The sequence below is a fragment of the Gymnoscopelus braueri genome (assembly GCF_963280865.1).
Source record: "Gymnoscopelus braueri genome assembly, contig: SCAFFOLD_51, whole genome shotgun sequence".
In the NCBI taxonomy this organism is placed as follows: domain Eukaryota; kingdom Metazoa; phylum Chordata; class Actinopteri; order Myctophiformes; family Myctophidae; genus Gymnoscopelus; species Gymnoscopelus braueri.
This window is the reverse complement of record NW_027660372.1, coordinates 473,699-545,787: the sequence shown is the minus strand read 5'-3', so window position 1 is coordinate 545,787 and position 72,089 is coordinate 473,699. Positions and strand designations below refer to the sequence as shown.

The 72,089-nt window shown below is 41.4% G+C and overlaps 2 protein-coding genes across 2 annotated transcripts; one reads left to right on the top strand and one right to left on the bottom strand.

The window, feature by feature from the left end:
* Positions 1-8,078: 8,078 nt before the first annotated feature.
* LOC308081611 (uncharacterized protein) lies at positions 8,079-11,268 on the bottom strand (the record flags this gene model as incomplete). Its single annotated transcript, XM_080457972.1, has 4 exons — positions 11,161-11,268; positions 10,401-10,536; positions 9,069-9,105; positions 8,079-8,993 (listed from the first exon to the last, which is right to left on the bottom strand). A coding segment is annotated over exon 4 (816 nt), but the record flags the coding sequence as incomplete, so codon positions are not given.
* A 23,052-nt stretch (positions 11,269-34,320) lies between these two features.
* LOC308081610 (uncharacterized protein) lies at positions 34,321-54,716 on the top strand (the record flags this gene model as incomplete). The annotated part of the gene is made up of 21 exons (XM_080457971.1): positions 34,321-34,351; positions 34,446-35,138; positions 38,931-39,629; positions 40,717-40,835; positions 45,061-45,805; positions 46,088-46,435; positions 46,735-46,871; positions 47,696-47,744; positions 47,836-47,889; positions 48,005-48,040; positions 48,306-48,355; positions 48,594-48,646; positions 48,761-48,987; positions 49,202-49,452; positions 50,620-50,745; positions 50,872-51,007; positions 51,099-51,176; positions 52,659-52,744; positions 53,808-53,901; positions 54,159-54,200; positions 54,351-54,716. The coding sequence occupies 21 exons, from the start codon at positions 34,321-34,323 to the stop codon at positions 54,602-54,604; spliced, it is 4,308 nt and encodes a 1,435-aa protein (XP_080314097.1). The 3' UTR covers positions 54,605-54,716.
* Between the last annotated feature and the right edge of the window lie 17,373 nt (positions 54,717-72,089).

The following is a 72,089-nucleotide window of genomic DNA, read 5'->3' as shown; positions in this document are numbered from 1 at the left end:
GAGGTCAGGAGGAGTTACTCTTTCTAGCAACAGATCAATGGGTTTACCACAGGACTCTATCTGCAGTCTAAAGATGACTAGACTCTAAACCAAGGGTTCCCCCAAACTTCTCAGACCCCCCAAAATAATCATTATGTGAACCAACTGACAAGCACTTGGGATTGCAGGCATTACATTTAGTTTGACTCGGTTCCACAGTGCGAGGCGTTGTGAGCTTGTAGATCGGCTATTTTCGCAATGTTTATCTGTTTGTTTGTTTGTTTGTTTGTTGTTATCTGGTAGATCGGCTATTTTCACAATGTTTGCCTCTTTCTTATGTAATATTTGACAATTTGGCCAATTTGGTATAACAACGGTCTAAAAAGTCATTCAATTGTAACTTTATAAATGTACAGATACCCTGTATTCACTTACACTGTATGTTGGTTTGTTTACTGTTGAGTGAGAAAACAATGTTGCACATTAAGCTGATCATCTGGGGACAAAATAATTCATTTAGTTTGGGAAACCACTGACGATCTAAACTCATCACAACAACAAGTAGTGCAAGATAAGCCAGATAATGTCTCTCTGTGTGTGTGTGTGTGTGTGTGTGTGTGTGTGTGTGTGTGTGTGTGTGTGTGTGTGTGTGTGTGTGTGTTGCACACAGAGACATGGTGCAACACACACCTCTGAAGATGCATTCATTCATGCACAACTAGCAAGCAAAGCACGGAATGTACTATTTAATGTTTAAACTGGGAAGGCCCGGTTACGCGCGCGCGTACACACACACACACACACACACACACACACACACACACACACACACACACACACACACACACACACACACACACACACACACACACACACACACACACACACACACACACACACACACACACACACACACACACACACACACTTTTTTTTGTACTTTACTTGAGTATTTGTGGAAACTTGTGACTTTCATTAACTTGTGGCTTTATTTTTTTTACATTTCTGGAAAATCTTTGAATTATTTTGGAAAATTTCAATACAAGCAATGCATTGATATTAAAAAAAAAAAGATTACTCCAGTATACTTTAACTCAACTTTCCATTGCATTGAAGTAATATTGGACCAGGAGTATCTATACTTCAAGTACTGCTGTGTGGTGGAGTACTTTGTACCACCAGTGAACATGAGCAGTGGGCGGGCCGCGTTAATCACGTTACTGTTACTGTACTAAACTAAAGTAGCCTGCTTCAACTGACCTACATATGGGCTGACTGCCCTTTTGCGCGTATTTGGTATGCGCACGCACGCACGCACGCACGCACGCACGCACGCACACACACACACACACACACACACACACACACACACACACACACACACACACACACACACACACACACACACACACACACACACACACACACACACACACACACACACACACACACACACACACACACACACACACACACACACACACACACACACACACACACACACACGTGTGTTTGTATTACCATACTTGCGAGGACATTAACGTTTTAGGACGACAATTGTATGAATGCCATTCTTAATTTTTTGTAACTGTAAGCCTAAAGCCACAAAATAGCCGATCTACAAGCCATTGTGAGCTTGTAGATCGTCTGTTTTTTGTACTCATTGTGCAGAATGTCCCATTTCAAGTTTTCAAATGTATAAAATGTATTAAAAAATATTTTGAAAATAGCAGATCTACAAGATCACAATGCGACGCATTGTGATCTTGTAGATCTGCTATTTTCAAATGGCCGAAATGTACAGTATATAGGGCTGAAGTGGTTAATGTATGTTTTGTAATAATAATCAAAATCTACAAAGTAACTAGTAACTTAAAATGTTAAAATAATTGTTTGTAGTGGAGTAAAAGTACAATATTTGCCTCTGAGATGTAGTGGAGTAGAAGTGAAAGTATTGAAAATTGGAAATACTCCAGTGAAGTAAGAAGAAATACCTCAAAATTGTACTTTGGTGCAGTACTTGAGTAAATTTGTCTAGTTAGTTACTTTACACCATTGGTCCTCACAAGTATATACACACACACACACACACACACACACACACACACACACACACACACACACACGGTTCACACAGCAGGGTTGGCATCAATGCACTGAAGCCCGGCTCGCTGTGGTGGGTAAGGGGGGCCAGAGAGAGGGTGGGTGAGGGCCCCCCCGCCCCCTCGGTCCATCACCATGGCGATACGGCCCTCCATTGTGGGGGGAAAGAATCGCAGCTCTTGAGGGGTCCCTGCTCCCTGCACAGTGTCCACATGAGCTGCTGCCTGCGTTGCAGCAGCTCAGTGACAGTGAGGAGGGGGGGGGGCTTTTTATCTGTCCCCCCCCCCCCCCACCATGTGCAAAACTGAGGAAACACACAGAGGTCTGTCCAGCACCATTGGTTCTCAAAGTGGGGTCCCACTCCCAGGGGGTCCCCAGCAAAAGTAGTTAATATAGTGTGACATTCATTTAAACCACTATTTAACCATTATTTTATACTTTGGCCATTCAAAAACAGCAGATCTACAGGCTCTATGAGCTTGTAGATCTGTTTATTTTTTTTAAACATCCCTGGCAAAAAAATACATATTTTGGGGGTCCTTGACATAAATACGTTTGAGAACCACTGGTATAGCCTACTACAGATTATCTTCACCAAACTGTTTTTCAAGGACCCCCAGTTTGATATGCATTAGGCCACACAGACCCCCCTCCCCCCTCCCCACATTTGATATAATTTGTTTATAACCTGGGACCCCCAGATCTACACTATAAAATACTCAGCGCTTATTTAAAAGGCATAGTATGTAGGCATAGTGAGGTAAACACCACCACCACACTACTGTAGTGTGTTTCTAGTAAACACCACCACACTAGTGTATATATATAATAATATCAATCATTTAGCTTTGGGACCCTCTTGGAAGTTGGAACCCCATCAAGGAGCCCTGGGGGTCCCAGTACCCCAGGGCTAACAGGATAAGGATAATTCCTTTTAACAGGTCGTTCATGAAAGTCCTTGCGGTCTTGTTTCCAATGAGACAGAGTCTGCACACCTTGAGTTCATTTTACTGTTGAAATGCAACCATCACTAGAACTTACTTGCAGATCTCCCATCAAGAGAACTAGTTTTAGGCAGTGGTGGGAAAAGACACTCACATTTTTTACTTAAGTAAAAGTATCAATACTGCAATGTAGAAACACTCCGTTACAAGTAAAAGTCCGGTATCAAAATTTACTTGAGTAAAAAGTACAAAAGTATTGGCATCAAAATATACTTAATGTTTCAAAAGTAAAAGTACTCATGCAGAATTTCACAAGTTTCACAAATTGCATATGCCTTAAAAAAAAATTATAAACATATTTTGAAAATAGCAGATCTACAAGCTGTCAACGTGTCGCATCGCGACACATCGAGAGCTTGTAGATCTGTTATTTTGAAATAGTCAAAGTTTAAATTGGGCTGAAGTGGTAAATGTATGTTTTGTCAAAATAATCAAAATCCACAAAGTGACTAGTGACTGAAGTTTTCAAATAGCTGTAGTGGAGTAAAAGTACAATATTTTCCTCTGAGATGTGGTGGAGTAGAAGTAAAAGTATTGAAAGTAGTAAAAGTACCTAAAAATTGTACATTGGGCTATACTTGAGTAAATGTACTTAGTTACTTTCCACCACTGCTCCCATCAAGACAACTTGTTTGTTTTGGAGCCAAACAACACACACTCACAGACACTGTAGATATGTAGGTAACAGGTATACAGGCTTATAACTAAAACTGTGTAAACTATGGCCACTTTAAAGCTGCAATAATAACCAAGCCTAGCAGAGAAAATGGAGTCCATATTAAGACCTATAGACTGTACAGAATGTCACAAACAACTCAGTCTTCTTCTCCTACGATACTCAGTCTGTTGCGTCACACATTACATTATTATCCTACCTGGCAACAGGTGCAGCAGCACGTTGGCAACACGTACCAACCTGGAACTCAATGCGTTTCAAGTCAAGAAGATATCCTGGTTTGTTTTTGGACGACTTTCCTATATCCAGCGGGCTAAATAAATGGTGAAACTGACTTGTAAATCTTTGTTTCTACATGTTTGGTCGTGTTTCTGGCGGAGGTGCCATCCTCATCATCATAATAATAAAGTCTCTTTTCCCAGGGGAACAGGACAGGCTGAAGGCAGGGAGGGTGTTGAGGGAGGGGCGTGGCTGCATGGATGGCAGGTTGCTGGGTTAACTCCTTCCTCTCTCTCTCTCTCTCTCTATCTCACTCTCACTGTCTCGGTGTGTCTCTCTCTCACACAATCTTTGGTACAACCCAGCAGTGGTGGAAAAAGTACTCAAATTCTTTACTTAAGTAAAAGTATCAATACTGCAATATAAAAATACTCCGTTACAAGTAAAAGTCCAGAATTAGAAATTTACTTGAGTAAAAGTACAAAAGTATTGGCATCAAAATGTACTTAAAGTACCAAAAGTAAAAGTACAAAATATTTGAAAATAGCAGATCTACAAGCTCAAAACGCGTCGCATCGCGACGCGTTGTGGGCTTGTAGATCGGCTATTTTCAAATAGCCTAGGTATAAAATAGGGTTAAAGTGGTTCATGTGTGTTTCATTATATCATATTATCTGAAAAGTAACTAGTAACTAAAGTTTTCAAATAATTGTAGTGGAGTAAAAGTACAATATTTGCCTCTGAGATGTAGCGGAGTAGAAGTAAAAGTATTGGAAATTGGAAATACTCAAGTAAAGTACAAATACCTCAACATTTTAATCAAGTACAGTACTTAAGTAAATGTACTTAGTTACTTTACACCACTGCAACCCAGCCAAGCCCGCAGCAGCCGCATGGGACTTCCCTCTTTCTTTGGTGTTTCGCCCAGGTGGGCGTGGTTATATAAACCTAACCCTAAAACCTCACAGATAATATGCCTTAAAACCCAGTAGTTCCCAAACCTTTTTTTGGTCGTGTGACCCAAAAGAGAAATGTAATGTCTTCCCTGTACCCAAACAAGTGAAAATTAGCCGATCTACAAGCTCGTTGTGAGCTTGTAGATCTGCTATTTGCGTAGCCCTGAAACATGACTGTCATGTCATGATAGACTGACAGTCATGGCTTAGCTTCAATCTGGTTTTGTTTTGTTCTCCATTTACAGCCCATACGTCTACATAAACGTTCACATTTCAAATATAAAGTGCTTACTCCTATGGCCACGGATGTTACAATTTGAATCGGCTGGGTGTATAAGTACCCGTATCTTCCGTATTGTTCAATAAAAAGCATTTTAATCCGATCGGCGGCCATTGTCCTCATAGAGTTATAATGTATCAGAGTGCAATACAGCTCTTAACCGATAGGGTAGCGTAGTCGAAAGCGTGGAGAAAATACGAAGAAAATGGCCACCGATCGGATTAAAATGCTTTTTATTGAAGAATTCGGAAGATACAGGTACTTAGACCCACCCGATTCAAATTGTAACATCTGTGGCCATGAGGTCAGCACTTTATATTTGAAATATAAACTTTCATGTAGATGAACTGGTTGTAAATGAAGAAAGTGCCAAAACCAGGATGAAGTTCCGCCATGATCAAGTTTCAGGGCTAGCCTAAACCTCACAGATAATATTATGCCTTAACCCAGTGGTTCCCAAACTTTTTTGGTCGTGACCCAAAAGAGAAATGTAATGTCTTCCCGGGACCCAAACTAGTGAAAATAGCCGATCTACAAGCTCACAACGTGTCGCAGCAGCTTGTAGATCTGCTATTTTCACTACTTCTAAAGTTTTTTACAGTATTTTTTTATGGAATTTAGAAACAAAAATGTTAAGGAATAATTGTGAAAAAAATTAAATAATAATACATTGAAATGTATATATATTTAAAAATAAGAAGTAAAACAAGGGATATTTACTTGCGAGTCGCGACTCATAAAAATGTGTCTGCAACCCACTGTGGGAACCACTGCCATGTACCTAACCTCAAAACCACGCCCACCTGGGCGAAACAAATGGGAAAGAGGGAGTCCCCAGCATAGCCATCCCATCCAACCTGTTTGGAACCTGTTTTGGACTTTCCTTTGGCACAGTGGTTTGTCAGGTCTCTCTCTCGAGGAGAGGAGAGGAGAGGAGAGGAGAGGAGGGGAGGGGAGGGGAGGGGAGGGGAGGGGGGAGGGGAAAGAGGGGAGGAAAGGAGAGGTGAGGAGAGGAGAGGAGAGGACATGCACCCCCTCTGCCCACTGGGCCTGGCATGCATTAGCACGGCCTGGCATTCATATGTTGATGAGCTTGGCACACACTAAATGATCCGTCCTGACAGGTTCACACTTTAGGGGAGTTATTATAGGAAACTGTGAGGCAGTAGGCCTACGGCAGGGCCAAACACACAGTAAAGGTCCTTGCACACTGGTGCGTCTTTTCGTTGCGTTTTTTTTTTTTTCATTGTTTTTTCAATTTTTTTCATTGTTGTAAAAAAAACGCAACGAAAAGACGCACCAGTGTGCAAGGACCTTAACACAGTTACTGATCTGTGATCAATTTGAGACGTTTATGATAATTCTATATATTAGTTCTTCTGTCTGAGGACCGCATTCATGACTACATGGTTTATAAACGTGCTGTTGTACACATTAGTGCTGCTGTCAGCCTGTCAGCGTGCCCGCATGCTCGGGCGTGGCCGTTCAAAGCGAGTGCCCGATAGCTTGACCCCGACCCCTACACAGACAGACAGACAGACAGACAGACAGACAGACAGACAGACAGACAGACAGACAGACAGACAGACAGACAGACAGACAGACAGGCCAGGCCTACTTTCAATGACAGTTCAGTTTTAAGATGCTAAGTAAAAACAAAACAAAAACCATGTTCTACTTCCCGAGCACGGCATACTAAATTGCTTATTAATCAATCAATTCACTAATTGATTCATTAAAATGAAGGTTCGAGGTCATATAATCAATTATGAGTCATGACTGACACCAAACAAGATCATAGAGCAAGATCATAATGACTACCTAGGTTGTCATGTTTTACATTACTGCACCCCCTGGTGGCGTATGCTTGTAACAACAGTGCTTGATTATCATGTGCCGGGTGCCTGTTCTATGCAGTGGTTCTCAAAGTGGTTCCCCCCCAAAGGGTTCCTTTTGGGGGGGGGGGGGGCCTTACAGGTCTGTAACAGTTGATTGCTTGATTGATTGAATACCTTATGAACGGTTTGCAAGAGGTACAGTAACAGATTCATACACAAGGATGCTAAAAGGATAAACACAAGAAAGCCTATTGCTTGTTTCCATTGGGGTCCTGTGTATTCAATTCATCGAAACATTTAAAGACAAACAATAATATACAATAATATGCAAAAACGTCATATAAACAGTAGTAATCAAAAAGGAAAATATGTACAGTAAACAGTTGGGGGGTGGGGGGGTCCATTTACGGTGATAAGCTTAGACTTCTTGTGGCCAGTTGCAAATTGCAGACACCTGTAGGTGCTCTTTTAGAGCGGTTTTGAAGGAGGGTAGGGAGTCACACATTTTTTCATGACTGTTGGTAGGGCGTTCCACATTTTGGTGGCATAGCAGTAAAACAACAAATTTAACCCCTTGTTTGAGCCGAATCTGGGTTTAAAGAGATTGGTGGAGCTCCCTTTGGTGCTGTGATTGTGTGCGTCTTTAATGTTTTTTGAAGTAGTTTGACAGGTACATGGGTGTCTCTGTGGTGTAGTGTAATGTAGACCAGGCCCATTGCAAGTTGCTGTACTCTGTCCTCTACCCTGAGCCATCCCACCCTAGCATCATGAGCAGGGGTTAGATGAGTTGTAGATGTAAGGCCAAGTCAGTAGCCTGACCAGCTTGTTTTTGGGGGTGTCTGGAGCCTTTTTTTCATGCATAGTCATAGTGACATTGGTGTGTGTGTGTGTGTGTGTGTGTGTGTGTGTGTGTGTGTGTGTGTGTGTGTGTGTGTGTGTGCGTGTGCGTGTGCGTGTGCGTGTGTGTGTGTGTGTGTGTGTGTGTGTGCGTGTGTGTGTGTGTGTGTGATATAAACATCTCACCTGGCTCTCAGGACAGTAGTCCTCAGAAAGGCCCGAGTCGGTGCTGTGATTCAGACTCTGCTGCCGTGAGTCTGCCCCTGACATCACCACCAGGGGCGGGACTTCTTCTTCTTCTTCTGGGCATTTTACGTCTGCTATGGTCTCATAGGTGTGGAAGCTACGGCGTACTGTATACTTGATGACATTATTATCATCACCTCCCGGTCTGTGCATTTGATTCTGCAAGTTCCTCCTTGGCAGTTCTGTTTCATGGTTCTTATTATCCAGTGGGGGGTCCGGGAGACTGTTCCTCCTGGCCCCCTGCAGAGGAGGAAGGGGTTGTTGTGCGGGGGGGAGGAGCTGATGATCGGCAGCATGCTGAGGTTCTGGGGTGGAAGCGTGACCTGGTACATCTGCAGACAGGACAGAGGTCTGCCCTGCCCTCGGGGCCTGGGCGTGTGCCCAGGGTTTGACGTCCGGCAGGCTTTCGGGGAATCCGAACGTGGATAACCGGAAAGAGTCTCTCGAGGCACCGGCTGTCCCGCCGTCGTCTCGTCTCGCCACCGACGGCGTAACCGTCGGCTCTCCGGCGGTCGGACCCTCGGGGGGTTGCCAGACGTTAGGGTCATCGTCCGGGGGGTCCAGGGCGGGCAACGGGACCTCCTTCACGTACTGAGCTGGGACGTAGAAGGGCTTTGAGTCGAGGTCTGAGCAGACGCGCCACCAGTGGTCGCTGTTCTTGGAGAGGAGAATGAAAGTCTCCTTGGGTTTGATGGATACCAGACTGCCGTCCCTGGCTGTGTATTCATATTCATGCTCCACTGAGACCAGATCCATCCTCCAGGCCACCGCTGTGATCACCTGCCACGGTCACCTCTGTGATCACCTGCCACGGTCACCTCTGTGATCACCTGCCACGGTCACCTCTGTGATCACCTGCCACGGTCACCTCTGCGATCACCTGCCACGGTCACCTCTGTGATCACCTGCCACGGTCACCTCTGTGATCACCTGTCACAGTCATAGGCAGAGGGAAGGCATCTCGGAGCTGGAAAGAAGGAGGGGAAATTGGTGGGATTAACACTTATAACCTGTTGAACCATAACATAATATGTACCATACTTCTCTTATTCCTATAGCGCACACGAAACAACATTTGATTTTTGCAACAACTACAGCATGTCCCTCACAACAAAACATAGCATAACAAAACCAAACCTTGCACCATTACATCACATGATAACAGAACATTTAAATCAACACTATTTGACAATAAATACAAGCTCGCAATGTGTCGCGATGCAACAAGCTTGTTTGTTTTCCATTTCAGATCAGTCTACACTACAGCATATAAACATCATGGCAGGCTGAGGCTAGTGAGCCGGAGCTAAATTCAATCAAATTAATAAATGGGTGTGTTAGATACATCACGGTGTACTGTAAGGTCATGCCATGCGTTTACCCCGTTGTAGTTTTTTAACCTGAACTGGAAAGCAAAACTACAAAATCGGCCCACGTTGGGTTGAAAGTTCAACCCAGCCAGACAGGACATTAACAATGGCTGGCTGATATCTACGTCAGCTGATAGTAGAAGACAAACAAAATAGTTGTGTTCCTAACCGGAGAAGTATCTGCTTTCTTACAATGTGTGTACCATGTGTTTATCAGTTGTAAATATCAGCAGACAGCTCTAAATGTCAGCTCTAGTGTACTGTTATTTTCAGAGGCAGAGGTTTTGACACTACTCTAAAAGCTCACTTCCACCCATATCAAATAAAATGCTACTTTTCTGCTTGTACTTCTGGAGTGCTGAAGTTCTGACATTATAATAGAATAGAATGCATTGCATTGCAGACTGACTAGAATGTGTGGGGTATATGGGTTCAAGATTTTAGTTATAAGCAGTGTTGCCAGATTCGGTGAGAGAAACAAGCAACCAGGTCTAGGAAAACCAGCCCAAAAGAAGCGACAATGGGCCACATGAGCACTTTAACATATACATCAGCTATTTGAAAATAGCAGATCTACAAGCTCACAACGCGTCGCGATGCGACGCGTTGTGAGCTTGTAGATCGGCTATTTTCAAATCAAATCTTGCGAGGGAATTATAATAAGCAGACCTGGCAACCCTGTTTATAAGACACAAATGAACTCATGTCCCACAGTAAATGTGCTGTTGTCGAGTCCCAGGGAGGTGGCTTGGGGTTTTCTGCTAGACAACTTATAACCTGACTCTCACAGACCAGGGGAAGCAGGGTTTTCTGCTAGACAACAAATAAGCCGAGTGAGTGTCACAGACCCACGAGGAGCAGGCAGTGACAGTGACGCTCAAAAAACCCTCACCCCGCAAAACAGGAAGCCTGCTGCAGCAAGCTGTGACAGAACATCACCTCAACGCAGTCACGTTGGAATCACAGCTCCATATAAGGCCCTCTGGCAGCCCGTGAATCAGCCACAGAAACATGCACTTCTCTTATTCCTATAGCGCAGGCAGCAGAGAAACAAAATGTACACATGTTGGTTTGCGTGGCAACTTGACAGCAAGTCCCTCGCGTTGTGAGCTTGTAGATCTGCTATTTTCAAATAGCCTATACGTGCAAAATAGGGATAAGGTGGTTCATGTATGTTTGTAATGTAATAATGTAATAATGTATATCTGTATATCTATATCTGCAAAGTAACTAGTGACTAAAGTTTTCAAATAATGGAGTGGAGTAAAAGTACAATATTTGCCTTTGAGATGTAGTAAGTATTGGAAATTGGAAACGCTCAAGTAAAGTACAAATACGTTAAAATTGTACTTAAGAACAGTACCTAAGTAAATGTACTTAGTTACTTTCCACTACTGAACACAACACAACACAACAACAAAACCTTGCACCATTACACGATAGCAGAACTCAAGGTTTACTTTGATCATTTAAATCAACACTATTTGACAATAAAAACAATCAAAGAACCGTCACTGGAATATACAGTACACGTCAGAGTTCATTGCCCCTTGGCTATAGGCTATATAAACACACTGATATAACCTGAGTTATGACAATATTATTCAATTATGTGAAGTTGTGCTGCCAGGAGTTGATGTATACATACATACCTCTAGTGTGTGAATCTTCAGTGTTACAGAGATATCCTCTATTTCCTTTGGAAAGATCCAGACTGGTGTTTGTGTCTCACCGTTGGCTCCTCCATTCAGCCATGATGATGACACTATGTTGTCAGCCCAATAAAACCTGACTTATTGAGTTGTTATGTCACATGGTTTGGTTTCATGCCGCTACTCGCCTAACCCTCTCTCAGTTCCTGGTGTGTGTGTGTGTGTGTGCGCTGTGGTGGAAAGTAACCAAGTAAACTAAGTACATTTACTCAAGTACTGTGCTTAAGTGCAATTTTGAGGTGTTTTTACTTTACTGGATTATTTCCAATTTCCAGTACTTTTACTTCTACATCTCAGAAGCAAATATTGTACTTTTACTCCACCATAATTATTTGAAAACTTTTAGTTACTAGTTACTTTGTAGATTTTGATTATTACAAAACATACATTAACCACTTCTGCCCTATATACATTTCGGCCATTTAGAAATAGCCGATCTACAAGCTCACAATGCGTCGCCATGTGACGCATTGTGAGCTTGTAGATCGGCTATTTTCAAAATATTTTTATACATTTTAAAACTTGTGAAATGGGGACATTCTGCATAATGAGTACTTTCTACTTTTGGTACTTTAAGTACATTTTGATGCTAATGCTTTTTGTACTTTTACTCAAGTAAATTTTGAATTCCGGACTTTTACTTGTAACAGAGTATTTCTACATTGCAGTATCGATACTTCTACTTAAGTAAAAAAAAATGTGAGTACTTTGTTTGTGTGTGTGTGTGTGTGTGTGTGTGTGTGTGTGTGTGTGTGTGTGTGTGTGTGTGTGTGTGTGTGTGTGTGTGTGTGTCACACAGGAAGACATACAGAGAGGAAGTCTCACATTAACCATGACCTACAGTTTCTTCATATCGACGATTTTTTTCACATAATATATACAAAATATCATTTTGGGTCAAAGTTTATTTCCTGTTTGCATGGTTTGTGAATATCAGTGGGTAGCTGGCAGGAAATAAACCTGAACTGTTCCCTAGCAACGCAATTCTGACAATATCCATAAAGCATTTCATTTTATGAGAACTTTGGTGACATAGGCCAGTGGTTCTCAGCCTTTTCAGGCCATGACCCCCCTCAAAATAATCACATTTGAAGTGGGGACCCCCCAAAATAATCACATTTGAACTGGGGGCCCCCCAAAATAATCACATTTGAACTGGGGGCCCCTCAAAATAATCACATTTTAACTGGGGCCCCCCAGAATAATCAAATTTGAACTGGGGGCCCCCCAAAATAATCACATTTGAACTGGGGACCCCTCAAAATAATCACATTTGAACTGGGGGCCCCCCAAAATAATCACATTTGAACTGGGGGCCCCTCAAAATAATCACATTTTAACTGGGGCCCCCCAGAATAATCAAATTTGAACTGGGGGCCCCCCAAAATAATCACATTTGAACTGGGGGCCCCCCAAAATAATCACATTTGAACTGGGGGCCCCTCAAAATAATCACATTTTAACTGGGGGCCCCCCAGAATAATCAAATTTGAACTGGGGGCCCCCCAAAATAATCACATTTGAACTGGGGACCCCTCAAAATAATCACATTTGAACTGGGGGCCCCCAAAATAATCACATTTTAACTGGGGGCCCCCCAAAATTGTCTTATGACACTACAACCACAGAACCAATGGACAAAGATACCTTGTACCATCCTTTGATGATAATCATTACCCCCCCCCCCCCCAGGCCAGTGCTGTGCTGTGGTTTTACTGTTTTTTGGTTGGGACCCCCAGGGGTCTTTGGGGGGGTTCCACGGGGTCCCCAGCTCAATGATTGATAGTTAGGAGGAACCAAATGGACCCTTACAAGTCCTGTAAGGGCATGTCTATCTTGTGGCATTGCTGCTTGTACTTTAAAGTTGCACTACACCCACTTTCAACCATTATATCTTCATACTTAGTAATGCTCAAACTGCACAATAGGCTCTATGCACACCAGCCATATTGGCCAGAAATTGGGCCCCTTCCTTACTTCCTTCACAGGCATTAACAACGATACTAATGAAGGCTCTGTTCCATTTAGTGTAGCACAGTGGTTCTCATTTGAAGGAGGACCACTATAACTCTGACTCTGAGAGTGTACAAATGGAACCAAATGGACCCGTAAGGGTCCATTAGGTTCCATTTGTACACTCTCAGAGTTACACACCTGTAAGGGGACATTTTGAACCCCCTCAAGGAACCATGAGGGTCCCTGGTCCACACTTTGAGACCCACTGGTGTAGCAGAGCGTTTCCAGTGAGCCAATCTGGGAACCCAAAGCCAAATGAGAAGGAAAAACAGCGCCCTCTGCTGTTTGTATTATCTCCAACGCAGAGCAGAATCTGTTCTTGAGAGATTACCAGTGAGCCAACATGCACAATATCAGAACACTGACTCTGTTTGACCAGAATGGAACAGAGCCTTAATTAGTTGTCATTGGTAACACCTGTGATTGGAAGTAAGGAAGAGGCCCAATTTCTGTCCAATATGGCTGCTGTGCATATAGCCTATCGTTGTCTACTCAGTAATGCTGTGTCTCATTGGAGGGCTATGGACAGTTCAGAAACCTGCCTACCCTTTATATGTCTATGTGGGACATGGCATGGGAGCCAAAACTGGAACCGGAAGTTTGGTGAAATATATTGAAGTCTATGGCAGCGGGCTGGACAGCTTGTAAACAAACTATTTCTGAACGATTGTGTCCTTTGTCAGATAATCGGTTCAGGAATATAAAAGAAGACATATCACAGGTTTTTTTTTACAATCAATTTATTTTAGTTTGGATTCTTTTTGTACGTTGTATAATTTTATTGAGGCATCTAAACGGCGGCATGTATCGTATACTGTATACATTGAAAATAGCCGATCTACAAGCTCACAATATGCGTCGCTGCGACGCGTTCTTAGCTTAGATCTGCTATTTTCAAAAAAATCCTGAAATAAATTGTGAAATATTTGAAGAATTTTGAAACACTATGAACAACACAAATCTGGTACGGGGCTCCCTGGCACAAAACATTTTCAGATGGGGGTTAGGGACAAATACATATTAATTTGGGGGTCCATGACACAATTATTGAGAACCACTGGTTAAAATCATTTTAAAATTGTGAAGCAAGCCCAAGTAATCAACTACACTTTAGAAAAAAGCCCAAAAAACAGCAACCCGCAACTACATATATTTACAAGCAACTTCACAGAAAAATAAGCCCAAAGTCGCTTATAATAAGCAGTCTGGCTCCCATAGAGACACACAGGGACTACAAATTTCACGCCCACTTTTGAGACAGCGCTGCTACTCGAGATCCGTTAGAACGATGAACTGCAGCTGCCAATGCATTCCCTATGAGAGGATATGAAAGTTAGCCTACTTTTAAAATTATCCTGCATTAACTGAAGACGATATTGATTTAAATAAAAATATGTTTCCAAATGTATGGAGTGTCTTTGTCAACATATCTTCTTGTTTTCTTAATAGTTGATGTGTTTCACATTTAATTTGCCACTTTAACAAGTTACCCATAATGTTAACACAGCAGAGGGTAGACAGCAGACAGACAAGTTGTACCCCCTCTACAAGTACCCACTGTAGAGGCAGGAGAGGCGGTCGCCTGCCCAACTAAGATCTCGCCTCCCAGTGGCGGCTGGTCATTTATTGGCCCGGGGGTGCGGCCGAGCGCGAAGCGCGCGGGCGCCGAAAATCAAAATGTTTAGGTTTTTTTGACACTGTGTTATGTTAATTCTTCATTATTAATTACCTATGATGCATCTCTTTTTCGATCTAAAAAATCAAGCAAACATGCACAAAGGTATTATCACATTCATTTTAGTTTTCTTTTTGTATTTTTTCTACTTATCATCAAATCTAGCTAATTTGACACTGTGTTATGTTAATTCTTCATTATTAATTACCTATGATGCATCTCTTTTTCGATCTAAAAAATCAAGCAAACATGCACAAAGGTATTATCACATTCATTTTAGTTTTTTTTTTGTATTTTTTCTACTTATCCTCAAATCTAGCTAATTTGACACTGTGTTATGTTAATTCTTCATTATTAATTACCTATGATGCATCTCTTTTTCGATCTCAAAAATCAAGCAAACATGCACAAAGGTATTATCACATTCATTTTAGTTTTTTTTTTGTATTTTTTCTACTTATCCTCAAATCTAGCTAATTTGACACTGTGTTATGTTAATTCTTCATTATTAATTACCTATGATGCATCTCTTTTTCTTTCTAAAAAATAAAGCAAACATGCACAAAGGTATTATCACTTTTTTTAAAGTTTTTTTTGGGTATTTTTTCTACTTATCCTCAAATCTAGCTAATTTGACACTGTGTTATGTTAATTCTTCATTATTAATTACCTATGATGCATCTCTTTTTCTTTCTAAAAAATCAAGCAAACATGCACAAAGGTATTATCACATTCAGAGGAAGGCTTTTATTTTTTCCCATTATCAGTCATATGACTTGAACATTTCCAAAACTAAACAAAAGGTGCCTTATGATAAGTGCTAAATAAATGTACAGAAAATTAACCAGTGCCATCAAAAACTGAAATGGCTGAAAGCCATGACTTTGCCATCTTATGGCTTAAGTTTTACTTCTTGTACAGAAATTTGGCCCTCCTCTCCTTGAGAGATGCAAATCTTTCAATGGGTTAAAGTCAGGGATGTCTTTGACAAGTTTCTTCTCCATAGAGAGCATGGCCAATGCATTGAGGCGATCCTCTGTCATTGAGTTTCTGAGGAAGGTCTTGATTCTCTTCAGTGTTGAGAAGCACCTCTCAGATTCAGCTGTAGTCATAGGAGTTGTGATGAGGATCTTCAACAAAGCTACAGTCTCTGAGAAGGTGTCCTGAAGGTTGTTCTCCATGAAGACCTGGTACAGAGCCACAGCACCACTACAGTTCTTGAACTCATCATTTCTGTTGATGAGTGACAGCTCAGTTTTCAGCTTGTTCTTGTTCAGCAGTGGGTAGGCCTCCATGGTATTGTTCAGTGCTGCTTCAGGGAACCGGCTCCTGTACTGGTGGAAATTGACACTCTGCAGCAGTACAGCACTGATTAGGTGCTTGGTGAAGGAAAACCTCTGTTTTGCATGGCCCAAGATAGTGTCACACACCTAAAAAGAAGGGGAACAAAATGAATGCACCAACTTAATAGAATATGGAGATGGATAAGTCAACAGTATAATATATCAATATAATAATAAAAACACTATTTAGTTTTATCAATGTATATATTTAATTGATAGGGACAATCAAGGGCGTACCGTCATAGAGGCCAATGTGGCCATGGCCCGGTCTGGAAAACTCTGCTCCCCTATCTTTATATATATATATAAAAAAATAAATTTAAAAAATCGTCTTTTTTTTCCTCTACCGGCGCAGTAGCTCCGCAGCCTCCGCCCACCCCACCGTTCCCATTGTCAAGCGGCCCCAGCCAGACATGCTAATTGCCTCTAATAAACAAGTCGTGATCTCAGCTGTGGCTGTGCTAAACATGTTCTGCAGGTATTGGCTCTGCCGTCTGCCCTATTGAAATGAAGGGTCGCTATGCTGTGTCCCTGGACTCCCTCGTCCTGTGTGCACTAACAGTCACTACATGCACTGAATACCAGTGGTGGAAAAAGTACTCACATTTTTTACTTAAACAAAAGTATCAATTCTGCGATGTAAAAATACTCTGTTACAAGTAAAAGTAAGGTATTCAAAATGTACTTGAGTAAAAGTAGAAAAGTATTGGTATCAAAATGTATTTAAAGTACCAAAAGTAAAAGTAGGCTACTCATTATGCAGAAGGTCCCATTTCAAGTTTTCAAATGTGAAAAAAAAGTTTTCTAACCCTTGATACTTTTACTTAAGTAAAACATTTGAGGATGGAACACACTGAGGGATGGGTAGAGTGTTGTTAATGTTGTTTTATGGTCATTTAATGAATTAATTAAGCAAAAAAATCACGCGCGCGACATGCCCGCGACGCAGTGGGTGGGGGGCCGGGGGGAAGGGGGGAGTCATTAAGAATCTTGCCCGGTCCACGTTAGAACCCACCATACGCGCCTGGGGAAAATGCAAATTAGTACAGCGGTATTATAAAACTAGACTGTTATATTACATAGGGCCTACTTTAAGCACAATACAGCACTACTACAATAATAACAAAAATTCAACTGTATCAACTTTGTAAAAGACTAACAGCATATTTCTCACCTCTGTAGCTATCCTCTGAAGTTCATCTGGGCCCAGTGTGTGACGTTTCTTGCCAAGCTGCTGCTGAGATACACGGCAGCTATGTTCTCCACAGAGTGTAGGGATGGAATCTCTAAACAGAACCAGAATAGAAAAGTTTTGCTTTAGTTGTCAAGTACGTTATTACCAATACCTACACATAGTTTAAGTTATTCAAGGATCATATCATAGACATTAACACAGTATCAGTAATACAACATACATATACATTTACCTGATCTCTTGCACTTTTTCTGTGAACTGCTGCATGCTTCTCTGGACAAAGACTGCGTCAATGTTCCTCTTCTGGAGCTGGTTGTAGAGAATGTCCACATGAGGCATGATGTGACGGAACAGTTCCAAGAAGAAGGTGAACGTATCATCCTCCAGTAGCCTCACAAACCCTCCAGCTTCTCGCACAGTGGTAGAATCAAATTCACCCGAGTCCCTAATGGTTTCAAAACACTGGAGGAGGTCATCTTTGTGCTCAAACACAGTGTTCACAGTACGGCTGTGGAAGTTCCATCTTACTGTGCTTGCTCTTGGGAGTCTGTGTGCCACCACTCTATCCAGAACATTGGTTCTCTTAGGAGATCGTGAAAAAAAGGTAGAGAATAATCCACCCAGGTCAGAGAAGAACTGGCTGACTTTGGAAATGCGAGATGTCACCTGCTGCATGATGAGATTTAATTGATGTGCATAGCAGTGGACATAGTGTGCATTCTCATAAACATCTTGCACCTTCTTATTCACACCACCTGTGGCTCCTCTCATGACACTTGCACCATCATATGTCTGGGCGATGAGCTTCTTCTTCTGGTCATCAGGGAGAATGGAGCTCAACCTAGCCAGAAGTGCTGTGGAGATGGAATCAGCTGTGGCACTCTGGAGAGGTACAAATTCAAAAAATCTCTCTTGCACAACATGGGCTTGGTCAATGTAGCTGAAAACAATAACCAGTTGATTTTGAGTGGAAACATCAGTTGTTTCATCAGCCTGTATGGAGACAAAGTCTGCACTCTGGATTTCTTCTATATGATGCGTTCTCTCAAAACAGAGAGCATACAGTCAAGGAGTTCATTCTGTACTGTCTTAGATGTTCCCTTAAACACAGTAGCAGCCTGCAGGTGCTCTTGTACAACTGCATCTATTGATGCTACAAAATCCACCATCCTCTGAAAACACCAGGATTTGCTGAGTCTTCACTTTCATCATGCCCACGTAGGGCTAACTCAAAGGCACCAGAGCTACTGCGGGTAATAGCGCCCTCTATAGGCTCACCCCTCCACTGCGCGCGCATATCCTCTCATGTTTACAAACAGGAAACCCGTCTATAGTCGCTTCTTTTGGGCTTGTTTTCATAGACCTAGTTGCTTATTTCTGGCCGAATCTGGCAACACTGCTGAGCTGCTGCTGCTCACAATCGAGGCAGCTGCGTCGTTCATCTTGACTACTGTACAGTATGCAGTTGTTTATAGACCGAAGTTTGGGCTGCTTTCTATGTGTTCTGTTCTGTCTCTAAATAATGTTAACCACACATATGATCCGTCCGTATTGTGACTTAACAGTAAAGACAATAACTATGTGTTAGCTTACTTTCATTTAATCAAGAATAGACATTTTTGTTTATAAAATGCTTTGTGAGCTTGTAGATCGGCTATTTTCAAATGGCTGAAATATATATAGGGCTGAAGTGGTAAATGTATGTTTTGTAAGAATAATCCAAATCTACAAAGTAACTTGTAACTAAAGTTATTGTAGTGGAGTAAAAGTATAATATTTGCCTCTGAGATGTAGTGGAGTAGTAAAAGTACTGAAAATTGGAAATACTCAAGTAAAGTAAAAAGTACCCCAAAATTGTACTTAAGTACAGTACTTGAGTAAATGTACTTAGTTACACCACTGGTTATATGCTCATAATAAGACACAGAGAGACAGTTGTAATGTAATACAGCATATAGACACTAAGTGTGAATATTTAGCTAAAGGTAGATATATACTATAGCTTAGTAAGACACTACAGGTAAAACAGTTCTAAAAGTGAAGGGCTCATGTGGAGGAGGGCTCTCATTTGGCTTGTTTTCATGAACATTCTTTTTCATGTGTAGACATGCTCAGTTGTCGTTTGAAAACCTCTCTCTTTCTCTCCGTCCAGCTCACCACATCATCTAACCAGGACATAGAAACCATTTTATTATCAGGTTTTAACTTGTATCTGACGCTGTGCTCGACTACAAGAAGTTAAAATAATCATAGTTCAGTGTCTACAGACCAGGACCATGGACACACAGGGTTAATGACAGGTAAGAATTCAATGGTGTTACAATAGAGCTGTATGACAGGACATTACACTAGTATAACATGATGCTGATAAAATGTTTTAATAATGTTTAATAATGTTAACCACACAAACCCTATGGTACCTATTCTGGGGTGAATGTTGTGCAAAAATAGCAAATCTAGTAGTTTTGTTTTATTGGAAGCAGTTTGTGAAGACAAATAATACTGTTTATCAGGGTTTGTTCAGGTTCAGAATGAGCCTTTGGGAGGTTTATGATACATGACAGTAAACATGATCCGTACGTATATTGTGACAACAGTAAAGACAATGTGTTACCTTACTTTCATTTAATCAAGAATAGACATTTTTGTTTATCAAATGCTTATCAAGTGCTTAAAAAGATGAAGATGAAGCAGCGAATTAATGTTCATATTAAAGTGGACCTGAATCATTCTATTCAAGGGATTTACTAAATGAGCATGTGTGTCTTAATAGATACTCATGTAGCATCATGTCCTTACGTGTGTGTGTGTGTGTGTGTGTGTGTGTGTGTGTGTGTGTGTGTGTGTGTGTGTGTGTGTGTGTGTGTGTGTGTGTGTGTGTGAATATTTAATCAAATTGTCAGGCCTATATAACATCATTCAGCGCGATGAGTCTCTTACTCATGTGCATGTGCAATGGGCAGTGTAGCAAAAATAAAGCACAGAATGGTATAATTCCATAAAAAAATTTGTGCCAAATTTACTAACTGGAAAAAGTGCTTCTATAGGAGCACAGGTCTCCGCCAGGTCAGGTAGGTTATTGTGGGCCAGCAATGTTCTGAATTCGCCAATCAGAATGGAATATAAAAAATCACACCCAGTGTGAAGTGGGCGGTGTGGTCATCACAGTGGTCATCATAGCGATGGAAGCTCACTTCCAAAAAAAATGGATTTTTGGAAGTGCATAGTCCTATTTATAGGTTATTAATGTCATCATGTGTCTCGCTAGCCAATTACAGTGCTGAATAGAGTCAGCCAATAGAGTCAGCCAATCACAGTACAGCTAGGGGTCTACTAATGGGCCAATCACAGTGCAGGAAACTAATACTAAGGAGGTGTCCCAACTCCACTTATAGTGGCGGCTACACCGCCCAAAAATCAGACGGAACCGTCTTATCACTTGACTATTAGAGATAATGTGTAACGATTTGCATGATGTTTAGACAAAATTTGTAGGAGTAGGCTATAAACAAAAGCTTTGCAAAAATTGACCTCCTGGTGGCGCTATAATAGGGCAATGTTAAAAGGGCGGCATTTGTTCCTCAGCGTAGTGCGAATGTGCGTGCAAAGTTTCACCGCAATCGGACGCTTCGTTCATGATTTCCGGCATTTTGTTCAAAACGGGCCACTCCTGAAAACTTTAGATGTCAAGGGATCTTAGCCAATCAGGATGGAATATGCCTGGCATAGGTTTGATTGTGTTGCTGTATGTGATGTTATGGATACTGCGAAATAAACTAAACTAAACTCATCTAATCTGACAACCTGAGTGTCTCCAGTTACACTGTGTGGTTTGTGTCTAAATTACACTATGTTTTATAATTATGTATAAAATATTACTGACTGAAGATGATTATTGGTTCAAATCAACCCTCTGTTATGGTGGATGTTTAAATAAAAATCACACTCAGTGTGAGTTAGAGGTGCCTACTCTGTTTGATGAGTGTGTGCTGGTATTCAGGCAGTACTACTCTGTGTGATGAGTATGTGCTTGTATTCAGGCAGTACTACTCTGTTTGATGAGTGTGTGCTGGTATTCAGGCGGTACTACTCTGTTTGATGAGTGTGTGCTGGTATTCAGACGGTACTACTCTGTTTGATGAGTGTGTGCTGGTATTCAGGCAGTACTATTCTGTTTGATGAGTGTGTGCTGGTAATCAGGCAGTACTACTCTGTTTGATGAGTGTGTGTTGGTATTCAGGCATTACTACTCTGTTTGAATGTGTGCTGGTATTCAGGCAGTACTACTCTGTTTGATGAAAGTGTGCTGGTATTCAGGCAGTACTACTCTGTTTGACGAGTGTGTGCTGGTATTCAGGCGGTACTACTCTGTTTGATGAGTGTGTGCTGGTATTCAGACGGTACTACTCTGTTTGATGAGTGTGTGCTGGTATTCAGGCAGTACTACTCTGTTTGATGAGTGTGTGCTGGTATTCAGGCAGTACTACTCTGTTTGATGAGTGTGTGTTGGTATTCAGGCATTACTACTCTGTTTGAATGTGTGCTGGTATTCAGGCAGTACTACTGTGTTTGATGAGTGTGTGCTGGTATTCAGGCAGTACTACTCTGTTTGAGTGTGTGCTGGTATTCAGACAGTACTACTATGTTTGATGAATGTGTGCTGGTATTCAGGCAGTACTACTCTGTTTGAGTGTGTGCTGGTATTCAGACAGTACTACGCTGTTTGATGAGTGTGTGCTGGTATTCAGGCAGTACTACTCTGTTTGATGAGTGTGTGTGCTGGTATTCAGACGGTACTACTCCGTTTTGATCCATGGCTGCAATCATGATGTCCATGGTTGGGTACTGACGGAGGCCAAGGGAATCAGGCTCCGCCATGAAAGCCCATGGCCCCGAATCAGAGGTTAAATGGAAGCGGCCTCTTTTTCAGCCCAGCCTTCCATCATGGCCTCTTTGAAGGCACTAAATATGGGCACCACTGGCGGGCTGCCCAGAGGCCCCTCCTGGGCAATGTCCAGGGCAACTGTGATCCTCTCCACAAGGTCCTGGACACCTTTTTGCATGACAGGGGCCACATCAGGATGGTCACTGCCCTCAGAGGGCTCAGCTGACTGCTCGGACCTGCGGTTAACAGTGCCGGTCGGCGTCACCTCGCAGCTAAAGGCCCTCGCTGGCCACAACTGTGAGAATGTCGCCTCCCTGGTCAGCGTCCACCTGCTGATGCCAGGCCTGCTCTCCGCGCCCACCTGAACTGCAGGGAGGAGTACTGTGATGACGGCTCATCACACCAGAGGGAGGCAGAGGTCTGTGGTCCTCAGCTGGAGCCAAGGCCTGAGCCACTCAGGCCCACATGGCCCCCAGTAGGGCCACTCTCAGATGCTCAGAAAAAACTGAACAGAACAGGCAGGCAGCCTCACCGCCACCTCTGCATGGGCCAGCCCCAGTAAATGTTTCAATTTCTGTGTTGTCACTGGTGTTATAGCCCCAATAAATGTTTTTTTTTAAAGTGCATAGTCCTATTTATAGGGCTATGCACATGTGTCATGTTTCCCTAGCCAATCACAGTCCTGAATAGACTGTGATTGGCCAATCACGGTGCAGGGTTAGGGGGGTACACTGGTGGCCAATCACAGCGCAGGATTTGGTGTGCAAATATCCAAACCTCACATATAGGGGCGGTTTCACCGCCCAAAAACTAGACCATAATGTTATTGAGGGACGAGTGGAGAAGAGATCCAGTAGAACTAAAAGACAATTAATTTTATGTTTGGTTGCGCTCGGGTGTTGTGCTCTGAAAATAGCAGATCTACAAGCTCACAACGCGTCACGTTTCGACGCGTTGGTTGCATGCTGAAAATAGCCGATGTAGATCGGCTATTTTCAGCATGCAACCAAGTGTAAAATCAGTCATTACGACGCGCCATCAAGGCCCGCCAAAATACATTTTAGTCGACTAAATCAACTGTGGATTTAGTCGACTATAATCTTATTTTATACTATATTTAGTTGACTAAAATTAGACAAAAACTAAAGCATTTCAGATGTCAAAAATATTAAAACAACTAAATGGAATTTTATTCAAAAGACTATTACTAAAACTAAATCAAAATGTGCTGTCAAAATCAACACTGTTATGGTTTCCTCTCTGCTGAATGGGTGTGAATGTAATGCACATTGTAAAGCGCTTTGGATAAATGCTATATAAAGTTACCTTTAATTACATTATAACAATACAGCGACAACACTGATAACTGTGATAATTATGTTTGTTATCACAGTTTGTCTTTTATTATGTATTTTCTCCCCAATTTAGTCGTTATGCCAATTGATTCCTCCCCACACATTTCTGTGTTGTCACTGGTGTTATATCCAACTCACTCACCTGCCAGTGAGGAGTCCCCACTTGGAGAACTCCTCCCGCCCAACACTCCCCGCTGACAGGCCCGCCCCCCCCAGCCCGTAGGAATACGGGCTGGGGTCACTGCATAATACATGTAGTGACAAATATCGCCCTCCTTCCCGTCCGGCTTCCTCCTGCTCGCACGGGCCAATTGTTTTCATGTAAACGCTCAACAAAGCCGGATGCGCCGCGGTGAATTCGAACCCCCAGACTCCGTGGTGGTGGGCAGCTATTTACCAATGTGCCACCTTAGCGCCCGATACATGCATTGCACGTACATTATTTTCTAATGATGTTATGTCATGTGTACATACAGTATGATCAGATGTTGTTTATGTGTGTAGGAATATGGTTTAACAACCTCACTCTGTGTCTCCACCCAGCTCACCACTTCATCTGACCAGGACTACAAATCCAAGGACTACAAGGACCATGAACAGACAGGATTAATGACAGGTAAGGACTGTACCAGAAAACCTTTTACATTGAAAAATAGAAATGGGTAGGCAACCTTAGGCACAGGTGCCACCATTGACACGGAGAGGGTAATCACACTGGCATTGGTGTGAGAGAGAGGATTTATCTTTTTAAATAAAATATTTGTAAAATGTAGTTAATTAATTTAAGTCCCCTCGCATCAGTATTTAATTCTCCAGCACATAACCACTCTATTTAGTTTTACACGTTGGAGCATGTAGCCTAACCCTAACCCAGTTCGCAATGCAGCTCACTAAGTCTCTTGTGCTTGTATTTTGAAAAAACATGTCTGGAGCTTTTATTGGAAACCCTATGTGAGACAATGAGTAGTTTAGCTTATATTTATTTTATTGTTCACACACCTGAGCTCTTCATGTGGTGGTTAATGTGTGCCCTCTAGTGGACATGTGAAGGATTGTACCAACGACAGAATGTTTCCCTTTGGCAGAAGGATGTTAAATCCACTGTAGATATGCACTGTATGTAGAATGTAGGCTACAATAGAATGACATAATTGGTTGAATGTTTTAACAATGTCTATTTGATGTGAATTTGTTATATTATTGTATTAATAATTTGCAGCAGTTTGCCATGACTCTGCAGGAGTCTAGTCGTCTATAGCAGTGTATATCAACCCTGGCAAACGTCCCAATTTTGGGCCGGGGCTACTGCTGAGGTGTGCAGACACAGACACAGATCGTCCCTCTATAGACTCTATAGAGGGACGATCTGTGTCTGTGTGTCTGAACTAAACTGGACTGATCAGCACCACATTTCTTGTGCACACTGCCAATAGGCCACACAAGTACTTCAACTAATAATATAATATTTTACTACATTTTATTTTATAATAAAGTCAAATGTGGTCAGATCAGGCTGAAACCTTGCCCGAATTGGGAGCCGTACGTCATAGATATGTCATAGAGGCATAGACAAAGATGACTGACGTCATAGACCAGCCACATGGAAGTCTGAGATCCACATAACATTGGAGCCACGCTGTATAGAGTCCTCCATGTATGAACTGTTATTCAACAACAATGTTACGTAAATAAAATAAGATAAATACAGGATAAATGCCTATCGTCTCTGTCGGGCAGAAACCAGTTATCCAAATTTTTCAACGGAATTAATTATTTTAAATAGTTACTTTTCTTTTCTTTTCTTTTTTTCTGTCTCCGCCAGTATGGTGGAGAGTATGTTTTCGTCTCCGTCCTTCCGTGTGTGTGTCCGTCTCAGCCAAGCTAACATTGGTCAAGCTTCACGTGACACGTGACAATATGTTGTCACCAATGCTTTGATTGGCTAGCGAGACGCATGATGAAATAAAAACCTATAAATAGGTGACGCACTTCAAAAAAGAATTTATATTTTTTGGAATTTCAAAAAAAGAATTTATATTTTTTGAAGTGAGCTTCCATCAGCCAAGCTAACATTGGTCAAGTGACACGTGACAATATGTAATATAAATAGGTAAGACAGGATTAATCAGGAACAGTACTGGTGGAGACCTGTGCTCCGAGGAGCACATTTTCTAGTTTTTTATAAATCAGTGCTATTGAAAAACCTTTACGTCTGTGTGAGGGTTTTACAAATATTGAAAGTATTAAAAAGCGCTTCTGACTTAACCTCCTAACTCCATTGGATCCTCAAACTGTCGGTCAAACCTTCTAACTCCACCTTGTGGAGAGAGTTGTTTTGTCCATTATTGATTAGAATGATGAAGTCAGACAGAAAAGAATCTCCACATTAAAGATCAAAAACCTCCTAACTCCACTTGAGCTGTATTTGGTTAAAGTGATGATAATATAAGGATATATTCAAGTATCTGACAATGTATAACGTCACCATACTAACTTTGATGAGTCAGTATTGTTGTTCTAAAAATATGTTTTAAAAAAAGCAGAAATATAAAAGACTTATAATGACTATAACTGTACTTCAGTATCAACAATGAGGTGTTGTGATGTCATCAGTTGTACATTTGTGATAAAAAAAAACACAGTGTGTGTACTTTTATTATCCACAGCACATGAATGATTGACACTTTCCTCTTGATTGACAGGAATCACTTGTCAGTGCATGTTGACACTGGAGGAGTGAAGTTTACAGTCTGGACTCATTTCTTCAACACTTTAATAAGGTAAACACTCTGAGTGACACAAAGCTTACTAATCTGTCAATATGTCTTTAATAATCAAATTAAATGTAATTAAATGAATGAGTAGTTTTCTCCTGGGAGAAGTGTGCTGGATTCTCCTATCTCTGGGATGAGGAGGTTCCAGGGGGATCCAAGGGTTTCCCAGTTAAACGAGTTAATATAGCATCACAATCAGTCTAACCACTTTAACCCTATTTTATACTTTGGCTATAAAAACATAGCTGATCTACAAGCTCACAACACGTTGTGAGCTTGTAGATCGGCTATTTTGGAAAGACCTTTAAAAATGGGGAATAATTTAGAAATCATTAACACAAATCTTCTTTCATGGGAGTTCCTGGCACAAAATATTTTCAGATGGAGGTCCGCGGCCAATTACATTTGGGGGTCCTTGACATGAAAAAGTTTGAGAACCAGCGCATTAAAGAGTATAAAGTATAAAAATATAAAATGTTTAAATCTATAATATGAACCTGTTGTAGTAGTAGTAATAATAGATTATTGTGACTTATTTGACTGTATTCCAGTTTCTATAACAGCTGTAGACAGGATGTCCAGTGGAAACTCAGCATCCATCAGACGTGAGTTCTATTAAAACACATGGAACCAACAAACTGATAGTGGTTTAGTCACATCTGTGATCTTTATGACTATTATATTTATTTTTCCATCCAGGGAAGATCAGGTCAGAACTGAGAATTGTTCTGATTGGGGAAAGACATGGAGGTGAACCCAGTGGAAAGAGTTCAGTAGGAAACATCATCCTGGGCAGAGATGTTTTTGACACAAGCAGAATAACATCTAAGAGTGTCATGAGACAAAAGGAAGTGTCAGGCAGAAAGGTCACTGTGGTAGACACTCCAGGATGGATGTCTGATCATCCCCTAGATCTGACCCCAACACTGACTCAGTTAGAAATACAACAGAGTGTGAATCTGTGTCCTCTAGGACCCCATGCCTTTGTCCTAGTGATCAGATTGGACAGACCATATGTAGGAACAGGGATGTCAGCAGAAGAGCATGTGAGATTTCTCCTCAGTGACAGAGTGTGGAAACACACTATTGTGGTGTTTACTGTTGGTGATAAAAACAACATCAGACCTGATCTCATTAAATCTGACTCTGACCTCAGATATCTTACTGAGAAATGTCAAGGTCGCTTCATTGTTCTTAACATTAGTGACAGAGGAAGTAGAAGTGGGGTCACAAAGCTGATGAATATGATAGATCAGATGGTGAAGAGTAATGGTTGTCACTATGAGACAGAAGAACACGTCTCAGAGGAACTGAAGGAGAGAACTATCAGAAGAAGAGCAGAACAAAGGAGGACAGACGCTCAGAAACAAACTGGGCTAATCAAAAATAACAGATCTACATGCTCAAAGCGTGTCACTTTGTGCCGCACTATGAGTTTGTACATCTGCTATTTTAAACATTTTTAAAAATGTATTTAACACAAATCTTCTCTCCTGAGGGTCCCTGGCAAAAAACATCTTCAGATGGGGGTACACAGGCCTAAATATCAATGTGGGGGTCCTTTACACAAAATAGTTTGAGAACTTGCAGCAGATTAGCAATAAAATCGTTCACTTTTTGTAAGAAGCGTGAAACTTTTCAGCAGAGTTGTGTGGAGGGAAGTCTGATTTGAGCTCTGAGAGATCAAATGCAAGATGGCCAGCAATCCACTAGGTCTAATAAATAATTGTGGAACTAAATACTGTAGAGAAACCTTTAAGGTGTTCTTTCCAACTAAGTTGGGGTTGCCCATTCATTTGACGATACTTTGGAGATTGCCAGAACCCAAGATCATTTAAATCAAGGTCAAATTACATACTGTAGTAATACGTATATTTTAGCTTGGACACTGGATTATACTGCAAAATAGTGAAACTTTACTTCCAAATTAAAATAATAAACTTTTGGTGGTAGTCTATTTTAATACTATATTAGAATGACAATAATCAAGGTTTAAGGTTGTTCTTTATTGTCACATCTTGTGTACAGGAAAGAGAGAAAAACAAGACCAAAACAATATTAGTGATAATAATGATAATACATTTGAGTGCAGCTTTGGCACACTTGCATCGTCCAGTACACCCTTTGGTGCAGTGACAACAGATACATTCATGGCGCAATTTTGCTTCCGGGGCGAGTGGTCCAAAACGGGTGCCATCCAGTTATTTCCATTATCCAGCCCCAATCAGATGGCTCTGGCATCTCTGGTTCCAGGACTAATGTCTGGTTCCAACAGTTGGCCTTGTAGCAAATGCGCTTGATGTGTTGCTTGAGTGCTGCCTGCGTTGGAGGAATGTTCTCTAGTGTTCTTGACTTCTGTGTGAAGAGCTGTTTCCGGGCATCATTCTCTTCGTGCACTCTCTGGTTTGGTCATACACGAGCACCTCAAATCGCTTTAGCAGGAACATTGATCCTTCACTGACCTCACTTGGCATGCATAGGAGTTCACTGAAAGCCTCATTCACCTCTGGGAATGACTTCCAAGTTTCACAGGCAGTGTTCTTTCCTCTGCCAGCAAACACAGACACAATGTCGCACCCGGTGAAAGCGTGAAAGACTGGGAGAGTCAGACACTGTGTTGGAGTCATTGTGGCAACCATTTCATGAACAGCTACAGTATGTACTGAAAGCTTGATCCAACAAAGGCAACCCACAGCTCATCGGGACCCATCTTCCTGAATGAAGCCAAAGCCAGTACTACCACATCAATATCAACAGTACATATGGTCACCATCTTACACCCCCTTTGCACAGACACATGCAGAAGCAGACAAGTGTCAGCCCCCTCTTGCGAACATGGGGCAATGCAGGTCAAGTTTGAATCAGCAGGAGAACAGAGGACTCCACTTCCATTAGTTGCATAAAGTTCCTTGCCCTCTGCTAGAGGAATGTTAATTAATTGTCTGAACCCCTTCAGGTGTGTCATTGTTGATGTCGCCTATATAAGAGACCAGTGTTTGTTACATTGCCATTTGTTGATTCTGAGGAAATCACAAAAAATAAATTAGCCACATTTTTAACTTGACCTCGACCTAAATGCATTTCCTTGAAAACTGGTGATTTTGAAAGTATCACCAAATGAAAAGGCATCCCCTATATAGTTGGAATTGATACTTTAAACGTTTTTCTACTGTGTTTGGTTCCAAACTTAAGTTGGACTAGCGGCCATTTTGGATTTGACCTCTCACGGTCCTCAGAGGTCAAATCTGACTTCCCTCCACATCTGAAAATGAACATTATGGCATATACCAACTATACTGAAGGTTTCATGCTTCTTACAAAAAGTGCACGATTTTCTAAAAAGAATTAGCTTATCCACTGTACTAACTGGTTTAGAAGGCATTTGTTGAATCGGCCTCAGGTCTTAATGGGTTAAACATATTAACCCGGGTGTCCCTAAAAGCTCACAATGCGTAAGGAGCTATTTTCTGTTTGAAACCCGGGTGTCCACTATTCAGCATAATTATGACAGGCGCGTACGGTGGGTTCTAACGTGGACCGGGCCAGATTCCTAACCTAACAGTTTTTTTAAAAGCACCTGGAGCGTCCGTTGATCGTTGTAGTTGGGAAGCGGCTTAGTTTGGGTTGAGCTGCTGGCTCGTCGATAACAGAGAGGTCTGTAGGCGCAACTGCGCCGCTGGAATCCGGGGAGCAGGGGCGCACTGGTATGGTGCTGTTGGCCGCGGCGATGGTTGCTGGTGGTGGCGGGTCTGGCGTTGTGGTGGGCGCTGCTGGTTGTGGCCCCACTGGCCCCCCACCAGCAGCCGCTGGTGGGGCAGTCGTCACCGCTGGCACGGTGATGAGCGCTGGTGTCCTGGCACTGCTGCTGTCCTCCTTTGCTGGCGTCTTGCTGGAGCTGGCGGCGAAGTGTAGTAGCATGCTGCTCTGGACGAATCGTTTTTTGGTTGGTGGCTTGAGCTTCATGTTGTAGAGTAGTAGACTAGTCACAAGTCACAACAATAATGAAATGTAGAGCTATCTCTGGACCCGCTTTATACTGTTTACCTGGCAAGAGAACCGGTTTGACGGGGAAACCGGTTTTTAATGGCCCCCCCATTAACAATTCGGCCGAATACAAATAAGCCTGACTTGAAAACAAAGGCGAATTCCTGTGGTTGGCTACAAGAGAATAGGGTGAGGGGCCAATGTTGGGGCTAATGTTGTTATGTTGATTTTTTGTTTTTTTTCCCCTGGGGGAGCAGAATTTTCCAGACCGGGCCATGGCCCCATTGGCCTCTATGACGGTACGCCCTTGAATTATGATGAAGTATATAGGGCTTAACCCCATGAAGCCTAGCATCCCTATTCTAGGGAAAAAGCTGATCTACAAGCTCAAAACGTGTCGCATTGCTCCGTGTTGAGAGGTTGTAGTGGTAATATTTAGTGTAGAGTGAAAACAGGAGGAGGCCTAGTATAGTTCCCTGGGGGACTCCACTCAAAGTATAGGGTTGATGTGGTTTAGTGGTTGAGGAACAAAGCTACAATGTTTTAAACATATCGTTGCTGTAGGACGGAAACCTTGTCCATGCCCAAAACGGTGCAACACAACAAGTTGTCGATCAGCTATTTCCCCAAAATAGGGATAGGTTTCATCGCATTGTGAGCTTGTAGATCTGCTATTGTCACTATTTTGGGGGACTTTGTTTTAATAGGGGCACCCGGGTTAGCATGTTTAAACAATTTCACCAGCAAATACAATTGTAGATCTGCTATTTTCACTACTTTTGTGCGCGACACTCTGAAGTAGGACGTTAATTTACAGCAAAAATATATTTTGTTAAAATATTGAAAAAAGCAGCTCAACAAAGCCGGATGCGCCGCGGTGAATTCGAACCCCCAGACTCCGTGGTGGTGGGCAGCTATTTACCAATGTGCCACCTTAGCGCCCGATACATGCATTGCACGTACATTATTTTCTAATGATGTTATGTCATGTGTACATACAGTATGATCAGATGTTGTTTATGTGTGTAGGAATATGGTTTAACAACCTCACTCTGTGTCTCCACCCAGCTCACCACTTCATCTGACCAGGACTACAAATCCAAGGACTACAAGGACCATGAACAGACAGGATTAATGACAGGTAAGGACTGTACCAGAAAACCTTTTACATTGAAAAATAGAAATGGGTAGGCAACCTTAGGCACAGGTGCCACCATTGACACGGAGAGGGTAATCACACTGGCATTGGTGTGAGAGAGAGGATTTATCTTTTTAAATAAAATATTTGTAAAATGTAGTTAATTAATTTAAGTCCCCTCGCATCAGTATTTAATTCTCCAGCACATAACCACTCTATTTAGTTTTACACGTTGGAGCATGTAGCCTAACCCTAACCCAGTTCGCAATGCAGCTCACTAAGTCTCTTGTGCTTGTATTTTGAAAAAACATGTCTGGAGCTTTTATTGGAAACCCTATGTGAGACAATGAGTAGTTTAGCTTATATTTATTTTATTGTTCACACACCTGAGCTCTTCATGTGGTGGTTAATGTGTGCCCTCTAGTGGACATGTGAAGGATTGTACCAACGACAGAATGTTTCCCTTTGGCAGAAGGATGTTAAATCCACTGTAGATATGCACTGTATGTAGAATGTAGGCTACAATAGAATGACATAATTGGTTGAATGTTTTAACAATGTCGATTTGATGTGAATTTGTTATATTATTGTATTAATAATTTGCAGCAGTTTGCCATGACTCTGCAGGAGTCTAGTCGTCTATAGCAGTGTATATCAACCCTGGCAAACGTCCCAATTTTGGGCCGGGGCTACTGCTGAGGTGTGCAGACACAGACACAGATCGTCCCTCTATAGACTCTATAGAGGGACGATCTGTGTCTGTGTGTCTGAACTAAACTGGACTGATCAGCACCACATTTCTTGTGCACACTGCCAATAGGCCACACAAGTACTTCAACTAATAATATAATATTTTACTACATTTTATTTTATAATAAAGTCAAATGTGGTCAGATCAGGCTGAAACCTTGCCCGAATTGGGAGCCGTACGTCATAGATATGTCATAGAGGCATAGACAAAGATGACTGACGTCATAGACCAGCCACATGGAAGTCTGAGATCCACATAACATTGGAGCCACGCTGTATAGAGTCCTCCATGTATGAACTGTTATTCAACAACAATGTTACGTAAATAAAATAAGATAAATACAGGATAAATGCCTATCGTCTCTGTCGGGCAGAAACCAGTTATCCAAATTTTTCAACGGAATTAATTATTTTAAATAGTTACTTTTCTTTTCTTTTCTTTTTTTCTGTCTCCGCCAGTATGGTGGAGAGTATGTTTTCGTCTCCGTCCTTCCGTGTGTGTGTCCGTCTCAGCCAAGCTAACATTGGTCAAGCTTCACGTGACACGTGACAATATGTTGTCACCAATGCTTTGATTGGCTAGCGAGACGCATGATGAAATAAAAACCTATAAATAGGTGACGCACTTCAAAAAAGAATTTATATTTTTTGGAATTTCAAAAAAAGAATTTATATTTTTTGAAGTGAGCTTCCATCAGCCAAGCTAACATTGGTCAAGTGACACGTGACAATATGTAATATAAATAGGTAAGACAGGATTAATCAGGAACAGTACTGGTGGAGACCTGTGCTCCGAGGAGCACATTTTCTAGTTTTTTATAAATCAGTGCTATTGAAAAACCTTTACGTCTGTGTGAGGGTTTTACAAATATTGAAAGTATTAAAAAGCGCTTCTGACTTAACCTCCTAACTCCATTGGATCCTCAAACTGTCGGTCAAACCTTCTAACTCCACCTTGTGGAGAGAGTTGTTTTGTCCATTATTGATTAGAATGATGAAGTCAGACAGAAAAGAATCTCCACATTAAAGATCAAAAACCTCCTAACTCCACTTGAGCTGTATTTGGTTAAAGTGATGATAATATAAGGATATATTCAAGTATCTGACAATGTATAACGTCACCATACTAACTTTGATGAGTCAGTATTGTTGTTCTAAAAATATGTTTTAAAAAAAGCAGAAATATAAAAGACTTATAATGACTATAACTGTACTTCAGTATCAACAATGAGGTGTTGTGATGTCATCAGTTGTACATTTGTGATAAAAAAAAACACAGTGTGTGTACTTTTATTATCCACAGCACATGAATGATTGACACTTTCCTCTTGATTGACAGGAATCACTTGTCAGTGCATGTTGACACTGGAGGAGTGAAGTTTACAGTCTGGACTCATTTCTTCAACACTTTAATAAGGTAAACACTCTGAGTGACACAAAGCTTACTAATCTGTCAATATGTCTTTAATAATCAAATTAAATGTAATTAAATGAATGAGTAGTTTTCTCCTGGGAGAAGTGTGCTGGATTCTCCTATCTCTGGGATGAGGAGGTTCCAGGGGGATCCAAGGGTTTCCCAGTTAAACGAGTTAATATAGCATCACAATCAGTCTAACCACTTTAACCCTATTTTATACTTTGGCTATAAAAACATAGCTGATCTACAAGCTCACAACACGTTGTGAGCTTGTAGATCGGCTATTTTGGAAAGACCTTTAAAAATGGGGAATAATTTAGAAATCATTAACACAAATCTTCTTTCATGGGAGTTCCTGGCACAAAATATTTTCAGATGGAGGTCCGCGGCCAATTACATTTGGGGGTCCTTGACATGAAAAAGTTTGAGAACCAGCGCATTAAAGAGTATAAAGTATAAAAATATAAAATGTTTAAATCTATAATATGAACCTGTTGTAGTAGTAGTAATAATAGATTATTGTGACTTATTTGACTGTATTCCAGTTTCTATAACAGCTGTAGACAGGATGTCCAGTGGAAACTCAGCATCCATCAGACGTGAGTTCTATTAAAACACATGGAACCAACAAACTGATAGTGGTTTAGTCACATCTGTGATCTTTATGACTATTATATTTATTTTTCCATCCAGGGAAGATCAGGTCAGAACTGAGAATTGTTCTGATTGGGGAAAGACATGGAGGTGAACCCAGTGGAAAGAGTTCAGTAGGAAACATCATCCTGGGCAGAGATGTTTTTGACACAAGCAGAATAACATCTAAGAGTGTCATGAGACAAAAGGAAGTGTCAGGCAGAAAGGTCACTGTGGTAGACACTCCAGGATGGATGTCTGATCATCCCCTAGATCTGACCCCAACACTGACTCAGTTAGAAATACAACAGAGTGTGAATCTGTGTCCTCTAGGACCCCATGCCTTTGTCCTAGTGATCAGATTGGACAGACCATATGTAGGAACAGGGATGTCAGCAGAAGAGCATGTGAGATTTCTCCTCAGTGACAGAGTGTGGAAACACACTATTGTGGTGTTTACTGTTGGTGATAAAAACAACATCAGACCTGATCTCATTAAATCTGACTCTGACCTCAGATATCTTACTGAGAAATGTCAAGGTCGCTTCATTGTTCTTAACATTAGTGACAGAGGAAGTAGAAGTGGGGTCACAAAGCTGATGAATATGATAGATCAGATGGTGAAGAGTAATGGTTGTCACTATGAGACAGAAGAACACGTCTCAGAGGAACTGAAGGAGAGAACTATCAGAAGAAGAGCAGAACAAAGGAGGACAGACGCTCAGAAACAAACTGGACTTCCAAAACACATTGGTATGTTTTGTTTTCTTTAAGTGACAATTTGCTAATTTTTAACCTAAATCTCATTTTATGATGTGAGGAGATTGTACTGGCAAAGAAACAAAATCGTCTTGTATTCTGTTTTTATTTGACTTGCTGGTGCAATGTTATTGTTTAAGCCATTCAAACCAGGAAAACATCTGTGTCATTTTAGATTTTAGCGTGGGCTAATCAAAAATAACAGATCTACAAGCTCAAAGCGTGTCACTTTGTGCCGCACTATGAGTTTGTACATCTGCTATTTTAAACATTTTTTAAAATGTATTTAACACAAATCTTCTCTCCTGAGGGTCCCTGGCAAAAAACATCTTCAGATGGGGGTACACAGGCCTAAATATCAATGTGGGGGTCCTTTACACAAAATAGTTTGAGAACTACTTAGTGCAGCAGATTAGCAATAAAATCGTTCACTTTTTGTAAGAAGCGTGAAACTTTTCAGCAGAGTTGTGTGGAGGGAAGTCTGATTTGAGCTCTGAGAGATCAAATGCAAGATGGCCAGCAATCCACTAGGTCTAATAAATAATTGTGGAACTAAATACTGTAGAGAAACCTTTAAGGTGTTCTTTCCAACTAAGTTGGGGTTGCCCATTCATTTGACGATACTTTGGAGATTGCCAGAACCCAAGATCATTTAAATCAAGGTCAAATTACATACTGTAGTAATACGTATATTTTAGCTTGGACACTGGATTATACTGCAAAATAGTGAAACTTTACTTCCAAATTAAAATAATAAACTTTTGGTGGTAGTCTATTTTAATACTATATTAGAATGACAATAATCAAGGTTTAAGGTTGTTCTTTATTGTCACATCTTGTGTACAGGAAAGAGAGAAAAACAAGACCAAAACAATATTAGTGATAATAATGATAATACATTTGAGTGCAGCTTTGGCACACTTGCATCGTCCAGTACACCCTTTGGTGCAGTGACAACAGATACATTCATGGCGCAATTTTGCTTCCGGGGCGAGTGGTCCAAAACGGGTGCCATCCAGTTATTTCCATTATCCAGCCCCAATCAGATGGCTCTGGCATCTCTGGTTCCAGGACCAATGTCTGGTTCCAACAGTTGGCCTTGTAGCAAATGCGCTTGATGTGTTGCTTGAGTGCTGCCTGCGTTGGAGGAATGTTCTCTAGTGTTCTTGACTTCTGTGTGAAGAGCTGTTTCCGGGCATCATTCTCTTCGTGCACTCTCTGGTTTGGTCATACACGAGCACCTCAAATCGCTTTAGCAGGAACATTGATCCTTCACTGACCTCACTTGGCATGCATAGGAGTTCACTGAAAGCCTCATTCACCTCTGGGAATGACTTCCAAGTTTCACAGGCAGTGTTCTTTCCTCTGCCAGCAAACACAGACACAATGTCGCACCCGGTGAAAGCGTGAAAGACTGGGAGAGTCAGACACTGTGTTGGAGTCATTGTGGCAACCATTTCATGAACAGCTACAGTATGTACTGAAAGCTTGATCCAACAAAGGCAACCCACAGCTCATCGGGACCCATCTTCCTGAATGAAGCCAAAGCCAGTACTACCACATCAATATCAACAGTACATATGGTCACCATCTTACACCCCCTTTGCACAGACACATGCAGAAGCAGACAAGTGTCAGCCCCCTCTTGCGAACATGGGGCAATGCAGGTCAAGTTTGAATCAGCAGGAGAACAGAGGACTCCACTTCCATTAGTTGCATAAAGTTCCTTGCCCTCTGCTAGAGGAATGTTAATTAATTGTCTGAACCCCTTCAGGTGTGTCATTGTTGATGTCGCCTATATAAGAGACCAGTGTTTGTTACATTGCCATTTGTTGATTCTGAGGAAATCACAAAAAATAAATTAGCCACATTTTTAACTTGACCTCGACCTAAATGCATTTCCTTGAAAACTGGTGATTTTGAAAGTATCACCAAATGAAAAGGCATCCCCTATATAGTTGGAATTGATACTTTAAACGTTTTTCTACTGTGTTTGGTTCCAAACTTAAGTTGGACTAGCGGCCATTTTGGATTTGACCTCTCACGGTCCTCAGAGGTCAAATCTGACTTCCCTCCACATCTGAAAATGAACATTATGGCATATACCAACTATACTGAAGGTTTCATGCTTCTTACAAAAAGTGCACGATTTTCTAAAAAGAATTAGCTTATCCACTGTACTAACTGGTTTAGAAGGCATTTGTTGAATCGGCCTCAGGTCTTAATGGGTTAAACATATTAACCCGGGTGTCCCTAAAAGCTCACAATGCGTAAGGAGCTATTTTCTGTTTGAAACCCGGGTGTCCACTATTCAGCATAATTATGACAGGCGCGTACGGTGGGTTCTAACGTGGACCGGGCCAGATTCCTAACCTAACAGTTTTTTTAAAAGCACCTGGAGCGTCCGTTGATCGTTGTAGTTGGGAAGCAGCTTAGTTTGGGTTGAGCTGCTGGCTCGTCGATAACAGAGAGGTCTGTAGGCGCAACTGCGCCGCTGGAATCCGGGGAGCAGGGGCGCACTGGTATGGTGCTGTTGGCCGCGGCGATGGTTGCTGGTGGTGGCGGGTCTGGCGTTGTGGTGGGCGCTGCTGGTTGTGGCCCCACTGGCCCCCCACCAGCAGCCGCTGGTGGGGCAGTCGTCACCGCTGGCACGGTGATGAGCGCTGGTGTCCTGGCACTGCTGCTGTCCTCCTTTGCTGGCGTCTTGCTGGAGCTGGCGGCGAAGTGTAGTAGCATGCTGCTCTGGACGAATCGTTTTTTGGTTGGTGGCTTGAGCTTCTTCATGTTGTAGAGTAGTAGACTAGTCACAAGTCACAACAATAATGAAATGTAGAGCTATCTCTGGACCCGCTTTATACTGTTTACCTGGCAAGAGAACCGGTTTGACGGGGAAACCGGTTTTTAATGGCCCCCCCATTAACAATTCGGCCGAATACAAATAAGCCCGACTTGAAAACAAAGGCGAATTCCTGTGGTTGGCTACAAGAGAATAGGGTGAGGGGCCAATGTTGGGGCTAATGTTGTTATGTTGATTTTTTGTTTTTTTTCCCCTGGGGGAGCAGAATTTTCCAGACCGGGCCATGGCCCCATTGGCCTCTATGACGGTACGCCCTTGAATTATGATGAAGTATATAGGGCTTAACCCCATGAAGCCTAGCATCCCTATTCTAGGGAAAAAGCTGATCTACAAGCTCAAAACGTGTCGCATTGCGCCGTGTTGTGAGGTTGTAGTGGTAATATTTAGTGTAGAGTGAAAACAGGAGGAGGCCTAGTATAGTTCCCTGGGGGACTCCACTCAAAGTATAGGGTTGATGTGGTTTAGTGGTTGAGGAACAAAGCTACAATGTTTTAAACATATCGTTGCTGTAGGACGGAAACCTTGTCCATGCCCAAAACGGTGCAACACAACAAGTTGTCGATCAGCTATTTCCCCAAAATAGGGATAGGTTTCATCGCATTGTGAGCTTGTAGATCTGCTATTGTCACTATTTTGGGGGACTTTGTTTTAATAGGGGCACCCGGGTTAGCATGTTTAAACAATTTCACCAGCAAATACAATTGTAGATCTGCTATTTTCACTACTTTTGTGTGCGACACTCTGAAGTAGGACGTTAATTTACAGCAAAAATATATTTTGTTAAAATATTGAAAACAGCAGCTCAAGCTACCAATGTGTCATGTTGGGAAGCAATATGAGCTTGTGGATCAGCTATTTTAGCTATTTAAAACTAAAACCTTGAACGTGTGGTTAAACAAATTAAAAGTAAACCATGTTTTCTCTGACAGGACTGACTGACCTCCGGATCGTGTTGTTGGGAAGGCAGTACTCCGGGAAGAGTTCAGCAGGAAACACCATTCTGACAGGAAGTGGTTTTAAAGTTAGTCAGGCAGGTCAGAGGTCAGTGCAGTGTGAGGTGAGACAGGGTGAAGTAGCAGGGAGACAGGTGACAGTGGTGGACTCACCAGGCTGGTGGTACAACAGTCCACTACAGGACATCTCAGAGATGGACAAACTGGAGATCCAGAACAGTGTGTCTCTCTGTCCTCCTGGACCACATGCTGCTCTTCTGACGGTTCCTCTTCATGAAGCATTCACCAAAGCACAGAGAGTAGCAGTAGAGGAACACATGACACTTCTGTCACAGAGTCTCTGGAGTCACTCTATGGTACTGTTCACCTATGGAGACTGTCTGGGAGACAGAAGCATTGAGCAGCACATTGAGGCTGAAGGAGAAGACCTCCGCTGGCTTCTTGACAAATGTGGGAACAGATATCATGTCTTCAACATTGAGAAGACAGATGACACTCAGGTCACACAGCTATTTGAAAAGATAGATGAGATGGTGGCAGGAAACAGAGGTGGACACTGTGAAGTTGAGGGAGATGAGAAGATGTCAGAGAGGAAGAGGAACATAGAGGAACATGTCCAGACATTTCTGAAGAAGACACACAGACAAAGAGATGCTCTGAAAGCTCTGTCTGAAGGTAATGTTTATAGAAATCTAATCTGGCAGGTAAATTATCATTAATAATAATAATAACAACAATAATAATAATAATAATACAACATCACTTGTAGGGATGATGATGAGTACCGAAAATAGCCAATCTACAAGCTCACAATTGCGACACGTTGTGAGCTTGTAAATCTGCTATTGTATCTACTTTTGAAAAACAACTGACTGTGGATTTTATTAATTCTGAACCAATGAAAAGTATTAACAAGAGCGTGTGACTAAATAATAACTACATTGGATCCATTGGAACAAAGTCTCTTTTTTTTTTTACATTTCCTGAAAAGTAACAGTTTGGGGACATACAAGGTTTCTACCTGACAGTGATGATATGAAGGCTGCTGTAAAATAAAAGTTTGATTATGATTGATGTAATGACCAACTGATTGACATCTACCCTAATTTTTTTTTATGAAAACAGACCTGAGTTGGCTCTGTACTTATTTTTGTGTAATGTTCTCCCCAGAATAGGGATGCAGGGGTTCAAGTGGTTAATTCATTCATTGATTAATTAATTAATTAACAAATTCATTAATTTTCAACACATTTACATAAATCACATGAGAACATATAGTATCAGATATAAAAATATCTTAAGGGAGGACCGGCCTTTGGACCACGTCGTCACGCTCATGTCACCATGACTCAGACATGACCATATGGAGTTCCCAATGCAGCTACGCCCACATATGGAATGTGTTGTCTAACCTCAATGTGTCAGCATGGCATTAGGTGCAAACAAATCAGTCAGCTCCATATATGGGCACAAAAGGGGGTATGCCCATATATGGGCATATACTGATGACATCAGGGATCTCCATATATGGGCATAAAAGGGACAAGGACTGACAGAAGCAGAGATCTCAATATATGGGCATATTGGTCGGATCAGCGGTGTGAGGGCCATACATTAATTTTACTGTTCTGTGGTCAGTTCAGTCAGAATTGTTATTAATAATTCATATAACTCAATCTCTGAATATAAGTACGTGTGTGTGTGTGTGTGTGTGTGTGTGTGTGTGTGTGTGTGTGTGTGTGTGTGTGTGTGTGTGTGTCAGGAGAGTATCAGAGTCTATCAGATGTGAGATTGATGGTGGTTGGTGGAGAGCAGAATGACAGGAACACAGCTGGAAATCGCATTCTGCAGCAGTATGTGTTTAAAGAAACTCTATTCAAGGTGAGTAATATGATATCAATGTGATGTTATAATGAAAGAAATAGACTGTAAAGACATGAAATATTAATGTTTTCTGATGATGATAATGTTTAAGTAACTGCTGTCATGAATGTTTAACCCCTTTCACCTTTGTGTCCCAACTTTTTTCTAAAATGTTTCACAATAGCAGATCTACAAGCTCACAACCTGCCAGATACTGTAGTGACGTGTTGTGAGCTTGTACATCTATTTTAGAATAGCCATAGATTAAGTATTTGCATATTATATGATAATATGATATTATTATATGAGAATTATATGAAACTGAAATTAGTCCAGTATTCTGACAGTTAATAAAAACACAGTTATTACTTAGCTGGACAATGCTTGGCAAAAATAGCCAAAGTAAAAGCTCACAATGCGTAAGGAGCTAATGACATGCCACTAAAGGGACACCAGGTTGAAAGTGGTAAATAAAGAAAGCTAGAAAAAAGAAAATGCAGGTAAATACTGCTACTGCTACTACTACTACTACTACTACTAATACTACTACTACTACTACTAGATAACTAGAGGTTTGGGCCGCTTCGCGGCCCTCACATCTAGGCCCGATCAAAGAATACTGCGGCCAGAAAAAAAGGAAAGCTGCTGTGGCTAAAATGTTAGGATGTAGTAGGAAATGTAGTTTTTTATTAACCGTACACTATGTAAGTACATTGAAGGCGGGGAAAGAAGCCTATATTATAGTCAGAGCTCTGATCAACAGTCTGGGGCAAGTTTCGGGGCAAGTGGAGTGTTCGTGTGTTGACCAACCCCATTTTGGAGGTCATTTCAATTAAAGTAGTAAGATAGGATAATAATAAATATAGCTGCAAGCAGTGATAAACAGGGCCTAGGAATGAAAGCCAAAAAGCAATATGCAATAATAGCTCAATAAGAAATAGAAACACATTAGATTGAACTTGAGACAAAGCAGCCCATGCAATTAACAAATGAGCATTCTCAACAGCAGAGCAGAGTGCTGAGGGATTGTGGATATTGTAATGCATCTCTGTATTGTGTTGCTTATAATGCAAAAAAGTAAGAAAGATAATACTAATTTAAAAATCAAAGAATCTGTTGATCAAATGTCAATGTGTCATTTTTCTTAAGTCTGGGTAGCTCAGTTGGAAGAGCTCTAGACTCTGAAGGGTATAGAGCATTGTAACAGGTATAGACTTAACTGTGTTTGTTAATGTTGCTACCCTTTAAATGGCCATGGCCATTAAGGTGGCATTGGGTGCTTAAAGTTAAATATTTGAAAAACTACACATTATTTAAAAGAAAAAGCATAGGTGTCCACAGGCACCTGGATGTTTAAAAGTTTGAATGGAGTTTCTAAGTGAAAGTATGTAGGAGGAGTAGGGTGCGAAAGGGTGCTAAGAATATAGTCTATAAATAGTGAAGATATAATAGTGTCCTGCTCCTGCAGCGAACCCACAATAAAGACTGTAAATTACAGGGGAAACTACTTTTCAGCTCGACCCAGCTGAGGTGGTCATATATAGCACGCAGGGGAGCAATCCGGGGTTAGGAAACTCACTCATGGACACCTCAACCCATGGCCATAGACAGGATTTGAACCCTCAACCTTCAGACTCACAGGCTGCCACACTACTGATTGAGCTAAAGCTCTGTCAGTGGTGTCTATTGAAGATGCCTTCTGTCATGAACCGAGCCCCTGTTTCACTAACACTAAGATCAGTGGTTCACAAACATTTACCAATAGAGAAATTGTATGTCTCCTCGGAACCGAAACTAGTGAAAATAGCCGATCTACTATCTCACAACTTTTCAGATAGCAACGCGTTGTGAGCTTGTAGATTGTCTATTTTCACTAGTTTCCGTTCCGAGGAGACAAAAAATGTCTTTATTGGTAAATCGTTTGGTTTGGTTCATAATGGACGGAAGGAATTATAGATATCAACAGACACTATCAGGGAGGCCATATTTCTAGCTCAATGAGAAGAGAGGCAGCATGTGAGTCCAAAAGTCGCTGGTTTCGAACCCTGTCCCCAACAATGTGTTGAGGTGATCATGATTTGGCATTCTTATGTTTACACATAGTGTTTCTTGAGGATACGCGTAGGCGTTGTTTTACTGAGGTTAGGATTAGTGAGGGTGGGTGAGGGGGCGGGGGGGGGGGGGGGGGGGGGGGCATTGCACAAAACATGACCTTGTTAATTAATGCATATGCAATTTTTAAAGATAACATGGAATGCCTTTTTGAGAGTAGTTATTTTCAATGTATCAATGTATATATGTGAGCTTGTAGATAGGCTACTTTCACTAGTTTCGGTTCCGAGGAGACATACAATTTCTCTATTGATAAATGGTTTGTGAACCCGATCTTAGTGTTAGTGAAACAGGGGCTTGGTTCATGACAGAAGGCAAGAGTTTATGATCTTCAACAGACACCATCAGGCTGGCTGTAGCTATAGCTCAATTGGCAGTGTGGCAGCCTGTGAATCCCAAGGTCAAGGGTTCGACTCCTGTCTATGACCATGGGTTGAGGTGTCCATGAGTGAGTTTTTAACCCTGCATTGCTCCCCTGCATGCTAGCCACAATCCCTCAGCACTCTGCTAAGCTGTTCAGAAAGCTAATTTGTTAATTGCATTGGCCGCTTTGTCTCAAATTCAATCTATTCTGTTTCTAAGTGTTATTGTGCTATTGTTGCACATTGCTTTTTGCCCTCATTCCTCTGCCCCCCTTTATCACTGCTTGCAGCTATATTTGTATTTGTATTTTTTTTTATTGATTTATTAAGTAAAATTAACACTGATAATTGCAATGTGTATTTCAATAGTATGGTTGTGAATATCAACATCAATATCAACTACATCTCCAGATATATTTAGGTTGTTCAATTATTTCATATAGTTAACTAGAAAAAGTGCTCCTCGGAGCACAGGTCTCCGCCAGGTCAGGTAGGTTATTGTGGTTTGCGTGCAGATGTTTGGACAACATTTTTATTATACATATTCTTGTAAAAAATCTGCCTCCTGGTGCCGCTATAAAAAGGCAATGTTAAAAGGGTGGCATTTGTTCCTCAACATGCAAAACTTCTCCTGCAGACTTTCGATGTCATTCTTAGCCAATCAGGATGAAATATGAAAAATCAAACAGATCCGTCTTGATCACATGACTATTTTGATCTTGTGTACCGATTTGCGTAAAGCTTGGATTAAATCTGAAGGAGTAATATAAAAAAAAAATTTCACATAAGTCGGCCTCCTGGTGGCGCTATAAAATGCAGATGTGAAAAATGCAGGGCACAGGTTTTTCGTTGGCCTCTAGGGGGTGTGTATACAAAGTTTTACACAGATCGCTGCAGTTATAGGTAAAAAAACGAATTGGCCTGTTATAACGCCACCATGAGGCTGATTTGAACATTTTCAAGTGGCATTTCTTCCTCAGCTTAGTGGGAATTTCACGGAAATTGCGTGCTGTGCATTTGAGGCATTTTGTTCAAAACGGAGCAAACTTTGGAAGCCAATCTTAGCCAATCAGGATGGAATATGAGAAATCTGAAATACCAGTTTTGTTTAATGACTATAGAGATACTGTGTCGCGATTTGCGTTAAGTTTGGACAAAATCTGTATGAGTACTGTAAAATGTTCTTTTTTTGCATAAATTGGCAAATATGTGCACAAAATAAGTTAAACAGTGAGCAAATAACAAAAGCGGTTAACAAAATATAACTCTCTCAGCTCACCCTACCTCCATGGGCAAACCAACCAATAAAGGTGAGCAGGTGAGAGCCATTATTTATAGACACTGAGGCCACCCACAGCGACACTCCCACCACCAAGGTGCCAATGAGGTGCCTTCATCAATCACATACCAATAATCCAATCCAGTGCACAAATATAATCCTCATTTGGCTCCTACAGAGTGTGTGTGTGAATGGTTTAGCTCCGATCAAGCCAACAGTACCGGAGATTAGCTGTCCACAGACAGAACGGACGGACATGGTGCAAAACATCTCAGCCATGCCTTTCGGCCTGGCGTAATCGTCGCCTGGCGGAGACGATTACTTATTACGAGTTTTATTTCATGAAGTGTAACTGTGGCACTGTTAGACAAAGCGAAGGAGAATGATTTCAGTGAGATAATCTCTAACAAGTTTGAGACAAACTCTGAGGACAGAAGAGAATCAAGGTTTTGATTATTATGACTAACATACAGCAAACCTCATATTCCAGGAGTTTAAAACCCAGACTAAACTGGCACAATGTGTCAGACAACAGGAACGAGTTGCTGACAGAAATGTGAGTGTGGTGAACTGTACAGACTGGTCAACTACACCTCCATCACAGAAGATCAAAGACGTTCTTCTACACGGTGTGACTCTGTGTTCTCCTGGACCCCATGCTGTCCTGGTGACTGTTGATGTCAGGTCCAGTTTCTCTGAAGCTGACAGGAGATCAGTGGAGGAACACATGGAGCTGCTGGGGGACAGAGTCTGGAGAAACACTCTGGTTCTGTTCACACAGGGATGGTGGCTGGAAGAGAGATGTGTTGAGGAGTACATAGAGTCTGAAGGAGAACCTCTAAGGTGGATCCTGGAGAAATGTGGCCACAGGTACCATGTTCTAGATGGTGTCAAGTGGGACATTTCAGAAGTAGAAAAGCTGATGAAGAAAACGGAAGACATGGTGATGATGAACAGAGGACACTTCAAGGTGGGACGTGAGACAAGAAAGAAGACACTGCTTGACAGACTGAAAGGAAAGAAAACATTTACAGAAGAAGAATGGAACAGAGGAGAGGAGGAATGGAAGAAGAGAGAGCAGGAGATGATAGAGAGGATGTTGAGGTTTGTGGTGCCGGAGCCAGAAGAACCAACCCTGCCAGAAGAATGGAAGAAGACAGAGCAGAAGATGAGAGAGAGGATGTTGAGGTTTGTGGTGACAGTGCCAGAAGAACCAAGCATGGATCTAGAAGATGGTGAGTATAATGGATCTGTTAACAGACTTCAATGTGATCGTTCTTATAGTGACTTTTATCAGATAAACTCACAAAGACACTTGAAAAGCAGTTACCTGCACTTTGTTAATTCCTCATTCAGTAATAGTGCACATGATTTCAAATGATCTCATTGTAAAAGGTATATGTTAACATTATAATATGTTATAATCCTTATAATCGATAATAATAATGCCTAGTTGTAGTTGTTTTTTTCTTCTTGTACTTTCATCATTGTAAATGGCTGTTGTCTTTGTGTTCCAGTGAGTGGTGGAACGCCATCTGAGACAGGAAGTGTATACAGCTGGTCAACTGACGAGGTTTCATCCTCACATCATGGATCAATAGCGCCCTCTTCAGGATATGGCAGCAGTGATACTCTGAACCAGGCCTCCACTGATTATAAAGTTTCGTTAATGAATACGATTTTTCATAGACTAAAAGGAAAGACAACATTAACAGAAGAAGACTGGAACAGACGACAAGAACAATGGAGGAGGAGAGAGCAGGAGACGATAGACAGGATGTTGAAGTTTGTAGTGATGGAGCCTGAAGAACCAAGCCTGCCAGCTGTCAGGAGAAGTAACAGAATGGACCACAGTCCTCCAAGCAGTGAGTATCAATATAATTGATCTGCTAAAAGACTTTAAAGTTATCGTTCTTACAGTGACTTTAATAAATGTGACATTTCTTCAGCAGATAAACTGAAATGTGATTTAATACTTGAGAAAACACGACACAGACTTTAAGATTCACCTTTCAGTAACAATGCATGTGAACCGAAGTTGAATGTATGACATATGTGTATGTAATATTATTATTATTATTATTATTGATAATGATACTGATAAGTTGCACTTTTTCTTCTTGTATTATTATCATTGTAAATGTCTTGCTGTCTTGTGTTCCAGTGAGTGGTGGAACGTTATCTGAGACACTGAGACACTTGCCACCTGACAAGGTTTCTGATTGGCTGCAGAAGAGACATCCTGAACCAATAGCGTCCTCTTCAGGAGCCGACACCACAAGTGAAGCTTCTACCCAGCCAGTGAGAGATGAAGATTCACTTTGACATCAATCACGCACATTACCATACATATAATAATTATTGGTTTCATTAAGGGACATATTTGTACCTCCAAAATAAGTCTTAGTGTAGATGCACACATTTTGTATAATAGTATACATGCTAATCTCCAAATGGACACAATCATATGTACTTAATTACTAAGTCGTTATTTATTTATTTGTTCAATTCAATTCAATTAGGTCTCCTAGAATCTGTTCCTAGACAAGAGAAGAGAAGAGTTGAAATTAGAGAAAAATAAAAGACGAAATACAGCAAAGAAATATCATATGGGATTCACCCAAAACCTAAAACCTCACCTCCAACAAACGTGTCATAAAATGACATTAATGTTTAAATCATCATCATTCTGACAATTCAGAAACATCTGTAACATTCTGTAAAGTGAAAAATTGGTACACATTATCTCTATAGTCAAGTGATCAAGACGGATCCGTCCTACTTGTCATATTCCATTCTGATTGGCAAATTCCGAACATTGCTGCCCCACACCTGACCTGGTGAAGACCTGTGCTCCGAGGAGCACTTTTTCTAGTTAGGGTGTGTGTTCACCAAGTGTGTGTTTCCTCGCCTAAAGTTGAGTTGAGAATATTTCAACTCTGGCTTTGGCGGACACAGCACCTTGTAGATACATACAGACTATGCTTTATGTAAGCATTTACAATTGAACTGGGTTCATGGATTAAGTCACTTAAAAGATGCTGCAACATTCTGATTTTTATTTTCTTAGACAGGCTGAATCTGGCTGAAAATTATGTCTAATGATTTTTCCTCTTCATTCTTAGGCACTATGTGTAAATATGTCTTCAGAAGAAAAGGAGGATGAGGATTCTGGTGAGAGACATGGATCATATTCATCTTTTACACAGTAAGCCTCCAAGTTGCCTCTGATCCACTAACTGTCCTCTGTCTTTACTCTCTACAGAAGACTGCATGAACATGATGAAGATGATGAAGAAGATAGAAAGTGGAGAGGAAGGTAAATAATGTAACTCTCCTTAATCAATTCTACAATGAACTGTGAGTATTGGTGTGAATACAACGTGAAGGATTACACACAACTAAATGTTTTCTCTTTAATGTCCTTCCTGTAGAGCTGAACCAAACTGATCTGGATGATTATGATAATGGTAGGTGAGAGTTTAATGAATGAATGAATAATACATCTATGATTCATACATCTAAATCTACACCTGGACAAACTGTGGAATTCATCTCTCTCAGAATGTTGTTCCCTCTCACATCATGAGAACATTTGACTTGATGATTCTCATGTTTCTGTCCATGATTAAGCCCTGGTCCTGAAGCTGAGCTTTTCAATAGGATAAATACTGTATAATACAATATCACCAATATTGTGTAAATATGCGTAACTGCTGTTATTTGTCCCTCCAGATGAGGTGTACTTGGGATCATGCTGTGAAAAATGCCAACATGTCCAGCAGGTCAGTTTGAATCAGATACTCTTCTTGATATACGTACAGTATAGTATGTATGTAATACACGTAATGATCGTGTGTGTCTGTGTGTGTGTGTGAGTGTGTGTGTGTGTGTGTGTGTGTGTGTGTGTGTGTGTGTGTGTGTGTGTGTGTGTGTGTGTGTGTGTGTGTGTGTGTGTGTGTGTGTGTGTGTGTGTGTGTGTGTGTGTGTGTGCGTGCGTGTGCGTGTGTGTTTGCTTGGTAGAGCTACGGCGATGAGATGATCATTCCTGAGAAACTCTCCAGAGGACGCTTGCAGTGAGTCTGGACATCACTTTGACATCATCTGGTTTCATACTGTAGCGAACCGAAGTCTGACAGAAGTGTGTGTCTGGGTGTGTGTGTGTGTGTGTGTGTGTGTTCATTCTTTAGGGCTCAGCTGGAAGGACAGCGGACATATGAGTGTGCATTAACAGGCTTGATATTTGAGGCGTCTGAGCAAGTTCTGGTGAGTTATTCCATCCTGTCCTGGTCCAAGTTCAACGAGTTCGTCCAGAACCCTTGGACGATTGCTGGTCCCATATTCAACGTACAGACAGTCAACAAGGATGCATCTGCCCTCAAGTCCATCCAGTTCCCCCACTCCCTGTGCCTGGCTGGTGAGAAGATATGCTGCCTCTGACATATTTATCATTGACTGTACAACTACACATCTTCCATGTATAATATCATTTTACAATATGGTCCAAATTATAGTATCCTACAGTGATATTTCTGTTACACTATTGTCTGTCTTCATGCATTTTGCATTTTGTCTTGTTGTCTCTATAAAACTGTCCGCCCATCCTTCCTCCTCTTTATCTTCACCTGCAGGCCAGGAAAAAGAGAAAGTATTTGCTGCTCTACACTTCACTGGCAAGGATCCCATCATTGAGAGAGTCCAGTCCTCTGGTAGTCATCTAAAGTGGCAGGTGTCCTCCCTGTGTCCTGTGGGTGCCATCGCCCTGGACACTCAGCAGGATGAACACCACGGAGCGGTGCTGATCTACAAGGATCTGGGGAGTAGTGTCGATACTCATACTTTCCGCATCTACCTCGCCCTCAACTCCAGCTCATGGCATGAAGTAAGGATGGCACTAAGATGGAGACTGCATGCAAGATTGCATGTGTTGCCAACAGTTTAGCTCAGCATTTACACAAACATAGTGTATAATGATAATCATGTGAAACTGTCAGAACCTACCTTTTAATATAACAAATAAAGGAGCTCTGTTAACCAGGAGGGTTATCTGTTCAGATGCAGTTTAACTTTGGTTTTGACTCATCAGATATGACTCCTCTTTGGTAGCAATCTGTCTAGTTGAACTAACAACCATAGGCAGCATCTTTACTGTCTCCACCAGGCCAGAGGACTGAAGACCGGAGATTATGTTTTCGCTTCTGTCCGTCCGTGTGTGTGTGTGTGTGTGGTCTGTATATCTGTGAACAGCTCATCCCCGGCACTGTTGGACCAATCGTTGTGAAACTTTGCATGCACATGGTGGCGCTATAACAGGCCACTTCACGTTTTGGCCTACAGAGTACCAAAGTCCTGACGTCACTCCCACTACTCCTGGGTCAGGGCGTTATTTCTTGTGTGGAAAATCCCCATAGGGGAATCTTAGATCACCTCATATAAGAACTGTGTTCCAAAAATAAACAAATCACCCGATATCGTCAGGTATGTGTCGTTTATGATTGAGTTGCATTTGATAACGTCTGTGTTTGGAGAAAGAAAAACATATTTTCTTACCCTTTGGATAAATGTGTACTTTTTAACCGCCAGTTGATGCTTCATATCCATATGAGTAAAATCGCCCGGCAGAGTTTATTTCTGGAACACAGTTCTTACATGACGAGATCTAAGATTCCCCTATGGTTGTGTGAATGTGTGAGTGATTGGGTCAATGTGATTGGGTTCAATGTATGCACATTGTAAAGAGCTTTGGATCACAGCTGGTCATTTTATCAATGATCTGTCATCAATATTTGTATGTTAATATTAGTTTAGGACTTGACTTTAACTATTCTCAGAATAATGCTTGACTGCTCAGAACAAATCAATTTGTTCTCATTTTGACTAACACTTTAACATGACCTTCAGTATTGAGTATTGATAACCTGTCAGTTTACATCTAGTTGGCTTTAAGGAAGTGACTGTTTTTCTTTTACCTTCCCTACTCCCCTGTCTCTTGTCCTCCTTCTCTCCTTTTGTCTTAACCTTGTCCTCCTGTTGTCCTTATGTGTGGCAGGACATCAAGCGGGAGTTAGAGTTTGAGAAAGGACATTTCTGTAGAGTTTACAAGAATCCCAACTGTCTACTGGTAGAGGGGAAGTACCAGCTCATGAGTAAGCCAAGAGAGGAGATTCACCCTGAGGTGAGTTTGTCTTGATGCTCATTCAGCTTATAGCATGGTGGATTATTTATTGGTAAAGGTGTAGTTTGGTATACCTATGAACATGCTGTCTGTATAATGAATATAATGATTAATATGTCCGTGCAGAACTTGCCATTCACCCTGAAACCAACTGAGTTCAAAGGCTACTTTGAAGCCAGCTTCAAGCAGCCACTTCCCGTCACATTTAATGTTAAACTAAGAGGCTCTGACGATACTACCTGGTCTGCCAACATTCAACAAGGTACCTAATGGACACAGTCCCATGTCTACTTGAACGTCATTGTCTGTGTTGACTTCTGAATGATGACACCTATCTTTTGTTCTCTTGTCAGGTGACTTGGAGAAGAAGCAAAGCATGTTACAAGTACTACTTGGTTGGTTTCAGCTGGGCTCGAGACAAAGCAATCCATGTAAGCATAATTCATTTAGTTTACTTTGTGTGATATCAGTATTTTCAGCATTGTAGAATCAGATTTCCATCTCGCACGCTGCACGCTGCATGCCCGCACGCATTTCTTTGGGCTGTCAAAGTGAGTGCAGTAACTGATTAATTTATGATACACCTCATACATCCCACAAATCCACCCAATCAGAACTAGCCGTTGCTCTGATGTCATCTGAATGCTGATCGATTCAAACGATATGGAAAAATAACCTCTGTATTTAACCTGGGAAAAAGAGACACCAGTCGTATATTTCCAGAAAGGTCAGCGCTGTGATTAATAATCATGATTAATCATAGCTAACCTGTAATGAATCTGATTAAAATTCTTACTCTTTTGAAAACCCTACGTCTCCCCCCCCCCCCCCCCACACACACACACACAACAGGTATTATTGTCTCCGCCAGGCCGAAGGCATGGCGAGAGAGTATGTTTTACCCCTTTTCCGTCCGTCCGTCCGTCCGTCCGTTCCGTGTGTCCGTGTGTGTGTCCGTGTGTGTGTCCGTCTGTCACCAGCTAATCTCCGGCACCGTTGGCCCGGTCGCTCCGAAACTGTGCACACACACTCCCTGGATGCCAATTCAGAACCTCTGCCCCAAATCTTTCACATGGGCCTGTTATAGCGCCACCAGGAGGCCGATTTGTGCAAAACCCATTTTTTTATATTACTCCTAAAAATGTTATCCAAACGTCATGCAAATCGGTACACAGTATCACTATAGTCATGTGATCAACACGGATCTGTCCGATTTCCCATATTCCATCCTCATTGCCTAAGGTTGCCTTCCAAAGTTTGCAGGATTGGTCCGTTTTGAACAAAAAGCCTCAAAGTATACACACAGCTTGGGATTTCCGTGAAATTTCACACGCACATTCCCACTAGGCCGAGGAAGAAATGCCACCCTTCTCACATTGGCCTGTTATAGCGCCACCAGCAGGTCTAAATTAGCAAAACAAATTTTTGGAACAAAATGCCTCAAATCATGAATGCAGTGTCAATGCAAGAATAAATGGCACGGTTGGCACCCTTTTCACATTGGCCTATTATAGCGCCACCAGGAGGCCAGAATAACGTACCTGACCTGGCGGAGACCTGTGCTCCGAGGAGCACTTTTTCTAGTTATCTTTCTCTTTGACCTCTCTACTTTGCCAATATAGTCACCTAAGTAATTAATTAAAAAAAAATTAAGTAAAAAAGGCACGTTCTAGACTCTAGTGCCTAGAGCCTGTCATAATAGCATGCACTGGGCCTGTCATCTGTAGGTGAGGCTACAGTGTCTCTTCTAGAAGAACAGTGTAATGTAACTATGTATTGTTGTCTGTAGGTGAGGCTACAGTGTCTCTTCTAGAAGAACAGTGTAATGTAACTATGTATTGTTGTCTGTAGGTGAGGCTACAGTGTCTCTTCTAGAAGAACAGTGTAATGTAACTATGTATTGTTGTCTGTAGGTGAGGCTACAGTGTCTCTTCTAGAACAGCAGAGTCTTCATCCTGACTCAGAACCAAACACAGAGCCTGACTCACATCATGTTCAGGTAATGATTAATCAAAAACTGATTGAATCTTTAGACCAGGGGGCGCCGATTTATGTCCACGCTATTGGGTGCGCAACGCGTGCATGCGCGGGCTAATTTGGTACCAAAAATGTACTCCATGAAGTGAAGATATCGGAGTTTTTTTATTTTTATTTTTTTGTGATGAATTTGTGATGGGTGCTCGTTATTTCCCCTGGGGGCTTTAGCCCCGAGGCACCCACAGTATCGGCGCCCTTGCTTTAGACTAAAGAGAAGACAGGTCTGTCAGAGACACAGGACACATGACACTGTTTGAAAGACTGGAGAAAAAAATACATTTACTACTGAAGTATAAGATAAGACCTTTATTGATTCCCGTGGGGGAAATTCAGGTGTTGCAGCAAAAACAGCAGCAGTAAGTATTAAACACAGGATAGGTACTAAGAGAGAGAAGAATAAAATAACATAAAAATAACATAACATGAAATAAATGTACTTGGAATGGAACAGACAAGAACAATGGAAAATGAGAGACAAAGTTAAAGTTTGTGGTGACGGAGCCACTCAACCTAATGACGTGTCTGAGGGTTTGTCTGTCACAGTAACCTATGGTTTTAACCTGGGCTTTAGAAAGTGACTTGACTTGAGGATATTTTTCATCATAAAATGAATGTTGAATATAGAGAGTAGACTAAACTTACCGAACTAGACTTTATCACCCAGTCTTTACCCTGGGGGGTCAGCCCGTTGTAACTAAAATGTGTGAACTTATTCTGGTGAGATCTATACAATAATGTATGATCTACTTGCTCTATAATTTCCAGATCAAGAGTATGACTTCACACACTCCTTATTTCAAAAACACTCATGACAACAGAAATATGTATCCAGTTCATTTATATCTCCAACACATCTGTTCAGGACAGCCTACTGGTCATTCCCTTAGAATGTGTTTTTAATTAATTAAATTATTAATGGATGTTCATATAAGCATCTATAATGCAGCCATAATGTCTATTCAGTTTTACAAATGTATAGTTAAGTAACCTATTGTGGAGTTGTAATGTATTTTGTCTACACACAGAGTGATGGGTCCAGTACAACAGCATTAAAACCAAGCCTCTCTGGTGGATTCAGTGATGATGAAACAGTGGCTGAAGGTGTAATGCAGGTTGCCGGTTAGTTTCCTTTTTCTACTATCATTCAAACTATTATACAGTATTTATTTTAACATACTTAATGTACTGGGGGGATTAGCATTTAAATGAATATAGTGCTGCTTAAGTTATCAACTGAAGACGCATTTAATTTGTCATTGAATATTTTGTCTAGTGTTTGATGCAACGTGTGGCTTTAGAATATGTTAGTTTTCTTCACATCATGAACATGAAAGTCATTTCTGTTACAGTATCGACTGATTCTTGTTTTCTCTCAGGTGCATCAGCTGTGACAGAACCTCAGATTAGTCAGACAACAGGTAAGATCTTTACTCTCTGACCTTTATGTTTGACCCTCAGTCATCAATGTCATTCATCTTTAACAAGTTCATTAAACCTCTACTTTTCTGAGGGCAGAAGTCAAATACCATTTTAGTGTATGTTTGTTTTCTTTTTCTTTGTTTGTGAAGATAACTTTGTGAAGAAGAACTGGGGTGACCTAATTCGGCGCGTCACAGATGTTATGGGTATAGCAGATGACCTCTATCAAAAAGAAATTCTCTCAGATGAGACCTATCAGGAAATCTGGATCGCAAGGCCCAGGCAAGCTCAAATGAGAATACTGCTTCACACTGTAAATCTAAAAGGAACTGCTGCAATATCAGCATTCTACGAGGCTCTGCAGCAGCACGAGTCGTGTCTCTTCAATGATCTGGTCCACTGACCCCAGAGATGGTCCAGGGTCCCCCAGAGAATGGTCCACTGACCCAAGGAGGAGACCCTGCTGTACTGTAGGACTGTACAGTACACAGTATCATTTGTACATTTGATTTGTACATTTTATAAATGTCAGCCCCTCTTGTACAGAATGTAAACTTGACACACATGGTGTGATAATAAAATGCACTTTTATATTTGTGAGAGAACCTGTTTTTATTGATTTTGATTGAATACTTTATTAACAGTTTGCAAATAGTACAGCGGTGCAATTATACAAGTAATGCTAAAAGGATAACACACAAAGGCCTGAGGGCTTGTTTCCATTGTGGTCCTACTGTATGTATTCAATTCATCAAGACATAAAGACATACAATGCTATACAAGAAATCATCAATACCAGCAGGAGCAATAAAAAGTATATTTACAGATAACTGCTGGCAAGCTAGAAGACTTATCTAGGTCTGTTCAAACAGATGCTCTTTTATTGCGCTTTTGAAAGAGGGATTCACAGTTTATAATGGCTGATGGTGGGCGTTCCACATTTTGGTGGCGTAATAGTAGAGTAATAGTAGAATGAATGTGCTGAATTCTACTGCCGTTTCTAACTTCAGTGAAGTAGTTTGACAGATACATGGGCACTGGTCCTCTGTACTCTCTGAGCTTGTAGATCTGCTATTTTTGGCTAATGTTCCCCTCAGAAAAGGAATTCTAGGATTGGTTAATGTAAAAAAAATAAAGTTACATCACACAATCATTTGGTGGCCCCCCCTGTAGTAACTCTGGTCCTCAGAGTTACTAGGGGTCCTCAGAGTTACTACCCCTGTTGAAGACCCCTGCTCCACAGTGCAGTGAGGTTAAGAAACACGCCCTCTGTTCCTACATTACATTTTAATGTGTCCTTACACAGACTGCCCAGCAGAGGGAGCCAGTGTTTCAGAGGGAGGAACTTTTAAGACAGCAGGAACTTTGAACCAGTGAGTGTAGCTGATGTATGACTGTTACAAATGATTATAACTATCTATACTGTCAGTCACCACATCTCGTCAGGCTGTCAGGACATAACTCAGAGGAACAGTTTTGGTCCATTGGGGGGAATGGGTGTCTACGGTTTTCTGAGAACTGAAAAAAGCATATAGGCCTGTGCTGGTGGCCTGAACCCACTGAGCTTAATGTCCAACATCGTTTTCTCACTCAACAGTAAACAAACCAACATACAGTATAAGTGTATACAGCGTATCTGCACATTTATAAAGTGACAATTTAATGACTTTTAAGACCTTTACCAACCTGCCCAAATTGTCAAATATTACGTAAGAAAGAGGCAAACGTTGTGAAAATATGTGATCTACAAGCCCACAACGCCTCACACTGAGAGGCGTTGTGAGCTTGTAGATCGGCTATTTTCACAATATTTATCAGTGGAACCAAGTCAAACTAAATGTATTGCCTACAATTCCAAGTGCTTGTCAGGGGAGGGGGGTCCCCAGTTCAAATATGATTATTTTGGGGGGTCCCCAGTTCAAATATGATCACAGCCTGAAAAGTTTGGGAACACTTGACTTAGACTACCACACAGTAGACTATTTATAACCACTTACTGTTAATTTAACAAACCACTTCATAGATCCATTAATGTCATGCAGTTAGATTCCTCTGAATTTGTTTCATTCCATTTAAAATAAATAAATAATTACAAGCATGATTCAGGGCCATCAACACTGGTAACATCTACACCTATGAGTTGTATGATGACATTCTGTAGTAATGTGTGGACATGGACCTCTGTTAGATTACCATCATATCAGAATAAACTTTATGGTCACATCACAGGTTTACAAGAAGTGGGTGAAATGTTTGTTTTCCTGCAGCATAAATACACAGTGGTAGAATTCTATAATGTTACCTCTGTTTACTGTATTGATGCAGGATCAATTTATGAATTCTATAATATCACTGTACTATTGTAGGATCTTTTTTTTAATACTTTATTTTGAGATTTTTCAATGAAACAATTAGACAAGACAACAACAGACTCCAACAACAGCCCCCCACCACGGACTGGAGATGCCAAAACCCTCGACCCACACCACCGGGCACAAGTCTTGTGCCATAGGCCCAGTAGCCTATGGGACGGGGCAACGGCGGAACCAACAGAAGCCCCAGGGCACCCCGCCACCCCGATCCTCCCACATCCGAACTGAACGGTGAGACACAGGCCAAAGATCTGCGGTGCCCCCTGTATGCGTGTGTGCAAATGAGTGTGGGATGTCACTTACTTCATCATAATAAAACAGCCTAAATAAAGATCCTGAACCAGTCTGAATCCATTTCTCTCTTCCATAAAGTCCAAAAAGGGGGACCATACCTCCAAAAATACCTCTGCCTTATCCTGCATTTATTTAAGCCTCTCCAGGGGTAACAGACATTATTTTGGCCATCCACATAATGTTCATTTGGAATATTATCCGTCTTCCATGAAATTAAAATACATTTCTTTGACAAAAATCTATACATAAAATATCAAACAATTGTCTATGTGGAGAGCTAATAATTACATTTAGGTCAACTAGGTCATTAAGGAGGAGATTTTCCAATATATATATATATATATATATATATATATATATATATATATATATATATATATATATATATATATATATATATTATATATATACATAAAATGAGATCCCCGTGCATTCAAATCATGATGACATTTAAGAAGACATAACTTAACATAAGATAACACACCAGTCTCCATGTAAACATCTGTATTCACTGCTATCGTTTTGACTTATCATTTGAAATAAAAAAATCACACCCAGTGTGAAGTGGGCGGTGTGGTCACAGTGGTCATCACAGTGATGGAAGAAGTGATGGAAGAAGTGATGGAACAAACCATAACTTAAAAAAAACACATTTATTGTTTTTTTTAAGTTATGGTCCTATTTATAGGGCTATGCACATGTGTCATGTTTCCCTAGCCAATCACAGTCCTGAATAGACTGTGATTGGCCAATCACGGTGCAGGGTTAGGGGGGTACATTTGTGGCCAATCACAGCGCAGGATTTGGTGTGCAAATATCCAAACCTCACATATAGGGGCGGTTTCACCGCCCAAAAATGTTTTTGCATTGAGGCTGGACAGGACCGTCATTTCATTAAAAACTCAGTATTATCTTCTTGATAAATAATCGATTGGTCAGTAACAGTTACACACCTCCTCCACCAGGCGGCAGTGCCTGGGTCCTTTGCTGCGCATGCTTGAGACAAGTTGAGCAGGAAGTAAATGTGTGTTGTTTATTATTTTCAGTCGCCGTTTAGCGTAATGGTGGAATTGTTGATCTTTGTGCCTTTACACATTATATAAGTATATTACAGTAGGAACAGAGAGCTTTACACATTATATAAGTATATTACAGTAGGAACAGAGAGCTTTACACATTATATAAGTATATTACAGTAGGAACAGAGAGCTTTACACATTATATAAGTATATTACAGTAGGAACAGAGAGCTTTACACATTGTATAAGTATATTACAGTAGGAACAGAGAGCTTGGTGAAAATGTCTCTTAAAGGAGGTAAAATGAGTCAAATGGAGTCTGTACGGCTGAAGATAAATGAACACATGACGTCGGTGGGAGAGGAGATATTGTGTGTTTTGGAGGAACAGCAGCTCAGTGGTGTTGATGTTTGTAGTGTGAAGCTTAATGTCAGAGTGTTTGTGTTGGAGCGCCTCAGTGCGGCTGCAGAGTTCATGTGCAACCTCTTCCAGAGAGAGAACAAACTGCTGGACCTGATGCTACAGCCACACATCAAACTACACAGAGCAGGTTGGTTCATGATGCTACAGCCACACATCAAACTACACAGAGCAGGTTGGTTCATGATGCTACAGCCACACATCAAACTACACAGAGCAGGTTGGTTCATGATGCTACAGCCACACATCAAACTACACAGAGCAGGTTGGTTCATGATGCTACAGCCACACATCAAACTACACAGAGCATGAGAACGAGTTCGTTCATTCCCTTTGTTGAGCCAAATCTGGGTTGAACATGATTCGTGGAGCTGCCTCTGGTGTTATGATCGTGGACTTACGTTTTTGAAGTATTTAGACAAATACAGGGGGATCCCAATGTTGTGGTGTATCTTGTAGTCCAGGCCCATTGTAAGTTGCTTTACTCTGTCCTCAACCCTAAGCCATCCAATCCTAGCAAAGTGAGCAGGGGTTAGATGGGTTCGGTGTTTGAGGCCAAGAAGTAGCCTTACTAGTTTGTTTTGGGATGTTTGGAGCCTTGTTTTTAAGGCCTTGGTGGTGTTGTGGTACCATGAGGAGCATGCATAATCGAAATAACCTTGTATGAGGGCCCCTGCAAGAATCAGCAAGGTATTCATACTGACTAGAGGGGAAATCGAATACAAAAAGCATGTTCTTTGGTAGCTCCGACGGAACCTCTCCCTCCGCTGTATAACTCCGAGATGAGGTTCCTCGTTTGTCGGTGCCGTTTGAGCAGGACATTGTCGCACGTTTTCCACTTTACATGTTTCTTACCCCTTTCTGCACATCGTATCCAAATAATTAAGGTTTTCTAAAAGCTGGCAATAAAATCTATCCAACGAGTTGAAAAAAGTGTTTAAATAGCTTCTCTCCTCAGCCGGTTCCATAATATTATGCATTAGAAGATGCAATTAAACATTTGACCAGTAGGGGAATCAGTAATGTTAACTCCGCGGGCGCAACTTCCGGGTATGTCTTAAAAACATGTAACCGGCTGAGGAGAGGAGCGAGTTAAATACTTTTTTCAACTCGTTGGATAGATTTTATTGCCAGCTAGAACTTAAAACATCTGTGAGCATTTTAGAAAACCTTTACTTTTTGGATACCATGTGCAGAAAGGGGTAAGAAACATGTAAAGTGGAAAATGTGCGACAATGTCCTGCTCAAACGGCATCGGGCCACGTAAGACCTCATTTCGGAGCTACATAGCGGAGGGAGAGGTTCTAAATGGGGCTAGTTCTTTGGTTGACCTTTTTGATCACTTTTTGATCACCTACCTGGAACCCAGGTCGGTGATTTCATCCTTTCGTGTGATAACATCATCACCCACTTTGATTGTGAAGCTCTCAGCCTTGCTAAGGTTAGTACTAGACCCAAAGAGGATGGATTCAGTTTTACCCAGGTGTAATGATAGTTTGTTGTCGGTGAGCCAGATGCGGATCATTGTCGAGTTCAGAGCGGAGGGTTTTCTCAACCTGCAGCCTGTCACTGTCCGAGACCAGCAGAGCAGGTTGGTTCATGATGCTACAGCCACACATCAAACTACACAGAGCAGGTTGGTTCATGATGCTACAGCCACACATCAAACTACACAGAGCAGGTTGGTTCATGATGCTACAGCCACACATCAAACTACACAGAGCAGGTTGGTTCATGATGCTACAGCCACACATCAAACTACACAGAGCAGGTTGGTTCATGATGCTACAGCCACACATCAAACTACAGGTTCAGGCTTCATTCCAAACTCCTCCTTACATAAACCGGAACGCTCGCCCCAATGCACACTCGTGCATTGGGGCATGATGCAGTTTAGGAATAAGGTTAGCTTTAGGCTAGCCCTAGAATGGAGGGGATATTTCTTACATTTCGGATTGGCCTATAATACCGCCGGATTTGCCCCGGGGCGACTGTGTTTTGGGGTGAGTGTTTTGGTATTCTTGCGTTGGTGTGCCACGATAAACAAGGACGTTTAGTGGATCAAATAGAATCACTTTTCGGTTATTGGCATCGTCTATTTCTCACTTCAAATGTTTTCAGAAACATTCGTGAGAGCAACGTTTAGTTGTAAATGACATTGTTTGTTTTTTACATGGATGTCATGTTTGATTACAACATAAAACCAAGCAGCGCAGGTTGACATGAGCAGGTGTTCTGAGTCTCTGATTAGACAGCGGTCTGTTATAGAGCTCATCGGTCATTATCAAGAAATAATGACCGAATTATCCGATCATCAACCCATACAATCCGAATCACTTTTCCGTTTTGTTTGTCCCTTGTGTATTGACAGTGATCATCAGGATTTTGTTCAGAGCATTCCAGTTTCTGCCTGACTGCTTTAGACTGCTTGCATACTAGCTTTTCTCCTGTTCTTGACTTTTTCCTTATAGCCTTCTGGTTGTTCCAAATAGACCTCACAACCAATTGGTGTGTGCAGGTACGCAGTTTTCACATCCATTTGGTGTAAAACTAAATCTTCCTGCACTGCCTTTTTCATGACCACTCTAACAGTTGTCATGTCAGCTGTAGGTGAGAATGTCTCCTCATAGTCAATGCCTTGTTTTCGGCTGTAACCTTTTGCAACAAATCTCGCCTTATATTAGTCTGACCCATCAGTATCACTCTTGGGAGTATAGTGCGTAGCAAAAAATCCTGAAGGGGGCGTCAACAAGTGTCATTTGGTAGCGCAGACATCTTGGTGGAGGTTGACTTAACATTGACTCCCTCCAGTATGTCTGCAGCTACTATGCCACGCCCCCCGTGGTGACGACACGTTGCCAAGCACTACAGACCCATTTACCCCCCCACTGCCTTTTTGCCTGGTGGCAACTGGGTGATCTTGAATGTTTCATTCTCTTCTAGTGACTGCATTTCGTCATTCATTGCATTGATCCACTGCCGTGACTTGGTTGACCCTATGGCATCCTGGTCATTTTGTGGTATGTCACAAACTGCTCTATAACAACATGTTACCAGTTAGTCTACTGTATCCTCAGTCTCATACTGTAAGCGCACTGGCTTTCTCCTACAGTAGCTCTAGGTGGGGTCTTTCTAGCCTCACTCTCAGTGCTTGGCTATTCACATTCAGCCTCAGAAACATCACCTTGAACACTTTGACCTCATGCAGTTCCCATTTTTCCATCAACATTTTACTCATTGTCAAGGACCCTGGTGAGTCCCTCTCTGTCATGACATTCAATGTGTGACCCATGTGTCTGTGTTTCTTTTTCTATGCCACTGTCTTGTTTGTGAATTTCACCAACCTGTGTTTTTAGACTTTCTCTTTGTCTGGATAGTACACAAGGTAAGCTGGGCTGTTCTTGTCGTAGCCAATAAAAATCCCCTGCTCACGAATGTACAGTAACTTCCCTCTTTCTCTTGTGTGTAGGCAAAACACACAGATCCCAATTTCTGAAGTTTGGACATGTTTGGTTTCTTGCCTGTGAGCATCTCATATGGTGTTTTCTTTGTGCGATTACTGTACCTCCTGTTCCTTACGTAGGCTGCTGTCTGTACAGCATAATTCCACAGCGTGTCTGGTAACTTACTGTAACAGCATACGTCTGCTAAGAACCTCTCTGTGGCTTGAACTGCATCACTTTTGGATTTTAGGAAATACACAGTTATGGCACCCGAATAGGCCTGTCACAATTATTACATAATCGTCTAATCACAATTATTTTAGATAATCGCAATAATTTTTTGCATAATCGTCTACATGTTGAAACATTTTCACACATTTTCAAATATTAAAAAACCCAGAAATAGCTGATCTACAAGCTTACAACGCGTAGTGACGCGTTGTAAGCTTGTAGATAAGCTATTTCTGCGTACATGTATAAAATTGAAATACATATTAAATATGTTAATCATTTCTTTGTATATTTAAGTTATTTGTCATATCTAACCTGTGCAATGTTTGATTACGAAGCCTAAAAGGCAAACAGAATTCTTTATTTTATTCATAATTATGTTCCAATGTTCCATGCCAAACACACAATTAAATCGTTAATCACAATTATTTGAATGACAATTAATCGTCAAAATTAAATTTACACCCAATAGTCGTCTGTAAAAGACTGCATATTTGTGCCCTTCTAAGCTTGGGGTTGTCATGGGACCGGCTAAACCAGTGTGGACCAGCTGTACAGGTTCTGTGGCCTTACTGTCTGGCTCCCTATTCCTTGTCTGTGTGAATTGTCCCTTTGTACGTATTTCACACAGTCGTGCTGGCCTGACTGCACTGCCGCTTATCTCCATGCCTTTTACCACACCCAGTAACTTCTGTACATCCTCATAATAGGGCATAGCAGTGGCGGCCATTTTCTGGTTCCACTTCAAAATACTCAAGGCATTTTTCCCATTGACATTTCCAAAAATATTGATATCAATTAATATTTTTTAACCCTAACCCTAATCAAGCCATCCAGGGTCCTGGTGAATCATGACCATAAAACATTTATTTCTGTGATTTTATTTTATTTTATATTTAATTATATGATATACTATATTTAATAAGTACCCTTTTGTTTTGCCGTTTTCAAAAAAGTTTTTTCACAGAATCAAACGTTTTATGGTCATGATTCACCAGGATCCTGGACGGCTTGATTCTAGGCTTAAATTAATTGATATCAATATTTTTGGAAATGTCAATGGGAAAAATGCATTATTATTTTGAAGTGGAACCAGAAAATGGCCGCCACTGCTATGCCCTATTGCAATGACCCAAAATGTCATGCCGAGTTTGCATGTTGTGACACACATTACATTTGTCAAGTTTTTTTCTGTCAAGCCTGTTGTTACCACTCTTGGTGATGTGGCAGTGGCTCAGGGGTAGAGTGGCCGGTAGAGCGGCCTGATGTCAACCGCGAGGTTCCCAGTTTGATCCCGGGCTCCCCCAGAGTTAGTGTCGAAGTGTCCTTGAGCAAGACGCTGAATCCATAATTGCTCCCGATGAGCAGGTTGGTGCCTTGCATGGTTTCCTCCGCCATCGGTGTATGAATGTGTGTGTGTGTATGTAATGCACAATTTATGTAAAATGCTTTGGATAAAAGCGCTATATAGATGCACCATTTACCATTTTATCATGTGAAAGTGTCGCTCCTCCATTTGTTGCTCTTGCCACTGAGAAGATGGACGGCATGTACAGTGCATCCTGTAGCTGTGCTCTTTGTTGTCGCCCATCGTTGTCTAGCAGGTAGATCAGCGCCGTTCCTCCGCGTTGTGCCATCCCGCTGCACTTGGTCCCATCCGCCAGCTCGATTGAATGGGTGTCGGGCTGGAATGTGTTATCAAAGCTCTTGAACTTGGCGATATCGTTCACGATGTGGGATTTCGCTTCGGCGTCCACCATGATGCCTTTCCTCTATTACGTTGGCTGATGGCTTCTCGCTGTTTGCCTGCTTGGCCATGAAGCAATGATCCTCGTCGTCGATGTCCTCCTCTTCTTCCTCTGCGACCTTTCTGGCTCTGGTCTTCCTTTCCCTTTTTCCTGCACAGGGACTGTGTGTGTGTGTTACTCCTGCAGTGACTGCACCACACTTTCTGGGTGCACTTGCTTCTAATGTTTGTCCACACTTGTCAGAGTGGTTTCTCCATCCTTCCTGTGTGTCTTGGTGCCTTGTTTGCTTTGCTTTGTGCTAGTCTTCATCACACTGTCCGTAGATCCAGTCGTCCTCATCTTCTCAGACTCTTCAAAGACCCTCACTTTTCTCTTGAAGTCTTTGAATGTAACGCTGTCCTCATTCTGTGTTATATGGACAGCCAGTGGCCTGAATGAGTCTGGCAGTCCATTCAAAATAGTGGCTACAAGCAGCCCATCACTCATGTTCTCTCCTGCATCACGAAGAGCTGAAATTATGTTCCACCCTTATCATTTAATCAGTAAAAGCTTCATTGTCTTCCATTTGTATGGTGGTCAATGATGTGTACAGGTTGAGAATCCTGGGCTTGCTTTTTCCAGAATAATGCTCCCTCAATAATTTCTGGGCTTTCCTTCCATCCTCTGCGGCATCATGACTTATCAATGACAAGCTCTTATCATCCAGGGCATTCACTAATTGAGCATAACAGTCTGCATTCTTCCCTCCGTCTGCAGCTAATGCTTCTACACCAGTGGGAGCTCGCAAAATAGTGTGTTTTAAGCTTCAGAATGTGTAAACGGCTAAGGAATCTAGTCTCCCACAAATCATATCTTCTTATCTTCTGTTCCATCGATTATAATCTGCTGTGGTAGTGTTCCTGCTCCAGCCATTTTCACGTTGCGTCCACGTTGACACGTCGCGGCACGTCTTCTCTTCAGAGTTCACTTATCTCCAAAGTGTTGCTTGACACTTGTCAAAATGTGCAATTCAATAATAATTACAAAACAAATTAATTAGCAGAGGAATACATCTGATACAATCAGAAAATACAGTATATTGAGAAGTTCTCTGCTGATGTTGCCTCCTCTCTCCTCCTTGTAGATCTCACACTCCTTCCTGTGTGTAAAGAGGAGGTTTCACCTGAAGAGGAGATGATTCCCAGCCTGGTCCAGGTGAAACTAGAGCCTCCACAGATTAAAGAGGAACAGCAGGAGGAGCACCCTCAAAGACCAGAGGAGGCTGCAGGGTCATCGTTGACATTACTAGCAGTGAAGAGCGAAGATGATGATGAAAACAGAGAGACAGAGCCTCTAGCCAGCACCTCAACAGAACACATGAAAACACAAGCTGATGTAGAGCACTGTGGAACATCTCAACCAACTGGTGATGACCAGCTCCTCTCTTCACACAGTTCTGAATCTGACATTACTGAGGACAGTGATGACTGGGCTTCACACGGTTCTGAATCTGCTACTGAAGACAGTGATGAGTGGGAGCCCAGTGATGATCAGTCTGTTTTAAACACACTGAAATCACAAAAGACACAACATGTGGAAGGACAAAGGTTGTCTTTGAGCAACAAGTTGTCTCAGAAAATGAAACCGTCTAAACAAACACCATCCATGAGGAGTCAAACAGGAAAGAAAAGCTTTTGTTGTACAGAGTGTGGCAAAGTCTCTGGTTGCAAAGCTGAACTGAACAGACACATGAGGACTCATACAGGCGAAAAGCCTTTTGCTTGTTCAGTGTGTAGCAAAAGCTTTAGCCATTCTGAAAATCTGAAAAGACACATCAGGACACATACAGGAGAAAAGCCCCATAATTGCTCAGTTTGTAACAAAAGCTTTAGACATGCTGTAACTCTGAAAAGACACATGAGGACACATACAGGGGAAAAGCCCCATAATTGCTCAGTTTGTAACAAAAACTTTAGCCGTTCCACAACTCTGAAAACTCACATGAGAACTCATACAGGGGACAAACCCTTTGCTTGCTCAGTTTGTGGAAAAAGCTTTAATGAAACTGGTGCTCTGAAAAGACACATGACAACTCATACAAGGGAAACACCATTTGCTTGTTCAGTTTGTAGCAAAAGCTTTTGCCAATCTGAAAATCTGATAAGACACATCAGGACACATACAGGGGAAAAGACCCTTAATTGCTCAGTTTGTACCAAAAAGTTTAGCCATTCTGGAGGTCTGAAAACACACATGAGAACTCATACAGGGGACAAACCCTTTGCTTGCTCAGTTTGTGGAAAAAGCTTTAATCAAAGTCAACATCTAAAAAATCACATGAGGACTCATACAGGGGACAGACCCTTTGCTTGTTCAGTTTGTAACAAAAGCTTTAGACATACTGTAACTCTGAAAAGACACATGAGTACACATACAGGGGAAAAGCCCCATAATTGTTCAGTTTGTAACAAAAGCTTTAGCCATACTGTATCTCTGAAAACACACATGAGAACTCATACAGGGGACAAACCCTTTGCTTGCTCAGTTTGTGGAAAAAGCTTTAATGAAAAGGGTGCTCTGAAAAGACACATGAGGACTCATACAGGGGAAAAGCCATTTGCGTGTTCAGTTTGTTACAAAAGCTTTAGCCAATCTGAACATCTGAAAATACACATGAGGACTCATACAGGGGAAAAGCCATTCGCTTGTTCGGTTTGTAGCACAAGCTTTAGCCAATCTAGTGATCTGAAAAGACACATCATAAGGATTCATACGGGGGAAAAGCCCTTATCCTGATTCTGAAAACCCTTCAATCGAAAATGTTATTTGAAGATACAACTGAGGACACTCACATGGTAATACATTTTTAGTTGCAGTTTGGGTGGCAAAAGATTAGGTACCGCTGTTTATTGTGATTATTTTACCTCCATTATTTGCACACACGCACACACGCACACACACTCACATACACACACAGTATCTTGCGGTCTCTGTAACAGGACTTATGGTATCACCTGCAGGGACACACAGTCTTTGACTCAAATATGTATCTGAATACTGCTATCTTATTTAATCTGGAGGAGTTTAGCAGCTGGCATAATAATATATATAATAATAATAATAATTTAAATAGATAACAGTTAAACCGTCTTCAAAATTCTCGCTGTAATCCTGCCTAACCTTAAAGGTTCTATGACATTCATTTTCACTTTTTTTTTAAAAATGTATTTTTGGGGGGTTTTATGACCTCAATTACACCCACAAAATCTGTGGATTTTCTGTGGTCTGGGGTTTTCTGAATAATTAGGCTGAAAAGTAATCTGAGCTAGGCCCTTGGGCAGTGAAGTCACAGCCGATTAATCCCGCTTACTCTCCTCCTCGCCCCTCCCCTCCCCTAATTTTTGGTTAAAACTTTTTATACACGTTTGAAGGGCCATGACAAAGACTTTTAATGTGTGGTAAAACTGAACGTCATGTGACCTTTAAATCCTGTCACATCTGTATGAATTTTCTCTGGAATAAAAACTGAAGAACTTTCTGTTTGACACAGCCCTCTAATGACTTTATTGATTCTGAACTTCATTCATTTAATTATTTATTGTATTGTTCTTACGTTCTATTCTTAAAATAAAATATAAAACACACAATTCTATTACAGTACATTTAAAATGTTCACCTATAATGACATGCCCAAAATGTGCAAAAAAATGCCTCTGTACTGGGAAACGAACCAATATAGTAAATTGATTCATTATTAATATAATGTATAACTTGATGTAAATTATAATAATGATGTGTGGTTGTCATATCTGGACTTGTCTCATGGCACAGCAGTGAGCCTCAGGAATGGTACTTGTCTCATGGCACAGCAGTGAGCCTCAGGAACGGTAACGCACACCAAGGGTTTGGTGAAGTGCTGACCTTCGGGAACAATCTTAAAGGGATATTTCACTTTCAAAAAAACTTTGGGTAATTTTATCGTCTACTCAGGCTTTTGTGAGCCCCCCAGACCGTTTTTAAGTTGCTTGATTCAGTATTTAGGTATTTGATATTCATTTTATCAGACACGCCCCCTTCCTATACAAACCCATTATAACTTCAAACTCTATTTTTAACATGTTAGATTAATCAAAAACACCCGTCCTTGGTTCTGGTGACTCACCCTGCCCTCCTAATACGCGAGGGGGCCGTGTTCTTTCGATTACTTTTTTCATTTATTTTATTTAATTATTTTATTGTATTTAATTTTATTTCATTTTCCAAAAAATATATAAAAAATAAATGAAAAAAGTTATCAAAAAACACGGTCTGATAAAATGAATATCAAATATCTAAATACTGAATCAAGCAACTTAAAAAGGACCTGTGGGGCTCACAAAAGCCTGAGTAGACGATAAAATGACGATGAAATATCCCTTTAAAATGGAGGGGGGGAAAAGTCTCACACTCCATCTCCATATGCAGTAGTTCATTTGACGTTGCGGCCCTTTAATAGGCCTCAGTGTCAGAGCCGGTGTGTGAGACTTTCCCCCCTCCTTTTTAACAGCAGTGAGCCTTAACACACCGTTAGAATGGACTGGACTTGAAGAAAACTAATATAATAACACACCATCCTCCATGCAAACATCTGTATGTAATATAATAACACACCAGCCTCCATGCAAACATCTGTATGTAATATAATAACACACCAGCCTCCATGCAAACATCTGTATGTAATATAATAACACACCAGCCTCCATGCAAACATCTGTATGTAATATAATAACACACCAGCCTCCATGCAAACATCTGTATGTAATATAATAACACACCAGCCTCCATGCAAACATCTGTATGTAATATAATAACACACCAGCCTCCATATAAACATCTGTATGTAATATAATAACACACCAGCCTCCATGTAATCTGACCTGGAAGGGTCCAATTGATTTTTATCTATAATTTAGCTTTGTCCCAGGGAACCCCCTTAAGGACCCCTGGGGGTCCCCGGACCCCATTTTGAGAAGCACTGTTGTACTGAACTGTCGTCATGAAGCTGACATGGAGAGAGATGAGGAGAGAGCAGTGTAACGAAATGGGACAACTTACTTTGTAGGCATTTATCCAGAGTGACTTACAGTAAGCAAGGTAAACACATACAATTTTAAATGTAGGCATGTAGCAGACGCTGTTAATCCATGCAGAGTGACTGTAAGCAAGGTTTGATGTACTTTATTTAGTAAGACATGAGAAAAACAGTACATGGAAATACACATTCACAATACAAGGTCTACTAAACTGGAAGGCTCAGAAAGCACTAGGCTTGTTTCAAATGAGATTCCCACGCACACAAATCATGATGACATATAAGAGACAGACATATATGCACACTACTATACAGAACGTCATACAATCAGCTTACAGGTTACTGGTATGAAAAATAAGAAATATATAAGAAAAAGGAATAGTTCAGGGGGGGGGGGGTTGCTGAGGAGTGGGGTTGCTGAGTTAGGTTAAAGTATCATTCATAGTCGGACGTAAGGATACGTAACTAGCGCCAGCGCTCCTTGCGTCGTCGTTTTTGTCTCCCCCTCCGTCACTTACGGCTCCAGGATTTCCGTCCGTGCAGTCAACATTCACCGTCAGGCCGACGTACGTTCGTTTGTACGTTGGCTGTAGTACCAGTGGAACCCGTTGGCAGTATAAGGAAAAAAGGTTTTCCTCGGGCCCTCTTTCTCCAAAAAAAAGACCCACGTTGGTTGGTGGAAGTACTTGAGTAAATGTACTTAAGTATAGACCCGTCGATCCACGGTCTGTGACAATATATAGCATATATAGCACAGTGCAGTAGGGGTCGAAACTCACGTTTTGTAGACAACCATTGTTTTTGTCTAGTTTGTGGACTAGTTTGTGTCTTTTATTGCGTTGTTTTGGCTAGATGCTACAATGGTAGCTTCATGTTGTTAGCTGCGCTGATGCCAGCAGCTGGCTGTGTTGCCAGGTTTTGTGAGAGAAATAAGCAACCAGGTCTATGAAAACAAGCCCAAAAGAATCGACTAGGATATAGCAGATCTACAATATATGTTTGAGAACCACTGGTTTAAATAATAATTGGCCCAAATAAGCAACTACACTTTAGAAACAAGCCCAAATAAAACCGCAACCACCAATACAAAATTGCTTGTTTGTTTACAAGCAACTTTACAGAAAAATAAGCCCAAAGTCGCTTATAATAAGTAGACATGGCAACATTATTGGTACGGCGGTACATACTAGTGGCCATCTAGTGGATGATAGGTGTATTACGCCTGTACACTTTAAAATAAATAAAATAACCCCTAAATAACGTGAGCGACTATGCATGGGTCCGTAAAGAACGGACGGAATCCCTCACCCCCTGACGCACGTTTTAGACCCATCTAGGGACTATGAACGGGCCTTAAGACTTTGACAGGGGCCAGGTAAACATGAGGTAATACATCAAATGCATAGAAATAGTAATCTAGGTTTACAGTTCTATTCCAGGCTGAAGTAATGACAGCCTAGCTAACCTCGCATCACCAGTCTTTCCACCTCGGAGGAAAGCCTGGTCTCTGTTACTAAAGACCCATATGATCCGGTCTAGGCCACGCCTACTGAAAAAAAAGAAAGAAAAAAGAATCCTCTTTCCGGATTGTGCCCATCCGGTTTTGCGGTGCTGCTTTGTTTTGGTTCCCCAATCCCTATTTAAATTGAATAGAATTTCCCCGTGGGATAATACAGACGCTAAATAGTCTCCGGATAGTGCACGCACATTTACATTTAAAAAATAAGCTAAACTATGCCGCAACAAGGATTTTATTAGGACGGACCTATTTTGAGGTGAGACGTCTTTCCGGTTCTGCCCATCCGGCCACTTTTTATTTTTTTAACTTCCGCTCCCGACCGGATCATATACCCGAAAAGGAATGGTGCCCAGGCTACAGCCTAGCAGTAACTAACAGTACTGTCACTTTAAGTGTCTCTATGACGTCATCATAGCTGCGCCTCGCTCTCAGTCGTGCAGGATTCAGAGCAGGTATTGTTTATTTACCGTGTAACACAGCTGTTGTACTGTATGTACACAAACAAATCTAAAGTGACAAAGATGCTTTTCCAGTTTTAATAGGTTAATATAATAACACACCAGCCTCCATGTAAACATATGCAGTATTCAGGGGCGCCGATGACGTGGGGGCGCCGGGGCTAGAGCCCCCACAGTCAACTGATGAGCCCCCTCAGCATTTCAGTGTGTCCAATTTAATTTCATTCAAATTCAAATGTTGCCCGCCCCGCCGCCCGCGACAGCCGGCCGCGAGAGAGACGCATTCAACGAGCCGGCCGTTAACACCTATAGAACAATAGCGTAGGAATGTAACAACCTCACCCACCCAGCCCTTGTAAACCTGCTCTGTAGTTTGACCGTCCTAATGTGACAATTAAACCTGATTCTTCTTGTTTCTTTGAATTCTTTTAGTTTGATTGATTTTACTGTACAGTATAACTAAAATGAAACGAAAATAGCACCTTTCATAACATGAGTGCAGCTCAAATCTATAAAATAATTAAACTGTTTAAGGTGTTTTTTTTTTTAGTTTGATTGCAATTACTGTAAAGTTTATTTTACCCCCTTTACCTTTAGCTCAAATCTCTAAAATAATTAAACTGTTTAAGGTGGTTTTAATTTTCATGCTATAAATAAAGTAATTCAAGTAAAAACAAGTTGTGTGATTATTTTAAGTATAGCCTTTAAGTATAGTAAGCAGCAATGTTGAAAACCACTGGCTGATAAATCCCATTTTACTGCCATTATTTTTAACTGATTTTAAGACAAGTTGTCTGATTATTTTAAGTATAGCCTACTTATGTGTGGTATATGTAAAGGGCTTTTATATAAAACTTTAAAATTAATAGAAACAAAAATGAAACAACAGCACCTGGGCTGGCCTGGTTGACAAACCTGTCCCTCATTGGGGTGATGGGGCTTCCATTTGCACCCATTTCATTGGTGGGGCACGCTCCCATAGGCATGCAAATGTACAGGGCTTTGTTTTCACCTGGCAGGTATAGTATAAATTAGCAGAGAGAGTGGCTAGAACGCACTCATTATTATACACAGCAAGATGACGAAGCCTCCTCCAGCCAAGAAGTCGAGATTCACACAGAAGACCCTTTTTTTCGCTGTGCCTGCCAGCCTCAGCAAGACCCCAGGACCTGCCGCCTCGGACGAGGTGGCAAAGGACATCAGCCACGCCGGCAAGACCCACCTGGCGCCGCCAGCACTAGAACCAAGAGTAGCGAGCAGCAGTGCCTGTGACCCCGTCGAGGCGGATAGCACAACCAGGCCCAGCGACCCGAGCGCCGCCACTAGCACGAGCA